General features: G+C 39.9%; 1 protein-coding gene and 1 long non-coding RNA gene across 7 annotated transcripts in view; one reads left to right on the top strand and one right to left on the bottom strand.

Moving 5' to 3' along the window:
• Nucleotides 1-39,532, bottom strand: part of EPC1 (enhancer of polycomb homolog 1) — a 64,524-nt gene extending 24,992 nt beyond the window's left edge. For 4 of the 6 annotated variants that reach the window (XM_064703996.1, XM_064703991.1, XM_064703992.1 and 1 more), the window contains exon 1: nucleotides 25,016-25,452. In XM_064703996.1, the coding sequence (XP_064560066.1) occupies nucleotides 25,016-25,168 (153 nt within the window). In that variant the 5' untranslated portion in view covers nucleotides 25,169-25,452. Of the gene's footprint in view, nucleotides 1-25,015; nucleotides 25,453-38,573; nucleotides 38,860-39,420 lie in introns of those variants that run through there. The other 2 variants (XM_064703994.1, XM_064703993.1) reach the window with 2 other exon arrangements.
• A 24,122-nt stretch (nucleotides 39,533-63,654) lies between these two features.
• On the top strand, nucleotides 63,655-69,435 carry LOC135443030 (uncharacterized). The gene is made up of 3 exons (XR_010438771.1): nucleotides 63,655-63,873; nucleotides 64,388-64,685; nucleotides 68,668-69,435. It is a non-coding gene; the product is annotated as an uncharacterized LOC135443030 (long non-coding RNA).
• The last annotated feature ends 2,654 nt before the right edge of the window (nucleotides 69,436-72,089 follow it).

The following is a 72,089-nucleotide window of genomic DNA, read 5'->3' as shown; positions in this document are numbered from 1 at the left end:
GCTTTATTTCAGAGAAGAAAAGGATGTCATACACTAAATTCAGATTCTAATTTCTCTGATCCACCTCTGACATGGACACAACTTGTAAGTACCAGCAGCCTATAGTTCTGTACTAACAGGTTAAAGTTACCTGTATTTAAAGAAATCTTAACAGTATTCTTTAAAACAAAAGCACAAACCATGGTTTTGCCTTTCATCCCAATTACAAAAAGAATCAGTATGTGAGCAGAGAGTCTTTGCAGTGCCACATATTACAGAAAGCAACTGGATGAAATTTTCCCCACTGAAAAAAGTTAACTTGCTTGTTAATTGTTCATATGAATTCTCCTCAAAAGACACTCCACTAAACAGAAGGAACTAAGAGAGGGCAACTTCTCCTTACACTTCCATGCATTTAAATTTTCACTTATTTGAACAAACCCACAAGACTTTGCCCCCAACTTCAGTAACTCAGCTGGTGGCTCAGCACATCTCTCACTCCTGGTAACTGAGGTGGGTTGAGTGCTGGCCCAACACTAGGGCACTCACTACCGTTATTTACTCATTTTCTGCTGTGAGATAAGAATTAGGAGATGGGCAAAAGCAAGCTCAAAACTTTGTATAAAGAGTATAAAGAAAACTTTATTAACAAAACTAAAAGAATAATAAGAATCAGGATAAACCTTCAGAACACTTCTGCCCCCAAGTCTTCCTTCCTTTACCACTGACAACAAAGATTCAAGATCTGGTATTTTCAGTCAGTTTACCACTTCTAAAATAATCTTTCTTTAGTTCACTTAGGGAGAGGAGTCTCTCCTGCCATGCCATGGAGACTTTTACACAACAAACAGTTCTCTCATGGTTTTAATTTTCATGAATAGCAGCCACCCAGAGACCCACAATTGTGAAGTTCCTCCCACTGTTTGGTAGAATTCCCATCACTACTACCATGGGTCATCTCAGCTTATGGGCTTCAACTTTAAGGATGAGCTATTCTATTACAGAAACAGAAGTCCTATTATTTCTGGTAACAGAGGTTTTCAACAAAGGTGACACTAGCTCGGTTGGTGAGAGCAGCGTGCTGGCAGTGCCAAGGTTGTGAGATCCATCCCCATATGGACCATTCACTGAAGAGCTGGACTCTATGATCCTTGTGGGTCCCTTCCAGCTCAGAATATTCTGTGATTCTACCCCTGGGGCAAGGTTTCTCATCTCTCTCATTTCTCTCTGTTCAAGCTTCTCGTTGGATCACAGCTACTTCAACATCTGCTTGCTTCAACACTGATGCCTCTAACCATGGCTGTGGTTAGAATGCCACATCCCTCCAGGGCATTCCAGGAGTCACAGGGAAAAAGAAAAAGAGTCTGATGTATCGATGATATCTTTACCATAGCCTTACAAGAGAATTTCAGACTAAGGCATCTCCTCATTGTCTTCCCATATGGGATGTGACTCTTCCTCTACTGGCCTCAGTGTCTCCACGTTGTTTTCTTTACGTCTTCACCCTTTCCGTTTCTCTCACTTGCGAGAGGGCTGATGCCTGCAAGTTCCATCCATGCACTGACAGAGCTGGTATCTTGCCTGGGCCTGTGCACAGCCACATGATCTCTGCTGGGCAGCGGGCTGCAGGGCTCTTTTGCAATCCTGCTGTGCTCAGCTCCAGCCGTGGGGCTGCTCTGCACAGGCTGCAGGGCCCTCTGCTCCCAGCCAGGGGCTTTCCTGGGGCACGGGCAGCACGGCCTGGCCATCCTGAGCAGGGCTGGCCTGGTTAGAGCTCAGCAGCAGCAGAACCTCAGCTGAGCCATGCTGCATTACCAAGCTGAGCCAGCACCCAGTTACCTGCTCAAAGGCCAAGAAGCAGGAGAATTTTTCCTGGTTCGTTCATTTTTAAGTGTGATTTCACAGAGGCACGTTCAGCTTTCTTAAGTGGTTTAAAACTAGCCAGCTGACTGGTTTTGTTGAGTTTGGAGGAAGCTGTTAGCAGTCCTCACAGAGAATCACTTCTGTAACCGATGGATTTTCTCTTTAACTAAAAATCAAACCATGCTAAACCATGGCGGTAATACATATAAATCAGGTACAATTGTTTACTTCAAAAGCAGTAATTTTTAACAAGAAAGGATGCTAAATATCTACTATTAGCTAACACACTACAGCTTGCAGTTTTTATTCTTCATTCTCCACTGTGATTGCACAGCTGATTACTCCCACCAAGATGCAACACCTCATTCATTTGAATCCATAGGTTTCCATTTGAAAATACAGTGGTTTCATTAATTTGTCAGAATGATTTTGAATTCAAATCCTAATCAAACATTCTGGTTGCTCTTCATGTTACAGGAAGATTTGTATGTAGATACTGTAGTCCCAGTCACTCCTGAAAACATCGCCTGGCATTTAAAGACAGACCACCTAGGAAATTCATCAAAGTTTTCATTTTGTCCATCTATTTCTAGATACAGTTTTCCAGGTAGATTTATTTCTACTACACAACAGCTTCCATTCACTGCATAACAAAGCAGTATCAAAAAGTCTTTTACACCTCTATCCATTAGGTCCTGTGCCCTGCCACAAAACAAAGTTCAACTGGGTTAAGTGGGGTTTGTTCTTGAAAGTCTCTTATTAGGTGTCCATAGGGATTAGTATCTTCCAGGTCATCACCAGGGCCAAATAATTTACATTATCCATATTCCTCCAGACACTCTGAGTAAGGTAACTTGTTTGTAACCCTCTAGTTTCCACCTTTTCAAAAGTCTGTTGACTGTTATGAGGTTTTGGGTTGGAATTTTTGAGGGATTTTATGGGTTTTTTGTTTGTTTGTTTTAAAGCATGGTTTAGTGCCTTTTCTCTCTCCTCAGAGATCATCTGCCCCTCTGGAGTTCTCAAATAGCTGTAAAATTATTCCAGACTGTTTCTTTAAATTCCTGGCATGAATTCTGGATGGGCTAGTCAAGCTCAAAGACTCTAATTTGTCACATTAGAATAAAACTTATCTAACAGCCAGCACCACAAGGTTCAGTCTTGTGCCCCTTGCTGTCACTCTCCATACTACCACAGCCTTATGTCAGACTGAATCTATGATGACAGCTATGGGAACCAATTCCACAAAAAGCCATCACTGTCCTGTTATTTCCCCTGAAAACAATTAGAAACAATTAGTCATCTGAAAAATTGGCTCCCAGAACTGCCAGGATGTGTGTATGCAAAGCAGTGGGGAAATGCAGAAGAGAGAAAGATGATCCCCTTTGGCAGCAGTTCCCCATTACACTGGCTTTACTCCTTCGCTAAATTTAAAAAGTCTTTTTAAAATGAAAACCAAAGACAAAAGCCCCCCCACTAAGATTCAGGAAACTGTTCAACCATCTCAAGTATCAAGTACAATCAAGAAAAACTTCTTACTACAAACATCCACAGAATATTCTCATCTTATTCCACACCTTCATTGCTAGATGGATCTCACCTTGTTTCAAGATATACCTTTCATGTGAATACAAATTGTTCATATATCATTTATTCCTATTAACAAGCTTCCACTTTCAATGTAGTCACATTTCTTTCTTAGTGTACCCTTCTGATTGAAAGGACACTGAAATACCTGCATTTGTTTTACAAAAACACTCAGCCTGAACTGCTTAACACCACAGCAGGCTGCTTCAAAATTTCTTCCCTTTCTATCCCAGCTTGCTTCCCTCAGATCTTTCACACATACCATTCACAACATGTACTTATTGAAGGGAGTTTATTCTCCCTGGAACAGCTTTGCACTCTTACATTTCACTATTTTCAACCTATTAGCTGTGCTTATATCCAGACAACCTTTCATTTTCAGTTGCTTTCTCTGCCTGACATAGAATGTTATTGTAATTACAATTTTAGGAGTGCAGAAATGCTAATTTGATCCAGTAATTTCAGAACAATGGTACTGTTCTTCAGACTTCATTCCTTTTACTTTTTACTAATGCTCAGCCAAATTTGCGTTATAAGTTAGAGTTGATACAAGAAAACTCTAAAAATCTGCTCACTTTTCCAAGCACCCAAGTCAGTTTTCCATCAGGTTAGCATCCTGTACTGGCTCACCATGTGTTCTGATAATCCCAACAAAAGAGGGATGCAGTGGGAGCACTGGGCCCAGAGACAGAGGGTGTCACAGAGGGTGTACTGGGGAAGGCACAGCTCCATCACTCCTTGTACCACTCAGGCAGAAACACGAAGCAAGGGGCAGGCACTGACCTCTCTGGGGACAGCTGACAGGACCTCAGAACAGCTAGAAGCTGTGTCAAGAGAGGCTCAGCCTGGATATCAGAAAAAAGTTCTTCAGCCAGAACAAGCTCCCCAGGGAAGTGGTCACAGAACCAGCCAGCCAGAGTTCAAGAAGGGTTTGGACAACACTCTTGGGCACATGGAGTGACTGCTGGGTTTGTACAGTGCAGGGTCAGGGACCCCTTGTGGGTCCCTTCCAGCTCTGGCTATTCCATTTTTCTAAGAATTGCACCTTACTCTCCACACTAAATTCCTGTCCAGAAAATTATCTGGACAGTTAAAACACCAATACATACATGTTACACTGTTAATTGTTTAAATAACCAAAAGATTGATAACCACTTTCCTCCCTTAGTTTCCTCTAATTAAGAGTCTACAGGAAAAGCCCACCAAAACAGCAACTCTTTTTCTGACTATGTAGAATGCAACAAAGGATGATGCAATTTCATAAGCAAAATTATGCATTGCCACTAATTGTCATTCTGTGGTCTTCCTCCCTAGTAATTTTAGGCCAGCAAGTTTATCCCTTGTATCCACTCTTACTGCACACATGCTCCAAAACATCAAAGAGTGAAAGGACGATCTAAAGCAAGTTGACAGCAACAAAGGCACGAGGGAAATCAAAGCAGAGCAGCACTCATTACAGACTGAAGGAACCAGAACTTGTGGTCAGTGCTGCTTTGTGGTGGGCAGTGGGACCTCTCTCAAATGATAATGCAAGGATATAGGGCTAATTCTTTGTCACAAGTTCAGTATTTCCATGTTTGATGCATTTCTAGCACAGTGCATTCAAAAATGTGAATTACAACAATTAGAACACAAAAGAAAGGATACTGTGATTGTGGCTCAACCTGACCACCACAGGCACTCCTGCCTGCAAGCAGAAAAGCAGGAGCACAGCAACTGCAAGCAAGCAGTATTTGCCTTCTTTCACATTTTGATAACGCTTCTTAAATTTTTGGCAACATGACTGTGGGATTTTAAATTAGTTGCAGTTTCTAAAAGAAAACTGGCACTTAGAGAGAACACAGAGGTTTCTTTGACAAAATATCTACTCTGCAGTACACTCTGGAGACCATATTCCAAGTAAGATAATCACAGCACACAGCATTAAAAGACTAAGTGACACAACCTGTCATTACAGTGAACAAACCAAAGCAACAGAATGTGTATTATCGTTTTTAAAAGGCAACTGAAAAAATGTTACTGCAGTAGTAATGAGTGCATCTTCTCAAGAAATAAAGGAAAAAATCCAGGTTTTTGTGATTGTTTGTTTCCTCAAATAATTTCTCCACTTAATTCAGACCTCTTAGAAATAATAACTTAAGGCCCATTTGCTTATGGAAATTACCAAAGAGCAGCTCTCAAGGCCGGTGTGCAGAACAGAAAGTCTCCCAATACCCAAGCCCACCCTAAGCAAGGGAGTGGTGTCTTTGCTGGGGAGGAAGCAAAAGGTGGGGTGGACAAGTAGAAAGTTTTAAAAAGTATTGGTACTTCTAAAAAGCATACAGGACAGAGTTCAAGCCTGTGTGGATCAGAATCACATCTCTGTCTCTGCAACAAAACCTATAGAAAAACAAACTACAACTGATTGTGTCATTAGTGGGAACCAAGGCAAACCTCTGCCCATCTCTGCAGAACTGCTGATTTCCATCAGCATGACTGGGCAAAATCCTCCCACAGCCATCCCTGACAGAAGAGCTTTCCCAAGGCTGCCACCTCACTGCACTCTCAGTGGCTAAGGAGTAAGAACTGAAAGGGAACCAGTTTCCATAGACAGTTGTCAAGAGGCATTAGGCTCACAACAGTTACTCTGAATCAGATTACAGCTGACACACAATCAAGGCCATACAAACTTAGACTTGTCTTTTTCAATACACATTTTACCTCCTAGCAGCTTATGGTCCAAAAAAATCTCTAAAGACACACAAAAAATCCCACAAAATTGCAGCTCATTTGAAACACAAACACATTACTCTATAATTAAGATCAAATAAGAAAATATTAAGAACTGAAAAAATCAGAAGTTGTCCATCATGTCATCAAGATGTGGTAAACTGGTGCATGAACAACCTGATTCCAGGCTTATAAGGGAAAGATTTTTGGCTGCTAAATTCACAGAGATGATAAAGGTTCTACCAGTAAATATTGCTGATGTGAGTAGGGCAGTGGAGGAAAACACAGCAAAATTGCTCAGAGACTGCTGCAGACCAAGACCTTTCAGGCAAACTCAAAATACAGAGCAGGGACTGCAGAAACACTTCTATTGCCTACTGCACACCAGTCACCCTCCAGCCTCCACCTTGGCTTGCTCAGTGACCTACAGGACACGTTGTGTCTCAGCCACATAAGGATCTCAGTAACCTGCAGGGTCAGGGAAGGCCTCTTGAAGTGTGATGGTCAAGTTAAGCAAATTTTGAGAAAATTTGTCCAGATATGCAATCCAATAAATCTGTCCATAAAGAAGCCAGAAAGGAATAAAACACCTGAACTGGCTCATTCTCTTTCCTTTCTCCTTCTGTTATCAGATCTTAGCTGTCCTGTAACTTACTAATCAGGCAGTTTATATCCAAGATTAGGAGGAACATGAGGAATAGGATCAGACAGTTATGTGCAAAGCAAAGAGGTCTGTATTTATAACACCTTGCCTTATTCTGTACTCATGTAATTCCTTCTCCATTCCTAGAACCAGTTCAGGCACTGGAAATATGTTTCTGTGGGACTCAGGGGCAGTTAAATGCCAGTTAACAGAGAAAGCTCACCCAGGGACAGGCAAGCACCAACAATGCTGCAAGAGAAATGTACAGGATTCACAGCCAGACACAAAAAACCTCTTAGATCAATGCAAACTGTTCAAAGATATTCTTTTGCACTACTCATACCTTCAGGGCAGAAAGTGGCTCTAGTGGCTTCTGTATGACTGAAAGCAAAAATGCTTGGCTGTTCCTGAGCAGCAGCTCCACAGGCTGTTACAGAAGCACTTATCTCAGTAACACACCACACACATATGCAGTCACACCTAACTGCTTGCAAAATAACACTGCTTGCAAAATAACAAAGACATTCTGACAAGTTTATTACAGCACTTGTTTCCAAAGCTGCTGCTGAAAAGTTCCAAACCTGACAGAGGTTGTACTGATGAGGGCAACTTGAGTCTGCCTGCAGTAATGCACAGAAGCCTTCAATGGGTATTCTGGCACAAGATCAGTCTGAGCTACAGTGATCTTTGGCTGAGACCAGAACCCAGCTCCTGAATAACAGCTGATAGATCTGGCCTTTGGTAATGGCAAGGCAATAGTTTTGTAGGTAAGCATAACTGCAGCTCTGACCCTCTTGAACTCAAGTACATGAATGTCATGGAAGTGTTAGCAACAGTTTAAATCTGGTCACAAGAAGCCCACATGACCAAAACAGGACAGAAAAGGTGGGTCAGCAAAGCAGCCTTCCTTGCTCTCCCTGTGATGGGTCCTAAGGAAGAGAGCAGATCACTTCTGTCCCTCATGTGGCCCATGAGCAATTGCAGCCCTCCTCCTATTATGTACATATGGACACACAGTGAACACCTTCTCCTACCAACTGAAGCTGCCTGCAGATTCACCCAAACCACACAGCTTTACATCTTCCCTTCTGATGCTCTCCTGCCAAGATCTCTCCACAGCCTGAATCATTCTACACAGTAGAGAAAATGTTTTCTTGTTGCTACAGCAGAGCCTACAACTGTCCTTTCATGGAGGGGAAATTATGGAGGTCACTTCTGTTTATCAACTGATGTCAGTCTCTTGAGTAGTCAGTTAAAAAGGATTCTTCTACTGTAATCACTGTAATAATTAAATCTCTGTTAAAAATGCCAACTTAAAAGAGCTGCATAGGTTTAAATAACAATTACTCAGTGAAAATGGGATCAAATTTACTTCTAAAAATGCACGGGCTTGTAATTAACAAAGTATCAAAAAACCCTTCATAATTATTAGACTTCTCTCTAGAACACAGGTCAGAAATGAGATCAGCCACACCACTTTGAGCATTGCAGCAGACTGTTTTCCTCATGTTCAAATCAGACATTTCTAAGAGCATGGAAGGAGTCTGCCCTTTCACTGGAAGAAATCTTGCATCTGTATTTGTGAACTCACAGCAGCAAATTACTTACAACTTAGAGGAAATTTTCACCTTCTATTCTTGTTCTGTGAATGGTGGTAGACAAGTAGAGGGCACACAGGGCATTTGACCCAGAAATCTAACATTGGTATAGAGCTCACAACAATGCTGGAAGAAATGGAGAGTGACTTTTATCCTGTTACCAGTAGACTGAAATCTGTTTCATGTTTTAAACTATTGTGCAAAACAAACAGGCAGAGATGAAGAAATGAATGAGACTGGCTCTAAACATGCCAGAGAGGATGAGATACACAACCTAGGAACCCAAGCAATCAGGAAAATGCAGGTATTTAACACACACATTAATTATGCAGTACAGTTCATGAACATAATGCACCTCTATCTCCCCAGGCACAGGTGCCACTCAGACCACCTGAAGAGACTTGTGCCAAACTGCCACAGCACAGCACACACTCAGCAGCACAGGTCTTGCTATCAAAATAAGTATTTCATTTAGGAATTGCAGAAGATCAAAACTGGCAGAAGGCACTAATCCATCTCCTCATGTTGGTAATGGCCATGCCCATCCATTCTTCTGTCACCACTCTGTCCCTCATGAACTCCTCAGCCCAGGCAGCCTTGTAACACACAGACACAGAGAGAAGGGAACTCACTCTTAGGTGAGTGCTCTTCTCGGGAGCTTAATCAGTTCTCAGGTAATCAAAGACCAGGAGAAAACCTAGGAAAACCCTGCAACTGCCTCTTCTCATTACAAACACTCAAACCAGCTCAGCTTGTCTCACACAACTTTGCCACATCAGACTGAAATGCAAACTTGTCCAAGAGCCCCTTCCTTACCTCAGCCTGCTGTGTGTTCCTCTGAGACTGCAATGAACGAAAACTATTTCAGCCATCTATACAGTAAACAAAGTAATTTTCCCTAAAATAAGGATTCTAAAGAACACATTAAGATGCTTTTAATGTATTATGTAAATACATGTCCAGGGCATGACCTCCACACTGAAATCAGACTGTAACACAAAGTGAACTGAGATTTTTATACAGTACAAAAGATTATAGTTTCCAGGACACAGTCTAGAACTGAATGGTAACAGCTCTTGTGATTTAACCTTTTCTTTCCAGAGGTTTCAGCTATAATGCAATTTAGAACAGTCTGCATAAAGTTTTATAACAAAATTATTCTCCTCTCATACGGATTATTGAAGTGGAACTTCAAGACATTTCATTAGTTGACAAATAATTGTATCAAGTTCCCAAGTTAAAGGATATCACTGCATCTTCCTTGCTACTTGCTTAAAACATTTCTGTGCATTACCAATACTTTGTAACTCAGATAATTTTGCATGGTAAAAGCTTACACCTGGATTCCAGCACTTTTATTAGTCACAAGGACTTGATACTACTGTTAAGTGTTATGTGAATGACAAGCAACATGGTAACCCAACAAGGGTTTCTATTCTGTTTCACCATTTGTGCATTCCAACCCAGACAAGAGCCCCAACTGTTCCAGTTTTAAATCCTCACCAAATACCATACCTAGTACTGGGTGAAGTTAAAGGCTAAGACAAAAATCTACATTTCCACAGCAGAATTAGAAAGAATTCAAATTTCAGCTGAATGAAATTTTTGACATTTCTCTCAAAGTTTTTTACATAAACTATGAACAACAGTATGCCTATCACTGCTTCCATAGACTTTGTTTTTCAGACCAGGTTTTCCAATGACCTTCTTCTCCCTTTGCAGTTGACACCTCTCAGTCTGGATCCACCAATCAACCTGGCAGCAGCACACAGTACAACCACAGGTAGGACAAATGAACAAAGCCAGGAGAGTCTGAGCAGCACCCCTATCTCCCCAGCTTTGAGTTTACCAAGGGCTCAGAAACGTTCCCTTTCACAGGCCACACATCACAAACTGCAAAAATCAACAGTTTCCCAGATCTACATATGATCAAAGAGTCTGAAGAAAAAACAAGTCTAAGAACAGGATCTAGTTTGGTTTGGGGTTTTTCTTAGAAGTATTAAAAACAGATCTTGAAAATTTTTACCTACCTAGAACTACTATTTTTCCTCTCAGAAGTTGCAGTAAAACTTTAAACTCAATATTACCTACAGCTTGACTGTCACATTTCTGAACACCAAACTGTACAATTACCCAAGGACTTCACATAAACAAATGTCCAACCTGGTTGGCTGGGGCAGCCCCAATGCCAGGCATCATCAGTAAGCAAACTCTTCACAGAATGCAGAAACATTTTTGGACACTTGCAAGACAAGTGTGCTTTCTATCAGAGCACCACTGTGTCTCTCAAAAAGGAGCCCATGGGTATCATTATCAAGGAGAGTAAAAAAGCACAAAACCCACAGCCGTGCTTGCACAGCTGTTCTCTCTGAGCCACAAGGTATCAGAACCTGGGAGTCTCATTTTAGTCTTTGTGCTAGCAGGCCAATAATTTATTTCCTCTAGGCACTTTTTAGGCCAGTATGATCTATTCAACTTCAGTGTTCAAGAGGCTTGGAAAAAACTCAATACATTTGCAACTTTGTATTTTGTTCATTTACCTTTCCCATCAACCAAAAATAGTAATTTAAAAAACAACAAACAAACCAGTGGCTGAATAGGGTTTACACAGGACCTCCAGCACACAAAACTAAATCAGTTGTACCTCCCCTAAGACTGCTTCATTTCCAACAAGCCTGGCAGGTTTAACTACCTCTTCTGTACAGTTTCATTACCTCAAACAGTCATTCACATTAAGAAGTAATAGAATTTAATTGGTGTTTCTACTGAACATTATACAATAATATGGGGACAGAAAAATATTAAAACCATTAACAAGAAAACCAAGCATCAACATTTTCTAAGTTCATTCATTCATGAGTTGAGGTTCAGCACCTCATGTCAAATAAAAAAGAAATTTGCCTTAAAACCTAAACAATCCAGGCACCTTTTAAGAAGTCACATGTGCATTCCACATAAAAAAGCTCATATATAACAGTTGCATTTAAAAAATTCAAAGTAAAGAAGCTTCCAGAGCATTGTCTTAAACTATCAAGCTTATTTATTATTTCAAAAATAAACAAACATTAACCACTTCAGGGCTATGGGGAAGAAGTATTCTGCAGAAAAGGCATACAGTGTACCACAGCCACGACCAAAAGCTAATCTGCTAAACAAGCCCCTTTGCAGACTTCACAATATCGTGCTTTAAGTACTTGACTCCTCTGTATATCACAAAATGGAAATACATTGCTATATGGTGCTGAGCAGAAATGTGAGCTGCATAAGCACACACAGGATGGCAGAGTACACCTAACCTTGTCTTTGAATACCTGCCAGTGCCAATGGTATCAAAGTTCCTACCTCACACTTCTCCAAATTACAATGCTTGTTACAAGAAAAAAACCAAACATTGCAGATTGTAACTTAGTAAAAGGAGCTTTTTAATGTACCAAGACAGCACGGTATCAAGAGAGATAACAAAGACATTTGAGAAAATTGAAGTAAGATCCACCAAGTACAAATGCCAGCAGAGACATAATTAAATTTTACTACATAAGGCATCTAGTAAAAAAGAAATTTGCTTAGCAATTATTTAGAATTGCTCTAGCAAATTACATTTTGTCAAAGTACATTCATGAAAATGCAAGTAGAACTACCCATACTTTTGAACTAAACACACTGAGCTTCCACATTTGCACCACCAACAGATCAGTGCTTCAGGTCTGATGCCACCAAGGTGGGAAAGTGCTTCTCCAACAGTGACAGGTGCAACAGTAACTTAGACTTTCCTGCTATAGATGTCAGTCTACAGTTTGTAAATCTGCAGATTTAGACCCTTTGCTTGACTTAGAATAAACATTACTGCATATCAATGCAAAGATGCTGCCTAGACAAGAGGCCTGTATGAGGCTGAAAAGCTTAAACAAAACAGCAGCTTAAAAGTTTCCTGAGCAGTAATGTACATTTTGAATTATAAGCTCCTATGAGTCAGACACCAGCTATTCACTGTGCTTTGTCATCTCCAAGTTTATTTAGGCTGCCTTTAAAAATGCAGGACAGCCTAGCATTTCATACTCATGGCCCTCTACTGCAAATTATGATCAAACCTGTTGTCAAGGTATAAACACTCAGCAACACAGTAAAGTCACACATAGGAGGGTAGGAAAGGCAGAACAGAAGTGAATGGGAAAGGTTTCCTCTAAGGACAAGCATTTCCTTAATACTTGTAAGCTCAGTGTATTTTAAGTGACATTGTTATTCTCTCTGTGCACCCAGTGGGAGTGAATTGTGTGAGACAAAACCACAGCCCAATGTCATGTACAAGGAGAGTCAGGCAAATCCCAGTGCTCCAGTCCCAACAGAGGTGTCTGCTCTCCCACGTGTGCAGCTGCTCAATGGCTGCAGGGGAATCGAGTCACAGTGCTGTGAATATCCATGTACAAGATACATAAATGTACCTACAACATGTATAAACATATCAAGCACAACAAACATTTCAGAGACTGCTTTGTGCCCTTCTCAAACACTGAGTCTGAGAACACAGCTCATGTATAGAGAAACAAAGTTAAGAGGACTCCAGAAAATATTCTGATGCCAGACATGCTACCTGTCTCTCTCACCACGTGGTGCCAGGCAAAATACCAGAGTCTGTGAGGTATCTGTACTTGTCATTAATTCATTATATCCCTTTTGTGCAAGAACTATTTTAGCTACATTACCATTAATGAGTATATTTCTAAAGGATTATTTAGCACATTGTGTTTTGAAAAATGTCAACTTGATGCTGCATACATTCCCAAAGAATAAAACTCAGAGCTGCCTGATGTTATGCTTTTGAATTATCAACTGCAGCTCCAGTTTCATACTGCTTCCCACATTACAGTAACTGCAAGCCAAAGTAAACTGAGGTTCCCTCAATCCCTGGAAATGATCCTGTTGCCAAAAGCTGAGTCAGGACCTCGAGTTCCAATTCCACCTGTCCAGACAGTGCCATCTGCCAAAGTGGTGGGCTTACTGCCTTCAAACTCCCAGCAATAAACCCCATCTAACATCCTTAGGTAACGTGGATGTGAAATTCATATTTAACCAACATGCAAGAGCAAAGTGTTGAAACAATTCAGAGTGAACCTATCAGCCAGCACTGAACCCTAGGAACTTCTGAAGAGAAATTACACCACAGCCTAAACTGGGCACACTCACGCTCCCTGGGAATGGTGGGAACAAGCCACAAAAGCAAAACAAACAGCCAGGCAGTACAAACACAGTTGGGAACTCTGCATACACACCTGACCACAATGCAAAACAATCGGGGTTACAACACTCTCTCCAGCAAAATTAACGCTGAATCTTCCCCTACTAACTAAACAAATGCTTCTCAGCGTTTCTCTTGAGCACAGGTCAAGTAAGAAGGCAAACTCACTTTGCTGAGAGATGGGACAATGATTTTCCTGAGAAAATCAATGCTGGAAAACATTCAAAATATTATTTTCCAGAAAATTACAACATTGAAATCACAACTTAATACAAACCAAAATAAAATGTCAGATACCCCCCTACTTTAATTTTTAAAATTACTGAGTTATGCCAACTTCTGGATACATTTAATAATAATCAGGTTATGAAACCATGCCCAGGGACCTTTTTTACCTGATGAAATGAATGAATAATGAACAGATTGATGACTTGGTTTCACAAGTTTGTTTTTTTGATAGGCTCTCATTTACCAATGAGACTATCTAGGAATATTTTTCTTTTTGCTTCAGGATGGCTCCAGAATTTCACACTATCCTGCTACACAATACCAAAACTGTTACCTTCTGATGAAACTTGTTCCACAACCTACCCATGACAGCAATTCTTCAAAGTTAGTGCTAGTAGATGTTTGTTATTTGCCCCAGTAACAGAAACTTACTAGGACCACTTCAGAGCTTCTCTTTCCTCAGCAGCTTCCCCAGCAAGGTTTTGTATTTATTTCTAGGACATTCTGCAGCCCACATCCCCATCACTAAAGACAGCTAAGGCCTTCAAAGAAAACATTTCACAACTACCAGCACAAGGTCCTTTTGTAATGAAGTACAGATGCTGTGGAAAACCAGGCCAGACATAAGGGTTTAAGCATGAACTGCAACAAACCTCATGGTCTCTGTTGTAGTCCAAGATGTGCCAATTTATTTTCAATATTCTAAACTGCTTCTCAAAACAAGACACCTCAAAGGAAATAATTCTTCTTCAGAGGAAGGCTGAGAGCACGAACATGCAACAGAAGTTTCTGTTCATCAGTCTTATCCTACAGCTCTGGTAAAGACTGGTTAGACAGAAGTGCTTTGTAAACATTCACGTTTCACTGATTTCCCCCCCACACCTTCTCACAGAACAAACCTTACATTATTGACCAGAAAAGGGAAGCTGTTTTACCTCAGTTTTAGTAGCTCAAGTTCCTTCACCTCATACATTCAGCAAGAGCATAAATTCTTGCCTATTAACCAGAAGTACCATGAAAAACATCAATTCCCCAAGAGGGACTGTATTAAACTACCTTTAATCCTAGTACTTGAACAGCCTCATTTTGTACTTGGCCTACTTCAAGAGCAGAGCATCTTCATCAGAAAACAAAGCAAGTACACTAATGTTAATAATAACTTCCTTCTAACTGAACAAGATAAACAGCAAGAGAAGGGCAAACAAGGTCATTATCTTTGGCAAAGAACACATGAAATAAAAATAAAACCCCTGAGAACTAGGAAAGAGCACATAAGTGCATCTGTAAGTATCTGAAAGGTCCAGCACTCCTGTAAGTAACCTGCTTAAAGGATTCTGTACATAATACAAAACATTCTGCAGGACTCAGATTCACTGACTCTTACTTGTAACCTTACTCATGAACTTGCCAATAAAACCACCCTGTTGTCTTGAATTCAGCTTTTTTACAAGATTTATCAGATCTGGGTTACTGAATTGTAATGTGATTTACAATACTTACAATACTGCAAACTCTTATTCTGAAGCCAGTTCCTATTTTCTGCCACTCTCTTCAGAATTCTTTCTTGTATTTAAGTACAGAGAAAAATCAAGTACCAAAAAGGCACATAGGACATGTCCTGCTGAAATACTAATACAGGACTGGGGCTGGGGGGAACAGCCTCACCTCACAGTGAAAAACCCCTTGTTAAGCAAAAACAAGGGCACAGGGCAAATGAGAAATCCAATTTTATCATCAGTGTTTAAAGAAATTTAAGAAGGAGAACAAAACTAGAGAATTTAGAAATACAAGAGAATGGGACAATTAAAATAATTAAATCCTGGTAAATGCCTGGAAGAAAAGATGTTATGTCTATACAGACAGAGTAACATGGAGAACGATAATGGCACAAAGAGTAAAAGAAAAACATCAATTCATGTAAAGTGTTTCCATCAAGAAAAGCATTTTCAGTGAGACTAATTACAGATCAATAGTTTGGAAAGCAACAGGCACCCTTTCTTCCCCTTCTTAAATATCTTTAATTCACAACCATTATACTTTCACAACAACACACATGACAAAATCCTTGTGGTCTGAAAAGGAAAATCTGGAAAAAGAAGCCTATGCAGAATTAATCTTTGCAATGTGACACCTTCCTAGTAGCCATGTTCTGAATTGAACATCTGATTTAAAAACCTGAAGACTACAGCTCTTAAAATCACATCAGCAAACAAACAGCAGCACTAGATGTGTGTGCAGGGCAGCCTTCAATACCAATGCTCTCCTCAAATGGAAGCTTCATGAGCCTTCCAGGCAGGCTACAGGATCTGTGATTTCTGTTTACAACTCAGAAAGAACTGTGAAGTCTTGAAATTGATATAAAGTACGAGCTCAAACGGATGTTGGAAAGCAATCCTCTCCAAACACACCCTCTTGAAAGCTTCCAATTCAAAAAGCATTAATTTCTTAATTCCTGATTAAATATAAAGGAAACCAATCTTTATGTAGGGTACTTAAACCTTAAGAGGATCATTTCCTCTCTCACTCAAACTATCTATCTGTGCTTGAAGAAACAAAGTTTTCAAACTTGTATTCCAGCCTCAATTGATGCAATTCACCTTCACATCTCTGTTTACTCAGACCAGGTTAGTCCTGGAAAGCACACAAAGCAGAACACAGAGATACAAACACAAGTGGATGGGAGAGCAGAGCACACTCACTGAACAGAGGAGTACATGTACAGACACAAAAGCAGAGACAGCATCCTCTGCCTGGTACATCAGTCTTTTGATGTGTTCCTTGACACTAAGGCTCGTGTTTCCTCTCACAAGCACAATGTGGAAAAGCAGTAGAAAAAGAACAACTAACTTAATACATACACCTATGGCCTGCCAATGGCAATATTCTGTTCTAGCAGAGCAGATGCCTACACAAACACACACTCTGTCCTACAAAACAAACTTGAAAAAATAATGCATTGATTTAGAGGTATTCAAAACTCAGACTAAATACCCATAACAAATTGGTAAATAATTGCATATACATTTCTGAGGAATATAATCATATTATCAGGGCACAATTATTGTGATGGCTACAAGCAAAGTGGTCTGCTCAATGAAAAGATCAACTGAGTGAGGGGGTGCTACATTGCATAATCTTCCTACCTGAAGCAAATTAATACTAGGCAGGTTCCTATGAATAACTAAAATTTTGCTGGAATAAATACAGAATGTTAGCTATTAAAATGAAAAGAAAACTAAGGACACATCACCATACTTCTCAAACATTTATGTTACAGAACTACTGCACCCAGCATTATTCATATTCTGCATACAATTAATACCCTATCCTTAGCTGAAGTACATTATATGATGGATCAAAGCTGGAAGATGATGGATCAAAGTCAGGAAGATAACATTTTTGGGCTCCTCTTTAAGGCCAGCTGTGAAAATTCTCAGAAGGTAAAGCTTTTCCATACAAGTCTGTGTTTAAAATGATTTACAGTTGATCCTGACAAACTCCTCTCCTCCAAATCCCTGCCAGTTGTATTACTTCTTGTGCTCTCACAAATGCTGCTAACAAAGTTGTATTTGTGGGCATCCTCCTTTCCCTGGCTTAATATAAACAATTTGAGACATTTTTTAACTTTCCCAACTGTCAAACACACTCATTGCAAGTAAGTGAGTACTAGGTACACCTACCCCTTTTAACCTCAAGTGTGAACATGGACAATTGGTGTCACTGTGGGTAGCTCTGCTGTGCAGAAAGCCACTGCTGGTACACAGCTCCTCTGTGTGCCATCATTGGGATTTCCACAACAGGGTAAAAATAACCTGAGATTGCAATCATCAAACAAATTCTATAAGAGCAGTCTACACACAACTTTTCTGGGTCAGCTTCCTTAAGAGGAACAACTTAAGAGGAACCCATAGAATAGAGCCACAGAACATCCAGAGTTGGAAGAGACCCCCAGGGAACAAGTCCTACTCGTGGCTCTGCCCAGAACAACCCCAAGAGTTCCACCACGTGCCTGAGAACACTGTCCTGATGCTTCTGAACTCTCTCAGGTTTGGTGCTGTGACCACTTCCACAGAGAACCTGTTCCAGTGCCTAACAGTGCTCTGAGTGAAGAGGCTTTTGCTAATATCCACCCCAAACAATACCTGATACATTTTCAATAATCTTAATGGCATGAAGCTATCTTAATTATTCTGCTTTCAAAAGGAAAAATTTCTTTCAATATAAGTATTACAGACAACTATCAAACTGAAGTCTGCCAATTCATACCCTCCTTAATTTCAAAAGAGAATCTGGACCTCGTGGAGAAGGCTCTGATATGAAAAACCAATTCCCACTATTTTCTGAAAGTTTCAGTATTTCCAGCATTGCTTCAGAGCACAGCACACACCTTTACCATTATCACAGGCTTAACAGACAGCATACACAGAACATTGCCTTATCAGCCACCTCCATGGCAGACCCCTGCTCACAACTTCCCCATGGTGTAACTACAGGACATGTATCCTGATTCCTCAGCTTTTACACAGAGCTGTCAGCTTCCAGGCAGTTGTCAAATCCCAAAGGCATAATCTATGTCATCTTAATAAATGAGGGCCCATCCCAGTGAGAAATCAGAAGCAAAATTTACTCAATCTCATCCCAGACTCAATTCCACCAACCTGTAACAGAATCTATGGCACCAGCATCTCTCTGACTTGAAAGGGAACACTGTTGCTACAGGTGGGTTCACACCACAGCATTAACAACTTTCTTCAGGTACCTGAAGGCAGTGCATGAACTGATCACTACAGAAGCCACTCTTCATGATCTACCACATTTCCTAACTTGCATGAATGCTCAGAATACCTTAAATAACATCAACTGAGCAGAAAACTTTATTGTAACTGAAAGTCATCACTATTACTCTTACATGTGAAATCAGGCCCCACTTGTCATGAGCTGCCACATTTTTTCTCTCTAAATTCTCTGTCTAAGCATTTGAAACATTTTTCACATAGGTTTATCTGAATAAACAACTAAGCTAAGTACCAAATTAAACAGTAAAGTTAAGGTCATGACATGAACTTCCAGAAAAATCTCTTCTAACTACAATCTGAGGTGTCTGTAGACTTACTTTAGACAAAACTGCAAAAAGCCCTTGTTTCTGTGCTCCCCTCCTATCAAACATGCAGGTTTGTGGAAACCTCATCTACAAGTTCAGTGTATTTAAAATTATGCACTAAAAAAAGGTTAGACTGGCATACAAAATTAATGCCTTTGCTATGAGTGAGCAGCAAAGATGCTCAAAGGGGAACACAACACAGACAAAAACCAATGCTCTTCCAGTTTATGGGACTCATGAATCCAAGACTATGCAAAAAGAGGTGTACTCTCCCCATTTACCTCAAAATCCTTTCATGTTTCAGTTGTCCTTTTCTAAAAAGAGACCACTAAAGGAGTTCAGTTGTTCTGCTTAAGATTTCAGGACTTCTACAGCTGGAGAGGAGGACACAGATTCTCTTTTGTTAGTAAGCAAAAAACTTTATAGAGTTTCCTAACACCACATCAAATGAAAAAAAAAGCCCAAACAAGCCCAGACTGGAAACGAATGATTCAGGAACAGTACCTGCTATGATTTTACATTCATGTCATTCTGATGGCCCCAACAAGATTCTAAACTACTCAATATCCATGAATCCTGTGTCAGTAAGGCAGTGGTTATTTCAAGAACACTTAAGGCAGCACACACACAATTACACACACTCTGTGGATGCACTCACAGAATGCAGTTTCCTAACCTGGCAGGAATGTAATAAAAAAGACTGGGGAGCCTTCAGTGAAATTTCCATACATAAGTTAGTTAACACTGTTAACTCTGACTCACTACACTCAGCTACATGCTCACTTCATGCATTTTGAATTCATTAGGGCTTAGATGGTAACATGTGGGTGACTTTTTGTACATTCCTTCCCAACTTTTTCCCTTGACAAGCCAAAATCAGCTGTTTCAGCAGCAAGAGACCCTGGATATGGTAGCCTCCCAATGCCTGCAGTATGGATTTGGGAGGAGAAAGACATTTTTCTGCCCAGATATGGCTTAGCAGAGATCTGTGCTAGCAGTGCCCAAGGCAGATCCATGGAAAGGATGTGATCCTTGAGCCCATCCAAACTGGGTAAATGAAAATTTACCATGTAGTGCTTTGATAAATTAAGATACATCCTATTAGAGATTATGTTTGAAGTGTTCTGAAGCATTTGAATGAACATTAGCTTATCTTCACTGGGTCTTCTATAGCATTTAGCAAATACTGACAGGTCATGCTGAAGGGGGAAGAAGGGGGAAAATTACATCTAATAATGAAATTTTAACAAATAAGCTTTTCTTAAACATCCTCAAAAGCAGGGCAGGAAAGATAATATGACTGTGGATTTAAAGAGATCAAAAGCACAGTTTAAACAATTTCAAGTTTGCTGAAGCACCAGGTAACAGAGTATGCCAGCCCCCAGAAATGCTGATTACACACACAGACTGAATGGCACCCGCTGTGCAAGCTGTCACTCACACCATGACACACACACAAAGGAAAACAGTCAGAACTGAATGAACAGCTGTACAGATTACAATTTTGGACTCTGGGTGCTTCATTCTTCTATCTGTAACTAGCAACACTGACTAAAATTAGAAATCAAGCTTTAAATTTAAACTGTGATCCACAAGAGAACAACTCCGTGCAGTGCAGCACTGTCAGAAATCCAGCAGGGCAGGCAAGCAGCGACTCCAGAGCTCAGGTGAGGACAGGGACTCACCGCCAGTCAGAACAGGGAGTCAGCAATCACGTCACAGACACTGGCATTTTAAAAACTTTACATGAGGAAGAAAGGGCATTTAACCTATACAAACTTGAACACATAGAAGACAAATCAAAACTAATACCCAAAACCTTAGCAGACCAAAGCACTATCAGAATTTACACAAGGACAACAAACTCACTCAAGGAAAAAGTCAACCAACCCCCTTCCACAAACCCATGACAATTCTCACAACCCTAGGGCTGTTATTAACTCTGGAAATGTCACCAACACAGACAAATTATTAGGTAATTAATTTCTCACATCTAAGGGACTTAATTAAAAGTATCTCTGCTCATGCTAATCTTTGCTAGGGCACTGTTTCAACCAACAAATTTTAACTTCCCAACACTTTAAAATGCCTTATAATGCTGACATGATGTCCTTCAAACACCTGGCTAGGTTCCTTCTTAAAACTCCCTTGAAAAAACCGAAAACCCAACTATAGTCATAGTCATTTCCCATAAGGATTTATTTTATAAATTATCCACTAAGTCACAACAACCCATCCCCCCTTCTATTTTTTAAGAGAATCTAGAGGCTAGGGATGTAGAGTGTGTTCTTTCTACTTTCCTTTCAAAAAATGCAAGGAAAACAAGAGTAGTTTCCCTTGGTTTGGTTGGAGGCCATCAAATCTAGGCTGCCTGTAGAGCTATACACGCTTTCTTTCTGAAATGTCACTGACCATGTTCAAAAAACTTCAGTCTGTCATTTTTTTTCACTTTTGATCCTGCTTAACTAAAGTTACCTCTGCTCTGCTTTCCCAGCTGTCTCCTTTCAGTCTAGAATCTGAATTTCTAGTTAAAAAAAAATTAACACTCTCCCCAGAAATAGTAAACCACAGGATACACAAAGCAACACCTTTTTAAAAGTCCTTTTTAAATGATAAACAAATCTACTCCACCTACTTGTTTATTCACAGTTATCAACAGTCTTGATAGCCAAATCTGCTTTACTGTATTACTAACAGTGGTCTGTTGTCTGGTTCTCAAAATTACAGCACTGAGGATCTGTTTTGCTCAAAACCAGCATTTTGAAATAATACAGGGGATGTTTAGTGTTATATAAGAAGATTAATTACATTCTGAAGAGGGTTTTTTTAGATGTACATGATACTTTTTAATTTCTTAGATGCAGCAACAGACTTGGCAACAGCCACACTGTGTTCACCTCAGAAACCTGGCAGCCAAACCAATGTCAGAACACAGGGTGAGCTGGTAACCTCCAGCACCACTGTCTGCATGTCAGAGGCTTCTTACTGCTCCTTCACCTCCTAACAAAAGCACTGACTGAAGCCAAGCAGGGCAGACTCTGCAGAATGAACACCACTTAGCTGTCACTTCCTTTAAAAGGGTTACTTTTTATATATCCCTGGATCAAGTGCATGTTTTACAGCTCCCAGAGACCCAGCAGGGCTGTTTTCCCTTCAGAAGACTCTCAGAGAATATCACTCCTGAACTGAAGTTTCCAGCTGTAATAAGGAAGATGCACTATTTTCACTACTCACTTCTCTGTAGGAACATGATGGGAGAAAGATAAGATGAAAGGGAAGCAAAATAAGATTCCTTTTTGTGCATCAAAACAGCAATTAGTCATTTAAATATCTTGTGACTTGATGCCTGAATATTAAATCTCTTTGATTGCATTTTTCCCTAGGGAAAGTTATTTAGGCAAGAGGAGAACTCTTAGCTCCAAATATCTGTTCATTTAAAATTACATTTATGCAAAACTCAAACCAATGTTAGAATTCTATTTATAAAAAGTTATAAATGCTAATTCATACTAGTTGAAGATATCCTACCCTCCAAAATCTTATGGACACTTTGCCATCTGCTGTAATGAAACATCTATCATTTCTGTAAGATAGATTCCAATTCAAGTCCTCAGCTAGATAACACAAACTATCAACTTTCCAAAATCCTGCATGGCCTGAGGTTTGGGAAACAGCATACAGGAGGGTATTAAACCCATGAGGTTTGTTCCAACTTAAGTCATAGAATTGGGTTCTCTGTTGTCAACACTAATATAAACTGAAGAGAAAGCTTTTTAGGGCAAGGAGGAAGGAAGGAAATTTAGTAAGTTTACAGAAACAATAAGGAACAAGAGTTTAACAGGAACTATTTTATGTAGGAAGGTCCAAAAAAAGATGCAGGACACCTGTGCTTACTGATGGCAAATGAATTCTTTTGGGGGTGTGTGTTTGTGTGTGTACACACACATTCAAAACAAATGCAGGAGCAAACTCCAGCTGTGGAAAGTGTCTGGAGCTAACCCTCAAAGCTCAATTTAGGAAACAAAAGCATCACATTAACCACAAAACCAAGTCTTATAATTAATGTTTAAAATTTTTTTCCTTACCCATGACTACTTAGGTAGGATGTACATGTCTGGGTTTAGGGAGATGATACAGACAGGCCATGTAATCTCCTAGCCTGAAAACTTGTAACTGCCAGGCAAACAGCACAAGAGAAAGACAGCAACCTGACATTTCTACAAATAAATGCCATGCATGCAGTCCCACTCTCCTGAACTGAGAGATAATCTCAGCAAGTGTCACAGCAAACAACAAAATTTAATATTCTGGTACAAGAGGAAATAAAAGATGCTTTCTCTCATATTCAGAATCTACAGGTATCAATTCAGAATATATCTACTGAGCCCAAAAGAAACACAAGCATCCTAAGCACTGCTACCTACCACTTAAATACTCCTCAATCCATGGTAAAGTTTTAAGCATCTTCACCAAAATAAACACCACCAAAACAACTTGATAAAACCCAATCTATCAGCTAGAAAAATAAAAAAAAAAACACAAAAGCACTACACTTTACAATTTACATTTTAGCACATGTGTAAAGCAACTTATGACTTGCAGAAGACTTGGAAATGCCAAATTATGTTAAAATGGTAAGGAGTTATGTTTAAAAAAGGCTCAGAGAGTGGTTACTCTATGGACAACAACATGCAAAGTGCATTACTCTCTAGAAATCTTTCTGCCTGAAGACATTTCATAAAAATTCACTGAGGCCATTAACTAAGAGCAATGGTGCCACAAACAGGAAACTCCATTTAAAGATGATACCTCTCTTAAAACAAATGTAACTCCAAGTTCGCTACATCTAGAACTGGGAACTAAAAACTTTACTGCCTGTCACCTTCAAGGGACGAAGAATTCTGACAACTAGAAAAACTCAGGACTATGAAACTCTAACAGAATCACTGAATATTCTGAGCTGGAAGGGACCCACAAGGATCACTGAGTCCAACTCTTCAGTGAATGGTCCATAAGGGGATGGATCCCACAGCCTCGGCACTACCAGCACACTGCTCTACCCAACCGAGCTAGTGTCACCTTTGTTCTTAGCACCAAATTTCAAAACCTGCTTACATAACTGCATTTCTGCAGTACTTCCCTATTTGCTGTGCCCAACGCACAGATGGGGAGAACTGATTATACTACGGAAATAATTAAAGATTTACAACACTGCAAATAACGCACTTCAGAGCAGAGTCTTCAACAGTAACAGTTACCAAGTGTTTTATCTTCAGCAAAAGCAGCTACTTATTGTTCTACCTATCTTAGAAAGTGCTGAGTGAATGATTAAATGACTCTGAAGTTCAAAACGGTTTAAAGTTTCATCCTCCACTGAGACAGCAGAACCGAGCAGGAAGTGACAGACTTTTAGCCTCCAACACGGATTTCCTTACTTTGCGCAGCGCTTCAGAACTGACTTTGGTGGGGACCGTCACAACTTCACTTACACCGCGCCTGTCTGATGGCACTTGCAGGGCTCTCAGATAAACCTAAACACAAATGCTCCCACTTCCCACTTCAAGGGAAAAGGCGCCACCTGGGCCCTACGGGGCCCCGCTCCCCTGAGGGCGGCCGGGCCCGCGCGCGCTCCCGCCGCCGCGCGCCCCCCGCGGCGCCGTCCGGCTCGGCAGCGCCCCCCGGCGGGGGAGCGCGCACACGGCGCCGCCGCCGGGCCCCGTCTGCTCCTCGCGGCTGCCGCACCAGGCCCGGCCCAAGGACCGAGACACAAAATGGCGGCCGCCCCGCTGTGTCACGTGACCCCCTTTGTGCCTTTCGGGGCCCCGCGGAGGGGCCGCCGGCGGCCGCGGGGCACGAGCGGGGGACGAAGGGGCCGTGAGGGAGCTCCGGGGGAGGGCGCGGTGAGGGACGGCCGGGCTCGGCGCTTTCCCGCCCCGGGTGTCCCCCCCCTCCCGGCGGGCGGGGAGAGTGGGGAGAAGATGGCGGCCATTTTGTGCTTGCGCAGAGGCGAAGGTGGGGGCCCGGGTGCGGGGGGGATGGTGGGACCCGGCCGAGGGGGGGGGGGGGGTCTCACGTACCGACTCCTCTTCCTTCTCCATGCCCGTGGGCATCTGCGGCACGGCCCGGTTAATGGAGGCATATTCGGCCAAGTCAGGCAGGTCCTCGCAGCGGAAGACGGGCAGCGGCTTGGACGCGTCCAGCGCCCGGGCCCGGAACGACAGTTTGCTCATGTTAGGCGGCGATGGCGGCTCCGGCTGGGAAGGGGGGGGCGACAGCAAGCGCGCTCCGAGCTGAGAGCCGGACCCCGCCGAGCGATCTCATGGAGGGACCGGGGCTCCCCCGGCGGGGCGGGGCGCACTCCGACACGGGGCCCGGCGGCGCCCGCTGGCGCGGCTGGGCTGGGCGCTGGCTCCGCTCCTCCGCCGCTCCGGTTCCGCTCAATACGCCACGGCCAACATGGCGGACATTAAACCTCGACTGGCCGCCTCTTTCAGCCAACCCCAGCGCCACAGCCATTCCCACACTGCATCGCGCAGGGCGCGGGCACGGCGCCGCCCGGGGGGAGCGCGCGCGGCGCGGGCACGGCGGCGCGGGCTCGGGAACGCGGGACGCTGCGAGCGGCCCGAGCGGGCTCGGGAGCGCGGGAAGGCTCACAGAGCCGCCGGAGCCAGATCGGGGCGCCGGGATCAGGGGCGCAGTCGGGAGCAAAGCGAGTTTTAATCAGCGTGTGCGGCACCGCTCCGCCCTCCGGCCGCCGAGCTGTGCCGCGGAGCCGCGCTCCGCTCCTGCCGGGGTGAGGAAGTTGGGCAGCCCCCAGCCCCTCAGCCCGGGGGGAACCTCCCCTGGAGCTGCGCCTGACCATGACAGCTCTGGGAAACCTGGCCGAGAGAGGCGGGGAGGTGCCGGCCCCGACCTTTGCGGCCTCTCGGGGGCAGGACCGCGGGACAGCGGTGCCGGGCTCTGAATTCACCCCGACCCCGGGGGCTGCGGTGCCCCCGGCCGCGGCCGGAGCGGCGCCCCGCGAGTGGGGGGATCTGACCGCGGGGCCGCCCCGGGAGCGCCCCTCGCCTCAGGGCCCGGCCGCGGCCCCGCAGCCATCCGCCGGGCGCTGTCCCTCTCCCTCCGCGCCGCCGAACCGGGTCCGCGTCCGTGCTAAATAAAGGGGAAGCGCGGGCACCTGCCCGAAAACGGTGAAGAACCGTAAGAACCGGGCACCTTCACAACGGCATTTCCCCTTTTCCCTGAGGTTTTCAGAAACTTAGTCCGGCAGCAAAGTGCAGACACGTGAACTGGTTTAAGCCTTGCGTGGACTTAAGTTATTATCAGTGACCCGCTCAAGCGAGCTCACCCCAGGCAATGGGTAGAACCCACTTGAGCGTGTCTGATTAGGGAAGCTCGTTTACATCTCAATGAGTCGATTAAAGTGATGCACTGTTCGGCTCTAAGCAAGGGATCGGAAATGCCGAGTTAGCCCCGTCTCGGTGCTCTCTGCACAAGCAGCCCCAGGGCATCCCAGCGCGCCCACAGGAGCGGCAAACTGCGCTCCGGCCGGGCCGGGCCGGGGCTGCCGCCGCCGAGCTGAGGAGCTCTGCGTGCTCGTGTGTGCTCTCCCACCAGGTTATGGGTAATTCTAGCCCTGTAGTCAAAGCTATCTTGGCTTAGTTTAGGCTTAGTTTCATTTAAAATGCGAGATGGTTGTGGGTTGACTGAATTTCAGCGTCCCTCCGTTTCTAATGCAAAATACTGTCGTTTTTACGGTCACACGGGAATCGGTGGACAGAACTTTCCTCTTTATCACATACTACTCTTGGGAAACAGAACTTTCAGAAATATGGCATAGGTATAGCAAAAAAAAACCAACCAAAAACAACCAAAAATAGAAAAATCTTATTTTGCTTAGCAATTTTAGAAATCTCTATAATAGAAGCAAAAGCCATTTTAAAAATCTCACCACAATAATATTAATATTAATATTAATAATAATAATAATAATAATAATAATAATAATAATACCACCACTCTCCTCAACCTTAAGCCACTACTAGGCACCAGATGAAATATTGCTAGATGCAGTTATTAACAGAATATTCAAGCCAACTATTTGCATGACTGTTTGGGAAACCAAAGCCCGGTGGGTTTCCCAAACTGCTTAAACTGCAACTCATTTGGCTTCATAACTTCTTTGGGATGCTAAATTCTACCTGTACTGCAAATGGGTAATGCAATGGAAGACAGCTCCTAGGGAGACTGAGACTATTTTTGTTTTAAGGGAGGCTTGTTTGTTGTTTTTTATTTTTTTAAGGAGAGTGGAATGAACTAAGTATCATTGTATTCATTTTTATTTCAGTAGTTACATCAGAATCAAATGTTTAACCATGCATATTGCCTTTTACTCTACTTCTAAAGCTTAAAACACACACTAGTTCAAAAAATATAATCCTAAAATAAATTGCCCATAAAACATCTACACCCTTTTCCACAAATACCAAATAATTTGGTTTATCCAATTAGCAGACAGATAAGGTGCTGAGAAAAAAGAAAAAAAAATCACAATATGCCATCATAGATTAGCTTTGACTTTAAAAATTAAATGAAAATTAAACACCTGGCAGCTAAGCAAAAAAAAAAAAGCCATCAAATATAACTCTCCACTTATACTGATGAAAGGAAAACAATACATAATGAACATAATGAAAACCAAGTACTGAAAATATCCTGAGCTATAAAGGAAGAATAATCAAATTCAAACTTATCCTTAATTGACCTTTGCATTTCTAACCCTGCCCAGGCTTGAGAAAAGTGCAGAGCAAGCAGAATGGACAATAATGTTTGGAGACAAAGAGGACAGTGCATTAAGAAAAAGTTTTGGCCTGAAACACTTGGATTCATCAGCTTTTAATGTTTTGCCAATAAAAGAGATTGTGTTAAAATATTTTGTAGCAGAAGACGATTAGCCCTCAAAATTAATTTGCTAGTAAGATGGAAAGTGTGATAATTGAAAACAATGTGGCATCAGCCCTGATGTCTGTTGACAGGAAAAGGTATGGAGCATAACCAGACTGATATTTCCATTTTATCTTCCTTTCAGTAAAAAAATGCAGGTATATTTGAGAGTTTTTTTTTTCAATTTCGTAGCTTTTATCAAAATTTACATCTGTAGACATCAGTGCTGCACTGTGACAGTAGCTAATGCAGAATTGGTAGGTTTTGTATAGTGACCAAGATACTCTCTGCAAACTCTCAGTAAAAGATCAGTAAGTATAAATTAATTTGTTGAACCTAAGTGCTATGTGTCTATTTTAAATACTGGACTGTAAGGTAAAGCAACTGAAATATAATGAAAAGACATTTAGAATTGCTATAATTATTGCTTTTTAAATGCCTGAAATAATTTGGGGCATTTCTTTCAGGCTTTATCTTTTTATGATCACAATTAAAAAGCTTAACTAAAATGAAAACACCTTGTGTATCAGCTGTGCAGCTGGTAAATATAACCCTTTCAAAATACATTCAGAAGTACTAAATTCAGACTGAGCATTATGGGCAAAGATACCCCTTGATCCATGCACCTCCAGACAGGGGGGTAGGGGTCTCTTGTACTCTCACATCTAACTCAGGTTTGTGAAGCCCAAAAACATCACTTCTAATTTGGTTTGCAAGTCCTGTGTACTGTTTGACAAGTTTTTATAAATTTTCGTTCTTAGTTACTTTTATGGCTTAAAACCTCTCTGAGTTCAAGAAGGACTTCAGTCATTTATTTAAGCATGAATTGTAGCCTTTGGCACATGGAGCTAATATTGCCTCCCATTCTAGCAGTAATTATCACAAAAGTACTACACATAACATGCATATAGGTTAAACCATGTCACTTTTGTTGCTTTTTGGCCTCAAGCATTTTGAATTTTAAGGATATAAAATTCTAGGAGACTGTTGGTCAATTTGAAAAAAAGAAAAAGCTTTTCAAAATATTTTGGGGTTTTTTTTTGTTTTAATTAGGGTTTGTTTGCATTTCGTATTACACTAAACTATACACTGACTTTTGTATCCATAAATATTTGCAATTTTTCGTTTTTCATTCTGTGACTACCTTACACCCTACTCCTAATAACTCTTCATTTATTTATGCAGCAATTTTGTTGACCTGTTTTTTTAAATTCTTTTTTATTTTTTTTTAATACTCAAAAGTTGAGTGATAATACCCCAGCATCCTCACAAAAACTAAGCTCATCCTCAAACAGCTATGCCATGGAGGCATATCCAAAAGAAAAGGAAAAGTCAGTGGCAGCAATTCTCTTACTGAGAAGAGACAAAGCTAAGAGAGGAGCAGCAAAAGGTTTTGCAGATTTCTCGTTTTCCAGTGATAGCTAAACTCTTAGAGGTGGTGGAGGCAGTTGTCCATAGGAGGACTAAGATTTTAAAAGGAATTAATGACTAAGGATTAATGACTTAATTAATTATTTAGGATTATTATTTTACAGACTCACCATTGTCCTAACATGACCTGGACAGATAAGCAAGAAAATGGTAAAATGGGTTTTATCTGAAAACACACAGAATTTGATAGTGTTTTTTAGTACTGTCAGAAGAGAATCAGTTTCCTTTACATAACTTGTTTTGGAGACTCAAGTTTTTATGTGTCTAGGGAGAACACGTCACAGTAGAAGCAGTTATTCTCTTAGATTTAGTGGTGGTAAAAAACCACAAATGCTGAGACTCTTCTGTCTTGAAATGCATCTTTCCCTGTTTAAATTTTAATGGATTCAGAACAGGTGTCCTAGGAATTGTAAGGGTTAAAAGTGACTTATGATTTTCTCCTTCATGTTTTCATTTTTTAACACATATCCCCTCTAAAATACTATGCAAGACACACCTTGAATTCTTGATTTAGTCATCTTTACTAGAAATTAATTTCACAAATTAATAGTTTAGGATTAAGTAGTAAGATAAAAGGGAACAAAACATAATCCAAAAATGTTTGATTTTATGCTCTGAGATTTTGTTTTTGTTTTTAATCTTTATCCAAAACATTTTGTATTCTGACATACAAAACAATAATAATGCTAAAATCACAATTTATTAGGGAAACACAATTTGAGCAGGGTGGTCTGGTTACCACTTCTGACTTAGGCATGAACTTCTGCAAACACCAGATTATAACACATGAATAATCTCTGAGTCAAGGAAATTTAATCACATGGTCCTGTATTATTTCTAGCAGAACAGCCAGCAGAAGGACAAAGCCCTTCTGCTTTGCTTGCAAAAACACCCTAACACAAACAACAAAAACCCCAAGCAAACAAACAAAAAAGCGAGCAAAACCACAACCAAATTAAAAAAAAAATCAAAACAAACAACAACCAACCAAGCATAAAAGCCCTGCCTTCTCCTGCCAACACAATTGCTAGTTCATCAGTCAAGGAGCTAAGGATGTCTAACTTTGACATTCTGCATAGCATAAGGTGGAAGGCTAAAAAAGGCAAACAGAAGTAGAGAAATTATAGCTGTACACAGGTCTGCACACTGTCCGAAATCCTCCAATTGACAATTAAGCTAAAAACAAACAAACAAACAAACCCAATACACACACCTGGCACCACTACATAAACCTCGACTGCCAGTGCTCACTCTCCAACTTGGGATTAAGGGCAAACTGGGGACAGGCTCTGTGCCTTTGCATGACTTCTGAAACTTTACTTCTACCCTGGTAGTTGCCTGGCTCTATGTAAATGCAAATAAAATAGCAAATTCAGTTCAATAGTAAGGCCTGAATGTCTTACTATTACATCCTCTAATGTTTTAGATTTTTACCTTACACTTCTAAGGTAGAAATCCTGTCTGGAAAGTCAATTTATGAAAAATCATTTCAAGTGCTTCAGGGTTTTCAGTAAGTATGATCAAGTATTTTCAATCTTCAAAATTACATTGCTGATGTTAAATAACATGGAGTTAAGCTAATGTGGAGTTACTATATAACTTTATATGTAGGTATATAACTTTATATAACTATAACAAAGACAAATGCTTTAATTTACAGTTCCTGAATCAGAATGAAAGTAGGTTATCTGCTTCCCTCACACAATTGAAGAAAACGGTGACTTATACTGAGATAGGAATTAGCTTGGCTTCAGAAATCTTTTGGTGCAGGAAAGTACATTTGCATCTTGGAATAAGAGGCATTTCCTAACATATATGTTCATTTTTTTTTTTTTTAATGTTAGTGGGATGTACCTACATACCTACGATGTAAGTGGACTCTGAATTCCACATGAAATTAATACAAATATGTTATTAAGTACCTTATACAGGCTATACCATCTTTACTTAATATAAATACATTTCTCCAAAGGAATGAAAAAAATACAAATAACTCAGCTTTTGGATTTCCAAAGCTAGTTATTAGCTTGCAAGAGCACAAATATTCTTTCCACTTTAGAAGTGGATTTTTTACACACTGCAGTTTGATTTATACTAAATTAAACATGAGTGAATGTTATAAAAATATTGCTTGTCTTCTGGGATACAAATAATCATGATCATATTTATAACCCAATGTTTATATATAAAGTTAAGAAAGCATACATTAATAATGCTGCATTAGTGGGAAAAAAAGCCTAATGAATTAAGTTTGACTGTAAATATCCAGCAGAGGAGGCTAGTTCTGAATAGAAAATTGATTAGATTAGACTGTTTCGAGATATCCGTATTTATATATTTTAAATGATAGCAGATGCTTAAAATGTAAAATTCTGATAGGGTTAACCTGAAGAAAATGTCATTTCTGAGGTTTTTCAATATTTAGAGAACTTGTGGGAGGTGGGCAGATGTTGAGAGGGAAGTGTTTTGGTCTAGACGAAACAAGAAGTTGCTGTGAGAAGAAAAATAGAGAAATCACATGATATTGTTTTCTCTGTCACTAATGTAGATGGGATAATGGAAACCAGAGGTGCTGTTTTATCCCTGGTGTTTTCTTCTCAGCTCCCCTGTGAAATCCCCAAATCTGAGAAGCAGGGGCAAATGGAAGGTGGTTTTCTCAAATCATTCAGATTACAAGCAGGTAAGACTTGAACCCCCCTCATCCATCGCTGACAAAGTCACTCAGTTCCCATTGTTTATTGTGCAGTGTGTCAGTTTTATGGCTGTTCTGACATTCTGCTCCTCTGACCAAGAGAGCACGACAGACTCCTGTCATTAACACTGGGGTTAATGTGCACCAGCCTGCCACTGGTCACACGTGCCAAGTCTGCTGAGCTTTTCTGACTTATAAGCAACTCAAGAAGGGTGTTAGCAGAGAGAGACACAACCTAATTAAAATAAATATCAAGGGAGAATATGAAAGATGGGAAGAAAAACAGTTTCTCACATTAAAGAAGCTTATCTGGAAGTCTGCTTGACTAGACCTCCTAAATCCCACAGATTCCCATAACACCCAATTTTTATCTTGGAAATTGATTCAGAGATGACAAAAGAAAGCAGAATACTTTCTTATGGAATCTTCATTCATTATGTGCTTATAGATGGATATGGGCTAAACAGAAAGTGTCTATGCAGAGTTATCAGGTATATTGTCCTGATATGTGTATGTCAGGAAAATATACCTGATATGTATATCAGGTATGTTTTCCCCCCTCTGTTATCCAGCATGGTTTCTCCTTAAAAGATGCTGATGGAAGCACTTTTCTTGAATTGTGAATACACAAGCACTTTGGCTAAAGACATCAAGATGTTCTGCCTTGTGTGGATACCTTTAAGACCATCAGAAATAACACAGCTGCTCTGAATTATAACCTTTTAAATTGAATTTTAAATTTTCTTGAGAAAAAAGAAATCTTCTGAATAAATCCAGCCAGAAAACATGCCCTATCTACCCCTGGGGTTACAGATGAAAAACTGTCAGGTGAAAGGACTCTTTCAAGCAGTTATCCCTTTAGTGATCAGGTTATGCCAGCACCAAGATTCTTTAGTAAATAGAAAGGGATGCCTTGAAATCCCCAGATCTGAGTCACCTGATTTTTAAGTCTGTTTGAACAAACATGGAAAGCTCACTCTTATTTGTATTAATGAATATTCCAGATGCACATCCCTGTGAGGCCAAAGGTCTTGCCTCCATTTAGTCATTTTCTCATGGCTCTGAAACAGAGTGAGGATTAAGAGCTAACTTTTCATTATCTAAATCATGCACAGGTTGGTAGTAGTAAACTCAGGGGCATGGGATATCTCTGATTAAGTGAGGGCATTCATATCTGAACAGGAGGCAGATGGAGACCTGATCAAGATACTCAGTTAAATTTAAGATACAGTTCTTATCACAGCAGACATCCAAAATTTGGTTGTGTTTGTTTGCTTGTTGTTTTTGCTGTTGTTGGAGTCCTTTTGTCATTTTTTAAGCTATGATTTACTTGATCTCTTTATTTCCACTGAGGATTACAGATCTAACAATACTCCTCTAAAGGTACGTGAAAGAAAGAAGTTCTACATGAATGTATATAATACAGGGATTCTGATTCACTCAGAAGCCCAACTTACTGTAAATCCAGGGAAATACCTGGATTTAACACCACCTTACAGGCCCATTTCCCAGATCTCTAACCCAAGGAAAAACAAAAATGGAACCTGATAAAAGAAAGACTGCTCTGAGAAGAACAAATCTGCTCACTGTTCCCTGAAATTCCTACATTTTACATTTAAACACTGTTGACTAAAATCCATGAGGCAATCCTGGGAGCAGAGATGAGATGGAACCCCAACTTTTCTCTCTTCCTCTGGAAATCCCAGTGCTCAGTGCATTGTAAAATCTAACTCATCCTTTTCCCATTCCCTAGCAGTAGTGATCCAGGTTCTGCTCAACAACATACGATGGCAAGTCAGCATCACCCATTTTCAGTCATTTGCTCCAAGCTGGATTTTCCATGGACTACATTTAGAGCTCTTGCTGTTTTTACTGGTGCTCAAAGCAATAGACACTGCATCTGTAACTACTGCTTTCTGTTGGATGGTGTTTGTTGGCTCTGATCAACTTTCCATTTACCATCCAGGAGCTCCACAACAGCATCCCAACTTGCTGCACCAGTGGTGAAGAGTAGGACTCACATGTTATTTGGCAGTTCCCATCTCCCTACTGTTTATACTGGGAGATAAGCAGAGAGAATAATTTTTAGCAAATGTACCAACTTTTTAAGCACTGCAATACCTTCTGACCACCAATTTTAGGCTCTAGCTGCTATTCATAGAGAACTGATGAACAAACCTTCCTATTAAGGAAGTTTATATTATTGGTGTTGTCTTGCTCCTGGATAGTCCAGTGGTAACACAATTAACTGGAGATGTGACTTAGTAAAGGGTTTAAAGAAGCCCACAGGACCTGAAGCCACTGGTGTGTGGTCAAATCTGTCCAAGGCATATTTTGTTGCTCACAACAGCAACACAGGAGTTATATTTCAAAGCACTGACATTCCCTCACCCTGTATATTTACTAAATAATTTAAAATCTAGGATTGTCTCTTCACTGCAACATGAATTAACTTCTTGTGCTATTTGCTAAGGGAGGAAAAATATGAAGAATGCTAAAAGGTGGAAGGATGTGCTAGCTACAGCAGTTCCTCTGGCACATAGGATTTAGAGCAGATAATTTCATAACACTGAAAGGTCATGTAAATATCAGTCTGGAAGAGATGTGGAGAGACCTAACTTTGTGGAAGATGAGTCTGAAGCATGTAATATATTGTCTTTTGTTCACCACTGGGAAACAGGTGATCCTAGAAGCAAATCTTAAACTAATTATTCGTTGCTACAAGTTGATGCTGACAAGTATGATATGGAGAAGTACAGCTAGCAAAGTTATGACATAAGAAAGGTGAGAAACAAGATTATGTCACAAGGTGTCCAGCGTAGAGATAGCCCCCCCACCTTTGAAAACTTGGATCAAGGACAAAATGAATACTTGAGAGTCCTCAAAAGATAACAGAGAGGAGTCCCAGGCACCAAGGTATGTTATCAGCACAGGAAACTGGAAAGCACAACATATGAGTCAATGAAGCAGGGGCTATGGCTTTTGTTTGGGCTGAGCCCCAAACAACATTCTTCTACACCACCAACCCACTTCTGAGGAACTGTTTGCACAGTATTGTGGTTAACTTTGGAAGCTGGTTATATCTTCCTGGGATCTACATATCTTGCACTAACTACTATTGACCATTTTAGACAGCCATTTTTACTGTGACTTTTAATTCAGTACATAATACTAGCAATATTAGTAAGAGGAATCTCACCAAGGCACAAAGAACATTTTGGTCAGTCAGGTTGAATTAAGCTCTTGAAAAAGATTGGTTTATAGTATGATCCCATACTTCAAATAGTTTTAACCTAAGAGACCCAAATGTCCTTTAAAGGTGTCTGGACCCTATACAGACTTTCTAGGTAAAAGGGAAACTGTACTAGGAGAAAAATACATTAGTTTTGACACCTTAGAAATGGAGGTATATGTAAGGGAGAAAATTAAGAAACCCACAAAAAAAAAGTTCTTATGCTGCTTTAGGTCCTGGAATTCCACATACTGGTATTTCAGAAGGAGCAGGTGGGGAAAACACAATAAAGGTTGAGCTACCCTACAGAAATTACTCTTCCATGCATTTCTGCAGAAGATGCAGGAAGTAAATTAGTTGCTAGCTTTGAGAGGATGCAGGATCCTTATTGGCAACACAATGGCAAAAAGGAAGGAGGAGATAAGTGTGAGAACCACTGAATTGCCGAAGATCAGCGCTTCACTCTTCTCACCTTATTATTTGATGAGAGTAAAACCAGACACTTTCATCAGATGCAGCTTCAAAGTTGCAAAACCACAACCAAAGTTAAAGAGTAGCCTCAGTTGAATGGGAGAGAGGGGAGAAAGTGTGATGCAAGTTTCCATTCAGATTTCATGTTGTTGCTGACTTCACTGAGCTGGAAGTGACTCTGAGCACAAGATCACAACAATCAGTTCATGGCCTGCAAGCACAGGGTGCAGCCACAAGAAATCATCACTTTCATGGTGCAGGATAAGAGCATTAAAATACGTTCAGAAAGCATCTCAGTTTATCATTTGCTCAGTACTGTTGTCCATGGATGAGCACACTGAGCGTTGGTCTAAGTGATGTCAAAAAAGAAAAGTTGCATCAGAATTAAACAATCCAGTGATTCTCTAAGATTGATAATTATTGTAATGAACTCAGCAACTGGCACTACTTCTATTGGCATAAACTGTGCCCAAAATGCCAACTTTATGTCCTAGTAATCAGGTCTCAGAAATGGAAATGGAGGATGGCCAAAATCCACACTTTCTAAGATGGTTTATGTCTTGATATTTTTCCTCAAGTCTAAGAGTTGTACCAGGACACCAAAGAAGTAATGGTCAAACTGCACTGTCATAGGCCACCAGGTCTCTGCTCCAGCCAAGAATCCATAAAAGCAGATCTTGTCTGACAGAGCAGAGGTGAGAAAAGCTGGCTGCTCTCTTGGATATACATTTGTTACTGGTAGGAGGTTGCAAGATGTATGTTACCTCAGACAGAAGCAAAATTTACCTTCTTTTTAAAAAGGATAATGAATAAGAGACCATTACAGAGATCTACTGAAGTTATATATCTGTTTCCATAAAACTAATTAACTTAATGAGCAAACTCTTTGAACCGATATCTAAATGCATTATTGAAGATTTAAACATTCACAAGAAGTTTAGAGACTGTTTCAAACTGCCTAGTATTTGTCAAATTTATTCTTTGAAAATACTGAAGACATTGAAATGTAAAATAGATGCAAAGGCCTCTAAAATTATCAGCTTTTATCACTCCAAAATAACAGGCACATCGATTCCTTAAAAATGTGTTAAATTTAATGTCAAATTTGTTCCTGAACCTGTTGAGTTTCCAATATATGCTCTGATCATGGGCTTGACTATGTCTTCCCACCCATCTTAGAGCATTAATCACTTCTGTTTTCTTACACCTAATATGGATGTTAGCAGAAAGCCTTCTAATCCTTTTGCACTTAGAACCGAGGGGATCTGTAGGTTGTAACAAAAGAGAACAACACATATTAACATGTATCTGTGTATAAAGACACGTAAAATGCATGCTCCACTTAGCAACAGGAAAGAACCCACCCACCTCAGGTGAATCCTCTTACAATCTGAAGGACTACATTAGGTTTTTCCTTCTTTTCCACCCCACCTTCATATCCAACCCAACTCCTACAGACCTCATCAGGAGAATTGCATATGCAAGCACGAGAGCGAGGGGGACCTTAGGGCTTGACAGCCAGCCGTGGATGGAACCTTTAACTTCACAACAAGCAAACAATGGACTAGTTGCACAATAAGTGTGTGCCAAAGCCTTCCATATTGGCTGCAAAAAACAATTTTAAAATCTTTCATCTGTAGCCACTGTAAAATCATTTTGGGGGTGGGACCGAAAATTTCATCACTGGGGAAAACTGGACCCTAGGCACAGGATTGAAAAAAAAAAAATTAAGGATCTGCTTCATTACACAAACCAGCGAAAGGGTGAGGTCATGCCTCTGCCGGGCCATAGTTCATGCGACACTACAATTTTCTAGAGATACAATTTCATCGTCATTCTAACTAATTTGCGGTTACTTTTGATACAGAGAAAAGGAAAAGATACAATAGATCAACCCGTGCCCCACCTTTCTCCCTCCGGCCCCCTCCCCCTTTAGAGCCAGGGACACGAATTGTTTCGGAGCCCCACAGCGCCACCAGCACAGAGCAATGCAAAACAAAAAAGATCTCCCACCGGGTGAAAAAAAAAAAAAAAAAAAAAAAAAGCGCCTAGAAAAATGCCAAAATTTACAAAATGTCTCCCAAATGTACCTTCTTGGAAGAAAAAGACCAAACAAACCACTCAACCCCCTCCCTCCCCCCCTCCAAAAAAAAAAAAAAGAACAAACAACCCAACACCAAGACATCTAAGTGAAGTGTGGGGAAATAAGAACCTTTATATAACTAATGCTTTAAGCTAATTATCACAAGAGCTGGAATATTTAAATAAAAAGGTCACTGTTTAGTAAGAGATATAACTTAATATAAACCCTCTTATGTCCATCTCCACCTTCACCATACCAAGGGCAGTTTTCCCCCTTACTTTAGACCAAAGTAATCCATCAAGAGCCATCACAAATGGCATTGTAAACTCTTTTAGCTACCACCAGACCATACAGTAGCAACACAATATGCTTCTTTATACACGAGAGCTGCATTATATTTATATAGACAGTCACATATTTGCTCCTGGATCCGTTTATTACTCGGTAAAGAATTCCCCCCTGCCCCCCGCCCCAACAAAAAACCAGAACGAAAAAAAAAAAATAACCAAGTCCATCTGGAAAATATTTGAGTTCTTATACTCCTAAACTGAAGTTAAATTGTTTTTAATCTTCGAGTGTATAAAATTTTAAAGAGGAAACAAAACTGACTTCAGTAATTGTCGCTATTAAGGAGACACCGTTGGGTGGGATTCACATGAGATCAAAGCTATGAAAAATACAAGATTACGTTTTGTTCATCAACACAACGAAAATCCTCCACAGCACTAATACACGCCAAAAACCCGCAGAAAAGAATATTTTTGGTTAAAACCACAAACTTACCTTCGAAGAAGGCAGCCCTTGCAAAAGGGCTGTAACAATATGGACTGCATACTCGCTCTCCTACAACCAGCCACCTCCATGCTGCAAAGGGCTTCCCGAACATCCTTAAAATATTTCGCAAATGCAGAAAGTGAGACTTTTCTTTTCTTTCCTTTTTTTTTTTTTTTTTTCTTCCCTCCTCCCTCTCTTCTTTCCTCCCCCTCCCCGTCACCCCGCCGGGATCGCCGGGCGAGGAAGGAGGCGGCTTCCCGAGGGTCGGCGGGCGATGCCGGCGGGCGGCCGCAGCCGGGGCGGGGGACCCGGTGCCGCCGGGGTCACAACTTTGCCGGGGCTGGCGTTGGCTCGATGGGCTCGGCGGGCAGCGGCGCCCCCGCCCGCCCCCCGCTCCCCCCGCCGCCGCCGCCGCCTGGAAAAATGCAGTGTGCCATTTTACACCCGCCTCTGGAGCACACAGGACCAAAGTCTAGCGCTGGTTTTCGGTGACACTGCAAAACTACGGCTCGCCCCGCGCAACCCCACGCCTCATCCTCCCCTCGGAGAGAGCAGCTGCCTCTTGAGAATTAATAAAGAAAGACAGTTGGACAAAATAATTCCGAGACTTGGCCGTTTTGCCTCTGTCCCTCCCCCCGCCCCCGCCCCCACTCCGGAGCCCGCAGCAAGTTTGTGCCGCCCGGCGCATCCCTCGGCTCCCCCCGCGGCACCCCCGCACCCCCGCCCGCCGGGCTCCGGCTGCCTCGCAGCATCCGAAAGAGCCAGTCATGCCTGAAACAAAATCCATGATTCCTGGAAAGTGGGCAGCCTTGAATCCCAACAAATACTCGATTTACTTACAATTATAAATACCTACCTTATGAAAGGACTAAATTAACACTAAATTCAACAGATACATCCGTTACGGCAGGAATAGTTTTTCCATAAATACTGTTTTAAAAACCCCTCCTTATACTGACTGACAGAATTCTACCATGCTGCCCACAAACAAAATGGCTGTGGCACCGAGTTTTTTGGTTCCTCCCACTGTGCCTCCCCCTGGCCTCCAGGAAGTGGTAGAAATCCAAAATAAAATCCGCACGAAAAGTACAATACATCAGCCAAACTCCGCACGGCACCGCCAGACAGCATCGGGAGGGGAGCACATTCACCAACATTGTAGTTTCTCGAGGATTTTTATTGTTTTTAAAAGGGCATCAATCACTGGGAATTTACATCACTGTGTAATTTGAACTTCCTGCTTTACATATTTATAAGGTCTTTCACCTATCTTGGCAGGCTTTCAAATTAAGTGGGTTGGGAAATTTGATGCTGTGGCTCTAGTTTGTGAGCTGAGTCAGGTAGTGCCTGCTGGAGCTGGGCGCTGAAACGACGGGCAAATTCTGACACCTTCCCTGTTCAGTGCAAGATAAAATAATCCCCTCGCATATCACAGTTTCGTAAGCCAGCATGCAGGCACCAAGAGGCCCCTGGAATGAGGATTCTCAGCAGAAACTGAAATTTAGGCCTCTTGCACATAAATACACTCTTTGTAATATTTATCATTTTGCATTTGTGGTTCACAGCAGTCTCCCTGAATCATGATCTCTGTGGAAATAATCTTGGATTTTCTCTTATTATGACCCTGTTTAGTGTGGCAGCCCTTTAACTTTTGCGATATTCACCCTAAAATAAAAATAAACAGGAAGATATAGCGTATTTCTATTAGGGATTATGATAAAAATGTCGCTACGTAGTCCTATATCTGAGGCACCAATCTTGGCAGGCAGTAGCACAACTCCTCTTGCACGCTGCCTCGTGGGCTCCGCAGGGGCTGATTCATTTCCCGTGAGAATCCTTTTCCTGCCTTTAGGAGGAGTTACAATGGAGACAGGCTGTCAGACCTGCCGAGCCTGATCCAGCCCTATATTAAAAGACTTGAATTCATATTCTCACCTACTGCTATCCTAAACCTTCGTCAGAGGCATTGAAAAAACAGAGGAATCGGTGATGTTTTTCCTGAACCACCTCATATTTCTAAGTCTTAGATTAAAAAAATCCCAAACAAACAAACAAACAAACAAAAAGCCACCCAAGAAAACCTGCGTAAAACTTGGGGCAAATTTTCCGTTGGTATAATTTGTTTGTATTATTGTGTTATCTAGCAGCCTTAATCCTGAACTGTGATTAAAATGTTATATTGTATAGGAATATAGGGCAAAAAGATAATTCCTGCCCTGAAGAACTCCAAAGTATAAGACAAAAGACAGCAGATGGCTATGGGCAGATGAGGCAAACAATGAGACTGTATTGATCAGTGGGGAAGGCACAGTTTGCAACACACCATCACTCCAACTCTTGTTTCTGTGTGTACTTCATGATGAAGAAGGCATAAGGTGGGATTTGCTGAAAAAAATTAATCAGGTTTTGTGGCTGTTGAAAGAAAACTCCAGCAAGAGGGACAGCATGGAAGAAAGCACAAAGATGTTTGGAAAAGCAGCAGGTGAACTACAGAAACCTAATCAAATTGGCATTAATCTTTGTATAATGACAGAAAATAGATAAGGAGGAGGTAGGCTATTGAAAACATTGAAAATACAGACACAAAGCTTATGTTTGAGACAGAAGAGGCAAGGAAAGGATCCAAAAGGCATGGTACAAAAATCATAAACCAGGCCTGCTAGAAGTAAACAAGCCCTAGGGAAAAAAGCAGACAGTAGTTCACATTGTGTGGACCTGAAGAGATGCAGAAAAGTTTTTTAGGAAAAAAAAAGTGTTTTTCTTAACTATGAGTCTGGGGAGTCTCTGTTGATTGTCTGCACCTTCCTCCTAGATTGTATTTAGTGAATTCTTAAGTCCTGCTCCTGATGGTAGTGTTCAGTGTGTGGACACCTGGGACACACTGGAACACAAAGGGTCCCCTCAAAGTTGTTAATAGGAGTGGATAAGGACATAGGAAGGCTGGGACCAAGCTGACCTTGCACATTGGGAAGGTTGTTTCTTCCATCACTTGTTTTTGGAGCAGCCTTCATCTGCCAGCAGTGCCCCATGGGTTAGCGAATGTCTTACACCAGTCTGGTTTAGGGCATAGCTACAGCCAGGACAGCAAATCATGCTTTGGACGGGGAGTATGTCCTGTAGGCTCAGAGCCCTCTCAGGACACCCTTTACTACGTTGCTGTAGGTTATTAAACATTTTTTCTTTATTTCCCACATTGGCAGTAGTAGTAAGCACATATTTTCATTTATTTGTACTTCTTCTGCACAAACCACCTTAGATAACTTTGCATTTACTAAGAGGCTCTTAAGTCTGTTGGCTAGTTGTGCTACAGCTTGGGGTTAAACACTGCACAGTAAATAACCTCAAATAAGCAAAGCCTTGGTGAACGTCTGGGGAATTATTGTGGCGTGGCAAATGTGAAAGAATTTGGCTGGATTCTTTTGTTGCAGGCTGAACTGAACTGCAACAGTCCCAAATTTCCTTCAGATTTGAAGCTTACTAGTTCTGTAGATAAGCTGATGTGTGGTAACTCTTTAAGCCAGGGTCGTTTTCTCTCATGTTAGATCTCATCATCAGTTTTAACTGAAAACAGTGTGTATCAAGTGCTAAATGTTAAGAATTGAGATTGGGATTGAAATACACGTTGTGACTGGTTTTTTAAAATCTGGATGAGTGTTCCAAGAAAACCTGAACCACATGTTCTTGGGCTTTAAGAATAACCCCTTGACTTGATGTAAAATTTCCCCAAAACTCTTACAGTTCAGAGTAACTAAAAAGAGCACCATCACCCATTCTGAACTTTTTTTTTCAGCTTTGTCCACTGCTTGGTGTGAATGTTTGCCTTGAGATTTTGCTCAAAAACAGGGAAATAGAATATCTGTAAAGAAGCAAAGAAAAAAGCTAGCTGCATTTTAGGATTTAGACTAACACAAGAAAAAAAAAAAGGCTAAAACCTCATAGCACTCAAATAACAGCTCCTTACTGAAATTAGAGAAACTACTTTTTACATACTGCTTGCAGTATAATTACTTTTATTATTCTTTATCTTTCATTTGCATTAATCTTTATCTTGCCCATAAAGATTTAACTCTATTGCCATATTTTCCAAGTAGCTCTCTATCTCTACACTTGTAATAAACAAATTGCACTGATCTCCTTTTGACAATATTTTCTTGATGTCTTTAGGAAGGGAATTACCAGTCCTCTTATGTCAGTAAATCATTAGATAGATAGCAAGAGATGGAGGTTATCAAAGGGTTTTGCAACTCACATGTAAATGATCATTTGTTTTCTTTCACAAAAGTGTCATTGAATATTTTTTGGTTGAAAGATCACAAAATGTATAAATAGCTTGCATTTTTATTCAATAGATAATGCTCACATAGCTGCATAACTGCTCTTGAAGAACCAAAAAAGCTATTTGCTGTAATTTGGAAAATTCATAAATTATAGCATAAGAATAGATTGTTGATGCCTGACTGTATTATAAAGGAGGACACAGGCTCCCCTAGCTTAATTCTTGCTTGACCCAGGTCAGATATTTTTTAAAAAGCATGCAGTCTTGACTAAAAATGCATAGTGGTAAAAAAAATCCACAAAATCTTTACTAAATTGCTATGGTGATTGCTTGATTCACTTTAAATCACACACTCTGTTACATATTAAACCTCCTCTTTCCATTTCTCTGTCCAAGTCCAGGTTTTGTTTGAGTATATAAGACTCACAAAATGTTACTCTTTGTGAGGGATGTTATGTTATTTTAGTACTTTTCTAGTTTACCAGTAATCTTCATGCCCAATATTCCATGTTCATCAGAGATAAGCACAGTATGCCAACAGCAACGCCTCTACTTGCCAGTACTAAAGAAGCTCCTTCCATTTTTATGCATATCCCAACATTTCATTTGCTTTCTTGCAGCATTACCATTACAGATACCCCTTGTTCAGCAAGCCCTCCCGTTAATATCTGTATCCTTTTCAGTAGTTTCTTTTCAGTTGCATCATCTCCCTGCTTCTCTCAATAGGACTTTACATCACTCTCAGGATTTAACTTTTGCCCCTGCACAGATACATGGACTGCTCTACTTGGGCCCACCTTAAAAAGCCCATCCAAATTACCTTTTACCAATAACTCATTCACTGCTGCTTTCCTCCCATTCAAACTGTAGCACTGTGAGCACCAGTAAGGATTCCTTTCCATGTTACTCTTACCTTAAGCAGTGTTTTCATTTGCTTCAGACACTGAACTTGTACTGCTGACTTCTTGTCCTTGTGCTGGGACCCTGTATTCAAATGCTTTATGACTGGACCAAGAGGATTTAAAGCCCAGTGTTGTCACAGGTTGGTGTGTCTTTCACTCTTCTCACATCACAAGTCCTGCCAGTGCAGATCTCATGGTTTTAGGATGATGTTTGGTGGCAAAAGGTGTGGAAAAAGAATGAAGTCAATTTAAGTGGAAAAGCAATTTATAACAAAAATGAGTGCAGGTCTTCTGGAAATAAAAACCAGAAATAAACCCCGAGAACATCTGTTGCTATTGGCTGCCAAGGTATGCCACACATCTTGGAGTACAGTTTTTCTCCCCTTCCTGTTTTTTGTGTTGTATATTTGTTGATGGCCTGAAAGCACCTAATCAGATCCCCTGCACAGACTGGTCAGGTCAGAGTCTACAAATTTTTATGAATTAACAATCTTTGGTTTTGGAATATATCTTCTTTTGAATTGCTATAGGACTCAAAAATGCTGACCTTTCAGAATTAAAGCTATGTCCATATGACAAGTCCAACATGGTTAAATACTTATTAAAAAATAATTTAGCCATTTCATGTTGGCACAGACACATTTTGAAAAATTCTGCTCTTTTAGTTGTCTAATTGGTTGAAGCTGATGGGGAAATACTGGGTGTGATTTCAGAATAAAGTCAGAAAAAATCTAGAAAAAAAGAAAAGCCCACTGTGAAAGCTTTCCTTTAACTTAGCCAGCTACTTGATTGGTGTTGTTCTGTATACTGTCCCTGTTATGTGCTGATATTTGAAACAATCATATAAGCTTTCGTCCAGATCCTGAAATTTTATGTGGAAAGGTATTCTGTGCTTTTTTAGTCCAAGCACTGGATCCTCATCCAGGTATTAAACCTGATCCTGAATAAATACTCAGTGCTATGTTTGCAAGCACAACCAACTGTAAAAACATCTTTTTCACTTACTTTCACTCCTCCTCTGTGCCTGCAGTAGCCCTTGTGAGAGCACTGCTCCCATTCTGCAGGACAGACCTGTTGCTGCTCTTGGGTTGTTTAAGGTGTGCTGTGCCAAAACAAGGGAGTGAGCAATTGGTGCTTCTGCATTGCTGGTTCACTCTGCTCTTTTCTCATACTTTCACCTTCTGATAATTAAGGGAATCTTACGGATTTTATTAGATGAGCTACCATTGGAGACCATTTTCCCATATGATTTATTGTACCTAGGAAATTCCAGCCGCAACGCTGTGGATTCAGATGAGGTGAATAATGGCTGCAGTCCATCTGTGTTCCGCTGACTTGCCTGCTGACTGGTTTATGTGTTCAGCAGATTTTATCTGTCCCTTTCTGAATTCACATTTGTCATTTAGAATAAAGGGCCACTGTTGAAAACATCTCAGAGCTGTTCAGAGTCACCCTTGGTGTTCACTTTTACTGCTGCTGCAAACAAATGCACCATCTGTGTGGCAAAGGCAGCGCTGTCACAATTCAGTGTTCTTTTCTGAAATGTTCTGATGCTGGTGACATAGTGAATGGAAGCCAGTTTAGTCAGCAAAAGCTTGATGAGCTTTGGAAGGAGGATATCAAGGGGAATTTAAGAAAAGTCTGTATTTGCATACAGATTTGGGGATATGTGGGTCTGAGATGTCTGAACCAAAGTCCTTTACAGTTCCAGATCCAGCAAGACTATGAACTGCAGTCATAAAAGCTTCAATTTCTCCTCCTAGCTTTTAAATAAGTTTAGCCTTCTTATAAATAATTTTGTTTCAGTTTGTACACCTTTTACTGAGGAGCTAAAATCAGGCAACATAAAATCTGGTCAGCAAGCTCAAGGCATTAATTGGTCATCTCATCTGAAATTCTAGGATGCAAATGATAAGGCATTAATCATTTTAAGATATTAGAATACAGTGGCTGCTTTTTCATGCCATTATTAATTGCTGTTGGAAAGCAAAGTGGTTCAAATACGTTCTCTGGTATTATTACAGCATCCATCATATTCTCAAATATGAAACTGCCTATTTGACAGGTCTGCTCTTCTGCATTATTATTATCAGCTGTAATATTTCAAACCACTCAGGGACAAATACTAGACTTGTGACCTATTTTTTACCTAATTATTTTAAAATTATTTCTTGTGCCCTAATTTTGTGATCAAATATTCTTTGCTTTTTAAGATTCTTGTTGGTCCTCTAGAGATCCTGACTTACAGTATGTATTTACTGGCAATTTCCCTATTTTTAAGTTTAAACAATGTGTTTATGATTAGTCTTTTTATTAATGTTAGAAAATGCTGTGAAGACTAAGCTGCCCAAACTTAATTTGCTTGTTGGTTAGAAATGCAACCAAGCAGGAGAAAGTACACATTAGTGAAGTTACCGTGCTGCCTTTTCATGCAGAGCCTTGCATATCTCATCTTACTCTGGCTGTGATTTTGCTCTCCCTGCATGTGCTGCAGAGGCAACAATAACCTCCATTCCCGTGCTGCTCATCTACAGTAAGGAATGTGCTCCTTGCCCTGCTCCTTACACTCACAGGGACCAATGGCAGCGGGATCCCTTAGCAAGAGGCTGGAAGAGCCTTTCTCTTCTGTCTATAAAAATCCTCTGTAATTTCCACAAAGAAGAAATATCGGACCAAAAGGAAACATCCTACAAGCTAGATCTAGTACAGGTACTGCCAGCTGGATCACAACACCTTATTTGCACAGTAAATTTCCATCAAGCATTGCCAGAGCCCTCTTGGTCTGAGCAAAGATGGAGAATACACACAGCATCCAAGGCTCAGACTGCCACACAAAAATCTTAATGTGTACATTTCCCAGTGGTTTGTAAATGGCACATCTGCAAGTGGTGAGCTACACTTTCAACAGAGATCATTAAACCTTACAGAGATGTGCTTCACAGTATGGTATAAGATTTAAAAAAAAGCCTTTTGTTTTGCCTTAACCACAGAGGCCAGCTTAAAAAAGGTGTGCCTCAGTCCACAAATAGGGAAAAGGAGAAATAAACAGTTTATAAATACTTCCTTTATTCTCATAGCTGTTTATTTAATCTCAGTTTCTTCTAAATTTTTAAAACTAGCATGGGATTTATTTCGTGGTAACAGAATTTCAGGTTTTACCTTATAAATAGTCATTAACATTCCTCCTGATTTTGTTTCCCTAGAATTTTTTTGCTTATATTTGGTTTATTTCTGAGAGTCAAAATGTGTTTTTTCAAGAATGCACATTTGCTGAAAACAGAGTCGAATTAGTTGTGATGGAAGACTGTTGAAACCTGGAAGAGTAGTTTAGTTTGAAAATTTCTGCATTAGTGTCAGTCATTAATAAAGTTATTGGCAGCTGTATTTAGTTCTTGGTGACTGGATTTTTTTAAGGGAAGCGAATGGCAAGATGCTGACTGTCAGCAAAAGGTGCCAATTCTGGTACACGTTCATTAGGAACTGAAACTTCTTGTGTTCAAAACATTCCTATTTTTGTCATTTGCAGTGTGGTTCATTTCCTCACTGGAAATGAACCTTTGACAGATGGGACCTGAGCTACCCTGAGATACAGAGCGTGAGAGAGCCATGCACCTGAGCACGTTGGCTTTGGCCAGGCAGAACCTGTCAGAGGGCAGCTGCAGTGTCCCCGCAGTGCTGAGGGCACAGACAGCCCCACCACCAAGGAAGGGTCCAGCTACTCAACACTGTCCCCAGGCCAACACTGGGCACATCTGTGCTTCAGCGTGCATCTATGACACACTCCCAAATTGTTATTTCTGCTCCTTGACAGATCTGTCTAACCTGACCTGATATGAGTCAGCAGTGCACCACTGCAGCAAGAAAAGCAAACGGAATCCTGGGCTGCACCTGCAGGGATGGGACTGGCAGAGATAGAAGAGATGTGAGAATCCCGTTCTGCACAGAATGTCTTGTTGGGCCACACCTAGAGTACAGTGTCCAGCTCTGGTCAACACAGTTCGAGCAACACATGGACAGACTGGAGCAGGTTCAAAGGAGGGCCACAAAGGTGATCAGAGAGCTGGTCAGACTGTCCTATAAGGAAAGAGGAGTGTGATTTTTTTCTCCCTGGAGAAGAGAAGGCTGAGGGGCACCTCATCACAGTATTCCAGTATTTAAAGAGAGGAGGATGGATGTTCTCAATTCACAGGAAGTCACATGGAGAAGATGAAGGGCTTCAGGAAGAAGTTGCATCAGGAGAGGTTTCATCATGATAGAAAGAAATTTTTTGCAGTGAGAAAATGCATTCACTGGAACAACCTCTCCAGGGGTGTGGTAGAGTCCCCATCACTGGTGGTTTTTGGGATGTAGAGTCCCTGCCAGTGGAGGTTTTCAAGATGTGACTGGACAGGGTGCTGGGTAATCTGACCTAGACTCCCTTTCCTGTGAAAGGTTGGAGCAGATGATCTTTTGATGACCTTTCTGACCTGGGTTAGTCTGTGATTTTATGGCATGCTCCACTGCTCTGCTTGTACTCAGGACTCCTTAACTTAATCCTGGCTTTGTGCCTTGCCATAAACCACATTGCTCTTCATGTTGGTTCATCCACTGGTTTTAATCCTGGATTACTTTTACTGCAATCCTGTTCCTGACTCTGCCCTACCAAAGTTTCTTTAAATTTGCCTGCTCCAGTATGCACAGTGCACATGCAGAGAACTGATTACATCTCTCCAGTCCTCACTCAGCCCAGTTTCATATTTATTTATCTCAGAAATCTTCCAGACTTTTCCCCATGCCAGAGATACCCAGGCTCTGTGGTACTTTTTCCTCCAGATGATAAAGATGTCCCTTATCTCTCCAACAGTGCCTCACATCCTTCTGTTGCCAGCCAGACTCTCTTTGTGTTCTTAGTCCCTCTCAGGGCTCCTGTGTGCCCTGCATGCTCTTGTATGAAGCTTTGCTATTCTTTTCAACTTTTGCATGACTCTTTATTTTACTTTTCCTGTCATGACCTTCGCTGCTCTTTTTCTCCCTGCTCCACAGGCACTGCATTTCCTCCATGCTTTCCCCATAAGATTTTTCTGTTTCTTACCATTTGCAACACTCTGCCTGTATTTTTTTGTCTTTCTCTTCTGTTGAAAAGATAAAACTTACAGCCTACTAGAATTTTAATACTCTGTTTGGTAGGTCAACAGTCCTGAAGTGTGGGATAATGTTATGTTCAGAGCTTCGAGTTACAGAGAGGGAAATAAATACTAGTGTCCTATTTCATTTGAACTCTGAAGGATTCTCATTTGTTGTTGAGTACAAAGATTACCCCTCCTGAATGGTAACTAATGTCGCCTAAACTGACAACACATTTTTGGGCCAGTTTTGGCCCCAACTTCTTCTACATATAATGCAAGAGTAGGAGGGAGAATCACAGATATGACTGCTGTCTGTGTAATCCTTGAAATGAATACACACAAAATCCAGCCATGTTTTTCCAGGCCCTGCATGTGTTGGAGCATGCCCCTGGGAATGCACTCTGCTGATCCCTAGATGGCAACATGGCATAAAAGCAACCTCCAGGGAACAGCTCAAGAACCCTGGAGCTGCTTTAACCCACCCCTTTGGCTGACTTGGGCCTTAGCAGTCACATCCCCCCTTCAGCTTGAGTCCTGCTCTGAGGGCAGCTTAGAAAGAAATTAATTTCAGTCTTTTCACTTGGAACTTTTATTCTTTTTTATGCTGTAGGTTTCCTCTGGGCCTGTCTTACAACTCCTTTAAGTGCTGTTTTTTCATCGCTGCATGAAAACTTAAAGGAAAATTAATCTACCTAAGGGACAAAATTTTCCTGGTGACTCCCAGGTTTTATGGCAAGGGAAAACAAGCAGTAGTATAAATCTTATAAAGCCTTCTCTGCAACTCAAATCAAAAGGTGAAAAATAATGTTGGCAATCTAAGGAAGGGCCCAAGAACAGCAGTTTCTAAAGATCAAGACAAAAAGATCAAAATTGAAAAAATGAGATTGAAAAATAGACCTGAAAATTCATACCATGCTGTACTTCTGTTCATTCTGCTTCAGAATCTTTGAATCAGCAGCCCTGGGAAAAATAAGCTAAAATTCATCCCATGTCTCTAGGCATGCACAAATGTACAAAACAATCTCAAGCATCTATTTGGAGAATCTTTGCCAAAATCTATCTCAGTAACCTTTGCACTGAACCCAATGATACTTTTCAAACAATAAATATGGCATTACATAGACTTTTGCCTGTTTTGTTGCCTACTAACATTAAAGTCATTATTCTCTTTTATGTGTGGTTTCACATTGCCAGTGATTGGCTGTAGATAGTAGAGTAGTATCTGCAACAAAGTCTTTTTAGTATCTGTCTGGTAAAAAATTTTGTAAATAATATCTACTTTACTGTGAATATATTGTGCTACCTTAACCCAAAAAACCAAAGGACCCTGCCATCTCTGAGTATGTTTTCTAACCTGTAACACAATATTTTCTGACCCCAATGTATGCTGGTATAATTAATAGGTTTCACATGGGAAAATTCCCTCAATAAACTGTTAAAAATACCCTAATTTTCCAATCTTTTTTGGCAGCCAAACATATCAAAAGGACCTCGTGGCTCAAGAATAAGAACTCTGGCTTTGGGTAATTCCCACATTTTGTCACATTTCAGTATTGGCTTGGCATCAATACCAACTACAGCTGCTGAAGAACAGCTTGATGTCTGGGATGTGCAGTGAGAGAAAATGGCTTTGCATTAGAGCCTGATCTGATCTTGTTTCATAAGGAGCTGGCATCCCTTCAGTCCACAAAAAATTATTTCTGACTCAGCTTGCTATGAAATCACATACCACACCTTTTCATTCCATGACTGACTGGTGAAATACTCTCTTCTGAGTTAATTTATGTATTCTTTTGACATATATCAGCATGATTGTTGATTTACTGAAGATGTTAGGACAGCTGCAGCCCATGTCCTGTGCAAATATTGCCTGGTGCAATGCGTGTGAACAACAAATATTGATCATGGGCAACTGCTTTGAAACTTCCTTTCTTATCCTTGTTTCCAGTGGTTGCCTTAATCAATCCCTGCACCAAAATGCTGACCACTGAGTTGTAACTGGACTGGAGCTTTCTCAGCCTCTCAAACTGTTAAGTGAGCCCTGCTGTCCACCCTCCTGTGCCTAGCAGCACATAGTAGCATTAGTTCAAATGTGAATGACAAAGAAAACTTCTATATTTAGAGCTGTGCAGTTATGTGGAAGCAGATGAAGGGATCAGGTGCATACTACAATTACTTGACTTGAAAATAAAATGTTAAAAAGTGAAATATCTTCTGTGTGTTTGCCACAAGGGTTATCTGGGCTAATGCCAGAACACCCACATGCAGACTGGTCACTTCTGTGTGGTAGAGAGGAGTGCTGTGGGAATCAGCTGTAAGGCTCTAGCATCCACTGCTGGACAACAAGTTACATGGATTGATGCAGAGAGAAATGCAGCTTTTGTTCAAACATGAAGAAAAGATGATGATGATGATGAAGTTGGGCTCAAAAATATCAGGTAGTTTCACCAACATTTCTATCTTTTCAATCTTACAAGAATTAAAGTGAACTAGGACCTAAGTTCATCTTGCTTGGAAGTACTTTATAAGACTGGTAATACTTTCATACAAAGTACTTCACAGGCACTATGAGCTTGCCACTGAGCTGAACTCAATTATTTTGCACAAGAGAGAGCTGAGCTCCCACATGCTCTTCTTAGTATCCTTCTATAAAGCTTTAACACAGACCTTTATTTCAGGTAGACTTAAGACATTTGTCAGACAGCATAGTTATAAATGCTTCTGTCACCATGAAAAAAAAATCCAGCTTAGATGGGTTTACTTGGTTTTAGTCTCTTTTTCTTTTCTGAACCCAGAGTCCTTCTCCCCACTGTTAACACATTTTTCTTTTTACTTACTGGATATCGTTTGATCAATCACCAGTTAACCTACTCACACTTCATTGAGTTTCCTCATTTATCAAACAACACACCAAGTGGAGTTGGGAGACTGTCGAGCCAGCATAACATCAAATGGACTTCATTACTACAGTATTAATAACTTAACACCTTGGAAAGGAAGGAAGAAAAGACTGAGCACAGGTAAGTTTCATAGCAAGAATTCTCCTGGAGTAAAATATAAAATGGAGGAAGAGTCTAATTCTTTATTAAGCACATGAGTAAGGAGTTTGTTTCTGTAGTGAAGTATTACCAGTCAAAGGGCTAGAAATATCAGAATTATTCTTTTACATGAGCCGTAAAATTGATATTAAAAGTGCTAATCCTTTTGGGAAAATTCAGGTAAGATGAAGTATTATAAAAAACATGAACATTTTAGTTTAGTTTTATTATTTGGGCCTTTTTGACTTGTGACTTTGTTTATAAACTATTTTGCTCCACCTTTCTAACACTTCAGATTAGTAATGCTTGATGGTTGATTAACACTTTTATTCTATACAGCTACATTTGAAGATTTTAGGCAGTAGGTAATACTATACTTTGCATAAGTAAAGTATTAGATCCTAGAAATACATAAATTGCATATTTATGTGATTAATGAAAGATTAATTATATTTAAGCTAAAAGTACTTCATGAATTTTATATAGTATGATAATTGTTTACAATTTCCATTTATTAAGTCAATACATTTTTCAGCTCAAGCTCTTTGCACAAGTTCAATGAATAAATAGGAAAATCAAGGGCCTGGAGATCAAATTGGCACAATTCTACATTAAAATACACCGTTTCTGCTTATTTTTTCATTGATGCTCTGATTTTATTGGTAGACTTGGATGTAAAACTGTTAAGAATATACTTTTTTCTCTAACGATACAATTTAAGAGGAAGATTCTTTAGTAAAATTCAGAAATAAAGAGCAATTTGTCAGCTCCTTTGTAGTCATGCAGACCAGTACCAGCATGAAAGATCTCATTAAATTCAGATAAACTTGTCAAGAAGATCAAAGTCAAATTAGTAGTTTAATGCCGTGTACAAGTGTATTGAAGTATCATTACTAGATGGCTACAGGTGAATGGAAGATTACTCTTTTCTAAGCTTTCTTTTATGTCTGTGCTTACAGAGACCTTCTAAAGTTGACTGATATTTGGGCAGCATCTGACAAATGTTTCAAATCATCATTTCATCACTTTACATGTGGTTTGCTAATTGAGCAATGACACTTGATACTTCTGAATGTCAGAAATGTCATATTTTAGCAAAACTTAATTTCCATTCAGAGTAAGGCTACTCTGAGATGTTCCTTAGAGTGAATAGTTGCTTTAAATACTTCTGTGCCTATCTCTTTACTCAATTAATGTTGTTTTTTATTGTCTTTACTTCATCTCATCTGTTACTGTAGGGCCCAGAATTCCTTTCCTTCTCTCCAGATTTCCCCTTAAATTTCCAGCAGGGCTTTGTAGTAGGTTTCATGGGGAAATTCAGTTTTTACTGTCATGTAATGCAGTCCATCTCTGATATGTTTTTGAACCTGCTGGCCAGTTTCAATCATATCTGACAAAGAAAGAAACTGTGTTTATGTCAGTCTGCTTTTTGTGTTCATAATTCAAATGTCTACCCACAATCAGAGTTTTGTGAACTCCTAGTGATATTCATGTATGTAAATGCATTCAGCTCCTACTAATTCCATTTAAACAAGAGAAATACCATATTAATACCCTCTCTGAAGAAATTCTTACAGAAAATAAGTGCACAGAGAAGTTCTACAGTGGAGACGTGGTCTCTGTCCTTCTATTATTTTTTTATAATTTAAAAGTTTTATTACTTGCAGTGGTTTTTATAACAAAGTGCCATCAATATTGTGGTATATTTATTTTAGCTCCATCACCACATGAACAGTTTGTTTGCCTAGTTGGGATTGTATCCTGAGCTGCCAAAGGGTTTGAATAATGCTTTCTCATATGCACCTCACCACACTTGTGGAATTGGAGAAATTGTTGAGAAGTCTGATTGCATTACTTTTAGAAGTAAAATGTGTTTTCTGACAAAGGTTCAACTAAATATGATTTTAAACAACACAGCATAATAAATTAGAATTTAAATAGCTGGAGAATAAGATATCTCCATGACTCAGTAGTTCTGGCTTGTTGGGAAAGCAGAGTTTTCATGGTACCATGAAAAGTTTTCTTTGGGATACAAACCCAGCTGATACACAGCCAGAGACACGGAGGAGAGCACAGGAATGTCAGCCAGGGCAGAGCTGGGAATGCTCTCACTTTATCTGGCATGGATGGGCTGGTGTGTGCTTGGTCAGTAAGGTGAGAGAGTGAGGACAGCCAGGGGGAAAGTGAAATGTCAGGCAGCTCCTAAGGACAGCAGACCCCTGGGCAGTGGCACGGGCAGTGACATGGGGACATGGGAAATGACATGGGGAGTGATGTGGCAGTGACATGGGGAGTGACATGGGAAGTGACATGAGAGTGACATGGGAGTGGCATGGGAGTGACACGGGGAGTGACATGAGAGTGACATGAGAGTGACATGGGAGTGACATGGGAGTGACACGGGGAGTGACATGGGGAGAGACATGGGGACATGAGGAATGACATGGGGAGTGACATGGGAGTGACGCAGGGAGTGACATGGGGAGTGACATGGGAAGTGACATGGGGACATGGGGAGTGACATGGGGAGCAGCCACGTGCAGGGGGATCCCTGCAAGGTGGGGACATCCTGAGCTGCCACAGGAGGTGAGGGAGGGAAGTTCTTCCTGCAGCTGGTACCCAATGCTCTTTATTTACCAACAGACAAACCCTCCATGAATTTGTGAAGCATGTTTAAAATCCATTTATATTTTCGGTTTCTATAATAGAAATTATTTCTGGGTAGACTTAATTTGTAAATGGCTGATTGATTTTCTATTCTGAGTTTAGAAACAGTGATAATTTTTAACTCACATTCTGCCATCACTTCTAATTCCATGGTTTTACTGTATCTGTCAGATAAGAAGAATTCTGTTGTATTTTGGAGAAAACTACAATCAATTTCTTGACTCAAGTGAAGCAAATCAATGCCTTTTGCTATCTCTGTTACCTTTCTCTGCTCCTTTTCTACATTTTTATTCTTTCTGAGGTAGGACTGACAGAGGTAGATGTCGTAGTCAAGATGTGGACATGCCATCCATGTATATAGCAGGACAATGATGTTTTCTTCTGAATTTTAGTTTTCTTTGCTTATTATCCTGTGTTGATTTTTATTCCAGTAATCCAATAGATTTTAAGATTATTCACTTAATACTAAGAGTTATTTCTCTTTGTAGAGCTAATTACAATAAGCTCAATTTTTTTCAGGAGAGGGAAGAGGAATTATGGTAACTTAGAACCCATTTTTATATACATGCAGTTACTCGTTATTTTCCCAGTGTGCACTTACAGAAATGATGGTGACTTCTCTCCAGGTACACTATATTTATCCATCTTCAAAATTGCATCTGTAATAGTTTCTGCTAATAACTTTCCCAAGATGGAGGTCACACTTAGGAGTTTCCAGGATCATATAGGGACACCTTGTGAAGTGATTGTTTCTCACATTCAGTTTCTCTGGTACTGAGATTTTAGAATGATCAGATATTGTCACATTTTGGAGCAGAGACTTGGAATTGGGCAGCAGAACCTCTCTGATATTAGTGATGTAAATTTGCTACTTTTAGGACCAGTCAGATTTTGGCCAAGTAAGTCTGGGAAAACAATTCCTATGTGTTCAGTAAAGACTAATAGATTTTTCTTAACTATAAGACATCCCATTTACTGTTTTGACTTCTTTATGGCAATTGGGTATGGCATATAATTTTTAGAAATATTGCATCTATATGTAGCATTTTCATTTACATGCTCCTATACATTAATAAACTCTTACTCTGCTGTGCCTTGTAGGAAGTGGGGTCACTGGATCCCCACAGCTGTTTCTCTGTCCCTGCCTCCCTGCTGGCTTAGCAAGGAGGTGGCTTAGTCTGAGGACTCCAGAGCTCAGCAGAATGCCCAGCATTTCTGTCGTGGTCCTGGGAGTTACTGTGGGCTAAAACTGAGACTGTGGGCAATGTCTCAGGCTTTCCTTGCTCAACAGTCCCCAGTGGAGAGCTTGCAGATGCAGACTGACCAGTGCACAGGTCTGCTGGGCTGCTGCACATTGAAGAAGACAGAGAGAATGTGGTTAGCAGGGAAAACCAAAAGCTGAATGGCAGAGGAAGGAGGAGAAACCCCTCTGGGATCTTAGAGTGACTCCATAATTCTTGGAGTAAATGTGTGTGCCTGCTATCGTCAAATAACTTTGAAATAATTGAAAAGGTAAGTGACCTCTCTTGATTTCTCTGTGTAGAAGACAGGAAAAAGCTGCTGGGCAGTTTCCTTGTGTTGTACTGAAGGGTCCAGTGCTGTTACACCCTGTGTGGTATAACTGTGTTTACCCACGATGACATTTCTGGAGAGGCAGGGCACAGAAAGTAGTACATGTTTATACTTCTCTGTGCTGGTGCTCACAGGGGTCCCAGGACGAGGGAGGAGATGAGAATCTTGACTCCATGTTTCAGAAGGCTGATGTATTATTTTATGATATATATTATATTAAAACTATACTAAAAGAATAGAAGAAAGAATTTCATCTGAAGGCTTGCAAGGAATAGAGAGGAATGGAATGATAATAAAATCTTGTGACTGACCAGACAGTCCGAGCCAGCTGACTGTGATTGGCCATTAATTAATAACAACCACATGAGACCAATCACAGATGCACCTCTTGCATTGCACAGCAGCAGATAAATATTGTTCACATTTCATTTCTGAGGCCTCTCAGCTTCTCAGGAGAAAAAATCCTAGCAAAAGGATTTTTCATAAAATGTTTCTGTGACACTTCTCTTTTTTTTTTTCCTTTGTTTGTTTGAGAAGCTATATTCATATTAAAGTAAAATAAAAACCAGCACTCAAGTTTTTGAGACATGTTAAAATTGCAAGTTTCCTGTTGGACGAAGTGTTGTGTGTGCCGGCTTCATTTAGAGAACTTCTGCAAACAGGAGGTTACTTTGTACTTTTTAATAAGATTCCTGCTTCTTACGTGCATGAAACTTGGTCCTCATGGAATGAATTTGTCTCTGATATTCCCAGATAATTTCTTTTCAGAATATGTAAAGTGAATGTGCAGGAAATGAGGCAGAAATGTGCCCCAGAAAAAGAAAGGGTTCAGGCAGTGGCAGAGCCCCCCAGTAGGACTGAAATCCTGTTTTCCTGTATGATCCTGGCCCAGTTACTCCAGTAAAAGCTGGAAAAGTGGTGGAAACTGTGTTTATGTCAGTCTGCTTTTGGTTTTCATAATTAAAATATCTAACCAGTTTGGAAATGTCAAAAGTGAAGTCAGTGGGAACCCAGAACACACAAAATGTTAACACTGGAAAAGAAATCAAAGCTCTCCTTGGACTTTCGGAACAGGCTGACATTCATGACTTTGCTCTCTTCACACTCATGTATAGAATTACACCATCACCTCATCCATCATATAAAGTGTCTCTGCAAATGCATGAATTAATGTTTTTAAAGTACTCACAGAGGTGACTTGCCCGTAAAGAAAGAGGAAAAAGCCATCAGAAAGTGATAATCCCTTTCCAAAGCATTGTTTGCAGTTGTGTAATGTACTTCAACAACTGGAATGAAATTACCAATAGCAATTAGTTTAGGGATTCCCACTGTGTAAAGTCAAGATGTTTCAGGTACTCGATGACATGAATTTTCCCATGAGATATTATGGCATATCAGGTACAAAGAAGCAGAAATTGAAGTTATAAGTGCAAACTCAATTACGGCATTTCCTAAGCTGCAAGTACCTGACCACACAATAAGTATTTAAATGCAGCATATGTCCAAGTTCAGTGCTTATAATCTGTCCTAGTAATCTGTCCAGGATTATGCTCCTTGTTGTATTAAGTATGAAATTTGAATACCTAATCCACTTGTTTTTGCAGGATGCTCAGCAACCACCTTTTTAAAATGAGTCATCACATTAATCTCTTTCCCTGCTTGCATGATTTATATCTTAGTAAAGATACACTATAATGAAGAGTGAATGGATAAAATAAACATGCAGTTGCAAAGATTACATATTTTTGCATTTTAAAATCACTAGCTATGATTGCTTGCTCTTGCTTTACCCAATTTATTGTGCAAATGTTACTCTGTTTCATTGTGCACATTATGAGAGGGATGGGGCTTCTGTTTATTCAGGGCTGATTTCTCTCTCACTGGAGCTGAGAACTTGGAATAGAAAAGACATGTGCATGTCAAGGAGTGTTTCTTAAATTTTCAGTTAATGAATTTACTGCACTATAGTGTTGTATCTTAAGCTTGTCCTCTTGCTAGTCACTAATCATTAGATATTAAATAATACAATAATTGGACTCATGCACATTTATCATGGAAAGCTTTGTGGTTCTTGGTGCTGCACAGACACTGGGACAATGTGGTCTCTGCAAGCAAATTCCACAAATAGACCTGGGAGAAATTGCTGAAAGGCTGGAGGCTGCTCCTGTGGCCATCACATCCTCCAAGCTCACAGCCTGCCCTATCAGTGTTTCAAAACAGGTTATATTACATATATTACACATAGAAAGAGGAAAAATTGGGTATAATCTGAATCCTGATTTGATTAGACTGAGTATATATTTTTAGACATTTACTATTTCACTGTAGAAATAAGCAGGACAACTTGAGGATGCTGCACTTACTGCTCTTTTCAGGATCAATTCCCTTCCATTAGAAAGACATTTTTACACACAAGTGTGTCATGATCATGTCTCATTCTATTAGTGTTCTCTATACCTTAAATATGCTTTTGATTTGTATTGTTTATGTTTATAGTCATGACTTATGTGCATAGCAGTGTGCTTGTGTTATTTTTGTATAATAGCACAGAGGGTTTTTCACAGTGAGCTTGTAAAGATATCATTCACTGTTACTGGCTCTTTTTTCTGTGAATTCATTTTTCATTACCAACATCAGTTTATCATAACATATAACTAGAATACAGTGTATTTTATTTGTGACTTATATAGTCTTTGAGAGCCCTACAAATATTAATTAATGTTACCAAGTCTCTGTGAGGTAGCAGACATATTCATTTGACAGATGGGGAAACTGAGGCATGGAGAGCTTATTTGAATGACCTAAAATCACTCAGCAGATCTGAGACAGTGCATGGCCTTTAATACAGGATCACCTTTAATCCCTGCAGCAGCAGGGCTGTTATTTTTGCATGAGGACCGTTATAGATTAGCATCAGTGTGTGTTCAGATATTAATCTTTACTGAGCCATTTACCTACAAAACTATTTCAAGACAAATTAAAACATGTTTCTACTTCAGGCAAAGCTGTCTGTTGCTTGTATTGTGGCAAAACTTAATCTAGATGTTTCAAAATAAATTGGTTTGTCAAGGCATTGCTGTAATTGGTGTATCAGCACAATTTTCACACCCCAAAGGATGATTGAATCAGAGGAAAAAAATCCTTGAGGAAAAGTTGAAGAAGCATTACAAGGATTGAATTTGGACAAGTATTTATATCAATATATTTATTGCTTTTACTTTCTTGCTATATTTTTGTTGTTGTTACTGTTTTGATACCTTTCTAAAAAGGAACAACAATTTTTAAATTTGGAAAAGGAAACAAATTCCTACAGGGTGATAAAATCACCTTGGTGGAGTTCTTTTATTCCTCTTTCAAAGAAATGGGAAATGCAACATTAAGATTAATTTCTCATAACATTGGAGGTCTGTCACACAGACATTTGTGTTTGAGCTGCTCTACTGAACTCCTTCCATAGTTAGCAGAGATAATCAGGCATTCCTAATGACCAATTTATCTGAACTGTTTTCAGGATCTATTTTGGGACAAGATTAATTGCATTCTAGAAACATCCATTTCTTTCCACTTGCCAGAAAGTCAAACAAATTTAATTAGAGACTAACTCAAATGGAGACATGTAAACTGGATGAGATGAATTCCTGATTCTCTGTAATCTTACACAACCTTACAGCTTGCCCATACTTTTAACTGGAACACTGAAAAAATATCTCCTATACACCAAAGGCATTGATGGAATGCTAAAATGCAGCAGCTGAAAAAAAAGGGGCAGGAAATGGAAATTTGATCAGTCATGTCCTCTATACTAACTGATGTAAATGTAAGAATGTACAATTTAAAAAATATGGCATTTTTTGATATATACTGGCATATTAATTTTTCTTTTTGAGCTTTCATTTTAAACTCCCATTTTGTAATTTGCATAATTCTTTTTCTGGAAGGTGTTCCATTTATAAGCATTAAACAAGTTTTAACCTAAAAATTGAGGAACTTCAAACTCTAAAATTAGGGAAAACGTTCAGTAATTTCTCATAAAAGCTTAATTCAACTTCTACTTTCAATTCATGCTATTTGAAAAGCTATAAAAATGTTGCAACCACTTTTTATATTTTACTTTTACATTTGAATGTGCTTTGCTGTAGCTGTGCTACAGATATTAAATGTATATATTTGACTTGAAGCTTAAACAATATTAAAATATAAAGAATTCTTCAGCTGGAAAGGGATTTAGAAAGTGCTTCTATGCATTGAAGTGAACCTGAGCAACAGAATTTCAATGCAAATGTGTTTATAATATATAATTTAATAGGAAGCTTCGAAGTCTAACAAGCAATTTAGCAAAATCTAGTTGTATTCAAGACATAAGTTTTTCAAGAAAAATTAGTTACAAAAATGTAGAAGAGGATAATATTGGTGTTTCTGACCTTACTATGAAAAAAGTGCTGAAGGTTTATCTGAGAAAGGACAAAAAAGTGACTAAAGAGTAAAAGCAACAGTACAGTGTTACCTTCCAAGGTCACTACTGAAACTGATAAATTAGTGCAGAAATTGGGAGTAGTGAATTAAGGAAAACAAGCTCTAAAAAAAGGAAAAAGTCCTGCATGAATGGAAGAAACTGAAGAAGTTGGAGCACCACTTCAAAAAGGATGCTAAATTATGAAAACAATTATTAGCAGAGAGAAGAAAGTGTAGCAAGGTTCAGCAGGCAAGTTAAGAAAAAAGATCAAATTCAGAAGTCAGGTGAGCTGGAGAAACCCAAGGAATCAGATTCACCCCAGTTAATCTCAGACAGAAAATAGAAAACTGCTGCCTCTGCATTCCAGATCTGGCATTCACAGGGCTGATTCATACAATAATTTAAACCTGAAATCATTAAAAATATTTACAAAATTAGATAAGCATTCTTATCCCCTTGCTACAGGTGAAATCTATGATTCTGAGAGGTAAGAGTTCTGCCAGGCTCTCACAGGTAACACTTTAGTATTTCTGCCACGGAAGTACCTTATCTCACTGTTATTTACAGGCCTCTGATGATAGTGCTGAGTTATGTCCATGCTCAGGGGCTGTTGGATTTCTGTTCTCTCCATCTGAATAGAAAGCCTTGTGTTTCACTGATGGAAACTCTAAATTCACCCAGCCTTCAGGCAGGTTTCCTTCATATTCCTGGGGAAAAAGGGTTCTTTTGAAGGAGGATGGGATGGGACAGGATATGATACTTGTCATTTTCCAAAAAAGTCATACATTTCTGGCTTTGGGTTTTTAAATAAGCAGAAACCCAAGACTGGAAAACCTGATCAAATTATTGAGCTCAGTCCAGCTACAGCAAGATGTATTTTACTGGTGGATTTAGTCTAAAGGAACCAGATGGTAGGAGATGGTAGAGTCCTATTTTCCAAGGTGTTGGTCATCACATTGCCTGCAAATTTGCATTTCATTTTGCCTATTCCAATCTTGAAGTGTGTTTTTGAACTTAGTATAGCAGTAAAATATTCCAGAAGAAACAGAAGCAGATAGGCACAGAGGTTATTAAATTTTCTCATACACTGGACAGGTGAAATTAATAATTTTTTATTACTACAGATTACTGTGTCTGTTTATTACTGTTGCTCTCTGTCTGTTAGCAATTGCTATTAGCTTAATTCAGTGAGAAAACTGCCTTGCTCATAACCTGAACTGCAGCTGTTTAAACTTGGAGAAACTGATTGCAGGAGAAGGAATTCTTTTGTTTTCCTACCTGTCCTTTAATTTTGTCATTTTTGTGAAATTCACAGGATTGAAAATGTTTCACTTTAACTTTTCTCATTGTTTTGTGAGAGAAAAATACAAACATAAAGGAACTGAATCTAGATTATAATGTGAAACAAAACATTTCCTCTATTTCCAAAACAATCCGTTGGCTCTTGGGTATTCCTCGTTACCATGTTTGAACATATTGATGAGTTTTGCTTCCTTAAACTGTAGTGAACCACATAACCCTCCCAGAAATTAATTTTCAGCACTTGAACACGGCATGTTTGGCTTTTGGGGACTTTTGCATGAAAATATTTTCATGCAAATATTTTGGACTTCATCAGTTCCTCTACATGCAGTAACAGAGGCTGTAGTGGAATGTACTGGACTGTTACACGACATTTATACTGCAGTATTTGATTCCAGAGCCATCTGCAAGAACCTCATGGTGGATGGAGGTAAAAACCTAACACAGAAATTGAAATTTATAGGATTACCCTTAAAAGCATTAAAATATAACCAATAACGCATTTTGGAGCAAAATACTTCCATGGTTGCTAGCCATGTGGAAACAAAGAATATGATTCAAAAGAAGGGGTGGAAGCTACAGCAAACCTTTATTATCTCTATTTTCCTTTGAGCATTAGAAGATGACACAGCCCATCCAGCACTACTGTGTGAGAGCTCTCTTCTTTGCCATATTTGTTCCCACATTCAGCAGTTCAAAATACACACCAACACCCCCACAATAATAGATATTCTGTAGTTTTCCAAATATTGAAGAATTTCTTTGAAATTATCAACTGCCAGCATTTCATTTGTTTCATATCAGACTTCTCAATCTTGAAAAAGCTGATGGAATAAAGTGAAGAAGGAATCAAATTCTGAATAAGGTTCTGTGAATTTGTATAAATAAAATCGAGGGGGGGAAAGTGAAACATTATTCAATTTATCAGTTTTGAAATAAGTTCTTTTAACTACTTCTGAGTTCTTCAAGGTAGCTCAATAATTTGTAGTTTGAATGAGTTTACTCAAGACCTGGATATGTTAAAATAAAAATATTTATCAACTGACTAATAAGAGTAAACAATATCATATAATGTTATATTTTTTCTAATATAGAATGTAACTTTGGAAAACATCTTACCTGAAGAAGAAAATCTTCCGCAGATTATTTCAAAAAGGAAGTGGTAGATGTTAAGGACAAATGTTCTCTTTTCTTTAGAAAGAAGACTACCTGATTGTAACTATTGCCATCATGACAAAAATCACCAGAGACCTTGGAATTTTCTTCCCAAACCCAGTGGTTTAACAATATCAAGGACCATTTCTCTCTGCTGTACTGGGAATGTGTTATACCAAAAAACAGGTTTCCAACTGAGCTGATTATATACAAAAGATCATGCTGACATACAGAAAGTATGAATGTTAAATAATTGTAAAACATAATATGTGGTGACAATTATATGAAAATTTATGTGCATTAATGTGTTTTGCCATTAAAAATATTTTTGCTGCATGGAGAATATTTATACAAGTAAAGCTCATACTTTTGTAATAGCTGTCAAGTGAGGAGCCTGCACCAGAAGCAGAAAATGCCCATAATTAAATTAGGTCCAGACAAACAATAATGTAGGGTCCCTGCAATGACAATGATTGCTTTCAAAGTAACTCCATAAATTATTAGAGTTATCCTCTGTGGCAGTCAGTCTTCCTTGAATGACTTCATTATGATGTCTCCTTAATTGCTAAATGCTTTGAACCTGCAGGGTGAGCAGGAGAAATCAGACACACCTGGCCTTTTAAAGTTCCTGCTGCAATTCCTGAAATGGCTGTCAGCCCTACAAGCTCCTTGTTTGTGGGCTAAAAATATGGCAGCATAAGTACTTTTTAAAATTTTAAAATTAGAATTTTGAAATAATTTTGAAATAATTTTGTCCAATAGGTAGCCAAGAAGACTGGAATTTATCTGTGTTCTCAGTCTTTCTAGACTGCAAAAAAAAAAAAAAAAAAAAAAAAAAGGTACTGTTTGGATGTTGCACTGATATTTCCACATTAGCAATTAATTTGTCTTAACTTTTTTCATGCCTGTCTCCTGAACCTTGAGGTTTTGTTTCTGTAAAAAGAAATAATGAGTCTTAGTCTGCAGATAGCTTTGCCTGCTTCAGAACATATTCTCATCATGCAAATAATCTGTAACATAGCAAAATTTTAAATCTTGGTTTTTAGGTAAATATATAACAACAGAAACATGATATATATTAATCCTTTTTTGATCTTGTTTTGTACTAAGTGATGCTTCAGCTATTTTAAATCTTCATTATTATTATACCAGGAAAGTATGCAGTAGCTTTAATATACATTATTATCAAGGCTGTAATGTATTATGTACTTATATTTATGATCCTATAGTCCAAAAAGACAATAGAATTAAATATAGAACATAGTTTTAAAATAAAATATGTTACTCTATGTCCTAGATTAAAGCTTATGGGTTTTTCTAAAGTAACCGTTGCTTTTTTTCACCATTCCCAAGGAACTAGAACTTCTAGTAGATGACAAAAGACTGCCATCAATAAAACAAGTGAGTAAAATCCAATAGGCAGCAGAAGCTGGCCTGGAAATTGCTAAATGGAAAGCTGCTCATGAAGGGTCCTGTTCAGAGAACATGAAACATGTCCTGAGGATGCTGACAGTTTGCCCCAGCGAGGTGCTACTTATCTTCTTGTGGATGTTTTTCCCTCTGCTACTACTGAAACCTGACCAGCTCCATAAAAACTTAAGTTTGTGCCAGTTCCCCATCTATCTGCATGAAATGGCTGCTAAAGGATGAGGTAAGGATATAATAAAGGATGAGGTAAAGATATGCTACAGTGAAGGGTAGAATTCTCATCTGAGGATGAAATTGCCAATCTCTGTGCTATGCAAGTGCCTTCCAAAATGGGCCCAAATTCCTGTGGTTCTTACATTGGACTGGTTCTTGCATTGCCCTCATCACTGATGGAAAATGCAGGGACTGCACAGCCTGCAGCAAGAAATGGCAGAAAGGCCAATTCTTAGGAGTTGTAGAAAGTTTTCTTCATTCTTTTCAGAAAACACCGTGTGCCAGTTTCTAGAGGAAAAGCAGACACTGTTCAGATGTTTTCTCTATTGAACGTCTTTCTGAGTAGCTTTTATCTTTGCAAGGAAACAGTGGAGCTTTGGCACAGCAAAACCTGCTAAGCTGTCATCAGGTACAGAAGATCTGAAAGGCAGAGGAGCTTTTGAAGACAGTTAAATAGACAGAAGCACTGCTAAATGCAGCAGAGATACAGAGATCTGTATTCTATTATTTAGGTCCCTGTTTAATTTACTCTACCACCTCACATGCACTTATTCAAGAAATGTTACTGCTCTGGCCATTCCCAGTGTCAGGATGAAGAAACAGATGCTTGTGAAAGTTATGGAGATGCTGTGAAAAGTAGAATTATTTTAAGAGGAACTTAAATAGGGTAAACCACTTTATATGATACATAGATGACAGACTGTCAAACATATTACACAAGACTGGGAATACTGGCAGGATGTACAAAATATAAATAGGCATCAAGCTTAATGAGCAAATATGTTGTGAGGGAACTGCAGAGTTATAGAGATGAACAGGAAGAGTACCCATGAATGCACAGAGTTGTGCATGAGCAAATGCATCCTGCCAAGAAGCTCAGTACCACTGGGGGTACTTCACTGCTTCTAATTTTAACCTAGCTCAGATATTTCTTCTACTTGGCAATTAGATATAGTTTATCTTGCATAGTGTTCAATTTTTTTTTTAACATGCAGTTTTATGTCACATGGACATTTAAAAGCAATACTGAAAAATGTAGGTTTGATATCAAAGGGAACTGGGCCCTGGTGGAAGAATTCAGATGGTTCAGTCATGAGGCAAAGGTGTTGCATGAACAAATTGAAAGAGTACTTAAAAGGTTTTTTAATAACATCTTATTAGGATTTAAAGAAGCTCTTTCTGTTTGGACAAAGAGGGAAGGAGGACATTGAGTAGATGAAGATCCCAAAATGGCATTGTGGATTTTCTTTTTTAAGAGCAGTATGAGGAAAAATTTTGAAAGTATCCTGAGAACACATACCTAAATGTGCAGAAAGTAAGGAATGGCAAGTTTTTGGAAAGAAAGATAATAGTTCTTTTTCTTAAGATTGGTCAAAGCTGATAAAACCTTGATATTACATAATTTGAGAGAAGGACAGATGGAGAATATTGCTGGAAGAACAAGTAATGATGCTGAGCTTGGTTTGTTAGTCATCAGCATGGAGATGATAACTGAGGATGTGTCAGGTAATGAAATTGCTTGGAGAGAGAGCATAATGTAAGATGAGCAAAAGGCTATAGATACTGCCCTGGGGAATAATGAGAGTGGGGAAAGAGCAAAAATCCTCATCAAAAGATCAGCTACAAGAACAGCCTTGAAAAGAACTGGAGTGAAAAAAGACAATCTTCAAGTCTAGTGGGTGTAAAATGCCAGGAAGGCAAGAATGATCAATGGCATCAAAAATTGGAAGAAGTTAAAAGGAAGGAATTGTGGGAATGAAGGACAGGGAGATGATGCATCTCAAGGAGCAGCAGGAGTAGGTGTTCCCACATGGAGAGGCCCTCAGGGAGATGACAATGACAGCAGATGGTTGGAGGTACTGACAGGGGCACAGTCCCACAGAAGCTGGGCAAGGCAAGCTGAGCTGGCCAGGTTGAGGCTGTTGGTGTCCCCAGACAGTCCAGATCATGAGGCAAGTGCAAAATGGTGAGACACAACCTGAGGTCAAGGTCAGAATGAGGCTGGCAGCAGCAGCCCAGCCCAATCCCAGCACAGTGACTCGGGCAGGGGTGCAGTGACCAAGCAGGCCCAAGGTCATGGCAGGGGACAGCACAGTGAGGCCATGGCCAGGCAAACCCAAACCCACAGCAGGCCCAGCTAGGGGGGGCTCCGGGACACAGCCTGGGGCTCAGCTTTGGCCAGCTGCACTCACTTGAGCCAGCTGGCACATTGCCAGCCAGCCCTGGCATGGGTGGGGACAAGGCTGGGCTCAGTAATTCCCTGCACTCAGTGCCTGGGGCTGGGCTCGGGCACTGTCACAGTTTCTGAAAAATCTCTCTGCCCAGGATTCCTCTCCTAGGAAGCTGAGAAGCCTCAGAGAAAAAGGAAAGCAATATTATCTCATTTGCTTCTCCTGTGTTTTGCTGCTCTGGAATGTGTTTGGAGATTGTTTATCCAACAGGTATTGTTTCATTGGTTTCTGCTCTGAGTGTTCTCACTCATTGGCCCATCATGGCCAAGCTTATTGACACTCTGGAAAGAGTCACCAGTTTTCATTAGTATCTTTTTAGCCTTCTGTCTGCATCCTTTCTGTATTCTTTAGTATAGTTTACTTTAGTATTCTTTAATATAATATAGATAATAAAATAATAAATTAGCCTTCTGAGAACATGGAGTCAGATTCATCATTCCTCCCTTCATTGGGGATCCCTGAAAGTACAACAGGACTCAGGCACAGGTAATGGGAATGTGGTCATTGGTTTAATTGGAATCAGGGACTCATCCCCAGGCCTGTGTCTGACCATTATTCCTTCTTGCTATTAAAATGTGTAAGGTGGGAAAATAATTTATTATGATCTAGAGGCTGGAATGAGAATCACAGCTGCATTGTGATAAAAACAGGAAGATAATCTGTGTTTTGAAGGGCTTAAATATCAACTACAACATATTCAGGAGGCAAGAGCTAACAAGATAATAGAAATGTTATTGTTTGCCAGTCCCTGTGCACTTTTAAATTTTGGAATTGTTTAAATGTGAGCTTTCTTTTCACGGCTTAGAAATTTCTTTCTCAACATCACTCACAGTACAGGCTTAATAATTTGTCATGGATGTTATTTCCAACATAAAATAAAATTTAACCTTAAGATCCTTCTGTTAGGATTCAAATTTTAAAGAAAAATATGAACACAGTTTTCTAGCTAAAGGATCTATCAAACCAGTGAAGGCTTCTTGCAGTTTTGGAATGAAATCTGAAGGACCTGCAGGAAAGGGAGGGTCTGGCAGGCAGCCAAGCAGGCAGCACAAATGGCAGCACACAGCTGCAGTCTGATGCTGGATTATTTATTCATGTGTGTCCATGGAGCAGAATCATGGAGACATTCATATCTCTCAGGACTAGGAGTGCAGGAATGGCTTTTTATAAACATGGAAATTATTTTTAGCCATTTTTAATGTTTCGAATTCTTTCCCTTGAGATGTGAAGAAAAGGAAGTTGAAGGGAATATCTGTTTTGACATAAGTGAAAATGGACACTGACTGAACTTCTGACATGGGGGAATGATATTTTATATTGTCTGAGAGCTACTTAAGCATTTTAAAATAAAAACCATTAAAAGACTGATAACCCAGGAGCATATTAGTTAAAGATGCATAAAAATAAACTTCTGATCTATATCTGCAATACTAGATTGTCACTATAAATGAAAAATGTTATCAAAGGTGTAAATTTCAGCAGTTAGGAGTCAGGTGCTTTTATTCCCTAAACTGTACAGAGAGAGGGTGTTACACCCTTGCATTGTATCTTTGTCATAGTAAATTTCAGTTTATAGACTCTTTTTAACCTTCACTTTAAATATTTTTAATATCAATATTTTCTGCATCTAATTTCAGTTTACTGTATTTGCTATGAGAATGCAAAGACAACTTTTCAACAGTAAGAACTCTAGCTTAAAATCTGACATTACAAGAGCTTGCAAAACTTTAAATTGAAAAATATTTCTCTCAATTCCTATAGGGAAGAGAGGATATGAGCTGAAAAGAATTTTAGCAGCAAGTCTGAAAGAAAAATGGAAAGACCTGCAGTAAGTGAGGAATTCTGCGGCAGAACAGCCAAGTGCACACGGGTCAGAGGGTGAAACCCTCTGTGGGCATTCGTCTGCGTGTACAGTCAGTAAAATTGTGGCTTTGGTAGACAGTCCTAAGATGGTTACTTAAAGTATTTTTTATTTTTTCATTTTTATTTTAACTGAAAATACATATTATTGATACGTGTGTGTGATTTGCAATACGTCAGATGAAATGTGAATATTCTAAACTGATCTAGGTAGATAATTATCTATAAAAGATAATTAGCCTTAAGAGCCTTTTGCCCTGTCAAGATGGGAAGATAAGTCAGGGGATTCTAAATTCTTTTTTTCATAGAGGCCTCAGTCTCTTTCTTTGTAATTCAGAACTTAATTAACAGAACAGAAAAAATAAAGTTAATGATCCAAATATGTACGGAAGTATTTTTAACATTAATGAAATTTACCTGGAAGTTCTCAGTGAGTTTTGAAATACAATTTTGTGATGTTTGGCCTTTGAAGACCAGTGTTCTAAGGCACAGGAGGCAGAGCTAATTTATGTAGACTTTTCCTCTGTGCTCTGTTCACTGCAGTTGCTGCTGTTTTGTGCTCTTGCAGTTTCTGAAGATGCAGAACCCTTTTGGGCTGTGTTCATCTTCTCTGCTCAGCTGCAGCTGCCCTCCTTCTGCAAGCCCTGAAAAACTGTGCTGTGATTTAGGTGTTGGCTAGGACATGTTTTATATCTGAATATAACTCCTAATTACTCGCTGCAATTGTTATGTAGCCAGTGACATTTTAGTATATGAACTTAATATGAAAATTTGATGATAAAATGTTGTAGTTATGAGAAACCGTTTCGGTATAAAACTGTTGATAGACTATAAATTCTGATAATACCTATTTAGGAACTACTGAAATAAATAATACATCTTTGAAAGATTTTCCAAGAGCAGGAAAAGCTTGGTTCATGAAAAAAAAAATTGTACTATTTTTTGTTCTATTTTCTGATTTTTATTAAACTCTAATGAAACTGATGGGCTGTTTCAGATAACAGGAAAGAAATATTAACCTTGTTACACTACAAAATGTTGTACTGCAATGGCACAGGTAATGCCTCAGTCTGCATGAGCAGAGTGCTTGTTGTGAGCTGAGGATTGTCTTGGAAAGTGCTGAACAAATGGGAACAATGGTCAAGGAGCTGCTTGGACAGATAATTTATGGTCGTTCTTGAAACTGTGCAGAGTTTCCAGGAAGCTCTAATGGAGCTACTGTTGTGCAGGTGTTTTAAAACCAATATATTGCTGGTGTTTTAAAATAATATAGGGGACAGTATCAGTTTGATATCAGATAGTTTTCTATTAATATTGCCCTGGTAAATGATTCTAAGGGAAGAAAATATAGCTGATCTCACTCATTCTTGTTTTATGAAGATAAGATGCCAACCTAATTTTTATTTTTGAGCAGTGCTGAAGGTACTCTTTTTATTAATAGCAGTTATAATGCTGGCAGAGCTGAGATGTGCAAGTTAGTAGAGTTTTGCAGAAAGATATTTTTACTACAAAATTAGATAAATATGGAATTAACTGTTCTGCCAAGTAATTCCAGCTGAATATTTGTCAGCTCTGTGGTGTGTTCCTTACCAGTGTAAAATGAAAATAGCTTATTTTCATTTTAATTTTCCATCTCAAAAGGAATCAATTGAGGAAAACCTGATGGCAGGACCCTGAATTCAGTGCCAAGGTCAGACCTTACCTGCTTTGGCACTAAAGGCAGAATGTTCCATAGAAAACAGGTGCCCAAGAGAGCAATAGAGCAAAAGCTGAATGTGTTAAGTAATTACCCATTTACAGAGTAACATGCCTTCCCGGTTTTCAACTGTCCAAAAGGATTTCCAGGTTTCTGACTGCACAGTGATCCAGTTTCAACAGGGAATGGAGTCCAACCAAACTCTTACTCCATGGTGCTCTCCAGCCACTGAACTGTATTGTACTTGCCCACACCCAGGGAGGGCTCAGGGCTCTGGGTTCTGTATGGATGAAGGTGCCAGTGAAAGGAAATAATGGCCATAAAATTTCATTTCTAGTATTTTCTGTTTGCTCACTGTAAACAATATTTCCAACACAAGCAGAGAATGACTGTATTCCGTTTGGGGATTAAATGAATTGGCACTTGGATCATTTCACTGAAACACCAGTTCTTACAGAAATGTAAGATGCATTTGGATGCATCCAAGTTAGAGGTGGCTTTGGTAACTCCAGAGTCTGTAAACTGCCTTGAAATGGCTGCACTTTCTGTTCTGGTGGGTGAATTCATGCATCATGTGAAAAAATGGAATGTGGAGCAATGGGCTGGGGGCGTCTCCCTGATCAGGAACTGGTAACAGCCTGGATATTTTTTCCTGATGTATCAGACTAAAGTGAAGAGTGTCTTACTGCCAGGAGTCTCTTCTGCAACAGCTCCCAGATCCCTTAATACACACTACATCCTATTGCTGTCTGAGAGATTTATGGGAAAGTGCTCTAGCTGTACTTCAGTGGAGAGCCTGGAAATTAAAGAATTTGTTGTTTTCTGTTCTGGGAGGGATGTTTGGATGAGCCCATTAGAATGACACAGGAGCAAGGCAGACAGCCTTATTGAAATATGTCCATTATTTCTTTTGATTCATATTTTAAAATAGTAAATGCAATTTACTTCTACTTATTGCTGCAAAGTATTTCTCTTGTGATAGAAAAGAAAATGCAGGAGGTAACTGAAAGCTTTTGCTTACAAGAATGGAATCAAACTGAAAAAGTCTGCAAGAAGCTGGGGCTCTTACAGCTGGTCAGTGCTGGGACATGAATGGTAAATACCAAAGAACATAAAGATTTCTGACCTTCCTGGGCCACTTTAAGGCTTCATGTAATCCAGTGCCCTCTCTCCATCTGTGCTCACATGGAAATGTGTAGAGAAAAAAACCCTGATTCTTCCCAGCATAATCTCCAACTTCAAGGTAAGCAATATTTGCTAGGTTCTGTAGCTAATATCCCATGATGAATTCCTCTTTTGTGACTTTATCTGCTCATTTTAAATACGTACTACCCACAGCATGTCAGAACCTTTTACAGCTTATGGGTTATGGGAAGATGTACCTTAGATTTATTTCTTGGGGCTGTCTTTGTCTGATAACTCTTTGGTCTTCCCCTATTCACCTTCGCCACCACCTCTCACAGTAAGTCACTATGGTATCCTCGTTGTCTTTTCCAGGATGAAAATCCCTCTGTATTTTTTAATTCCCTGTACAGAAACTGGTGTGCAACTTTTGTTATGTTATCCTCCTCTGTATCTTTTCTCATTATACTTTATCTTTGTTGAGAAGGCTGAAACTGAAGTGATA

The sequence above is a fragment of the Zonotrichia leucophrys genome, chromosome 2 (genome assembly GCF_028769735.1).
Source record: "Zonotrichia leucophrys gambelii isolate GWCS_2022_RI chromosome 2, RI_Zleu_2.0, whole genome shotgun sequence".
Lineage (NCBI taxonomy): Eukaryota > Metazoa > Chordata > Aves > Passeriformes > Passerellidae > Zonotrichia > Zonotrichia leucophrys.
The sequence above is the reverse complement of the archived record's forward strand: the minus strand, read 5'-3'. Positions and strand labels throughout refer to the sequence as shown.